The sequence below is a fragment of the Onychostoma macrolepis genome, chromosome 15 (genome assembly GCF_012432095.1).
Source record: "Onychostoma macrolepis isolate SWU-2019 chromosome 15, ASM1243209v1, whole genome shotgun sequence".
Classification (NCBI taxonomy): Eukaryota; Metazoa; Chordata; class Actinopteri; order Cypriniformes; family Cyprinidae; genus Onychostoma; species Onychostoma macrolepis.
Window position 1 is genome coordinate 3,214,159 of NC_081169.1, and position 72,089 is coordinate 3,286,247.

A 72,089-nucleotide genomic window follows, 5' to 3' on the forward strand; every position below is an offset into this window, starting at 1 on the left:
TAGGACAGGGCCACACAAACACAGAGAAATCACTCATTAATAACACATTAAACCTATTTCAGATCCCAAAGCAGTTTTGAGTGTTTCTCCTCAGAAGTGGTTGACTGAAGGAGATCCAGTGACTCTGATCTGTGAGGTTCACAGCTTCTCTACAGGCTGGACATTCAGCTGGTTCACTTTAACTGACTCAGCAGGTAAGTTATAATGTGCGTCATCTGAATTAACTGATTTTATTCACATCCAGAATACCACATTGAATACATTGTCTGGTTTTACAGATCAGTATAATCTGCTCTCAGACAGCAGCAGAGGAGCAGGAGGAAACTACACTGTCAGTTCTGCTGTAAATCACACAGGAGTTTATGTGTGCAGAGCAGAGAGAGAGAAATCAGTCTATAAAACACAGCACAGCAACACACAGCAGCTGTGGGTCACTGGTGAGTTCAAACAGAACTTAAACTACTGGTTCATATTAAATACAGAGAGTTTCCAAGCTCAAATCTGAAACTCTGCGGCTGTAATTGTGGTCTCAGGTGTTTCTCCTCCAGTCTCTCTGATCGTCAGTCCCAGCAGAACTCAACACTTCACATCTGTCTCTCTCTCTCTGAGCTGTGAGGACCAGAGTAACTCTACTGGATGGAGAGTGAGAAGATACACAGACAGTGGACGGCTGGAAGATTGTTCTTCATTACGTCGAGGATCACAAACAGGATCTACATGTACAATCAGACCCACCAATGCATCACACACTGGAGTGTACTGGTGTCAGTCTGAATCTGGAGAGAAACATCATCCTGTTAATATCACTGTACACTGTGAGTCTGTGTTTCTGTGTTTATTCATTTCACTGGCGTTTACAACCAATGCATGAAGCAGGTTGATTAAACAAGTGCATTAAGCATCAGTGGACAAACACATGCAACGTTATCATATTGTTTGTATAATTCTGCAGTCAGTGCATGTTTGCTCTGTTTCTGTAGCTGGTGTGATTCTGGAGAGTCCTGTTCATCCTGTGACTGAAGGAGATCATCTGACTCTACGCTGTTTATATCGACACACAACCGCTCCAAACCTCAGAGCTGATTTCTATAAAGATGGATCACTCATCCAGAATCAAACTACAGAGATGAGCATCACTACTGTCTCAAAGTCACATGAGGGTTTCTACTCCTGCAAACACCCAGAGAGAGGAGCGTCACCCAAGAGCTGGATCTCAGTCAGAGGTGAGAATAAAAACTATAAACACTATTGAAATGTTTCTGTGCTCTTTACAGAACTAATCTAAATGTTAAATTATATCTCAGCTCCCACAGACTCAAGATCTGATGGTCTCAAACCCATGATAATTGGAGTCACTGCAGGACTGACTCTCACAGTTTTCATCATTGTCTTGCTCCTGCTGTGGCGCTACAGAAACAACAAAGGTTAAATTCATTGTCCATGACACATTTGCAGACACTAACTCTGTTCCTAAACCTTTTGAGCTTCTATTCCACAACAGCGTAAGATGGTTTTCTGGTCTTAACTGGTCTCCCAAACCTGGTGAAGATGTTTTGTTGGCTGATTTTAGAAGGTTTCTGGGCAGTTTTCAGCTGCATTCTTCAAAATAAAGGATCCAAAAGGGGTTTTTCACAGTGATGCCAAAGAACAGCCACTTTTTTTCTTAGTTTGAAGAACATTTTAAAATCTAAAGAATCTTTTTCCACTATGACAGGTTTTTTTTTTTTTTTTTTTTGTTAAATGTAAAGGTTCCATGAAAGTTAAAGATTATTCCTGGATCCACAGATGCCAGTGAAGATGTTTTCTATCTGTGTAGGTGGCAGATCTCAGTCTCCCTCTTCTGTCAGTCAACAGCAGATCAGCAGTCAGACATCAGACCAGAACCAGAGTGAAGCCGGATACAACACACTGCTGTCTGGTCAGTCTTTACCCATTACTCATAAATAAATACCCAGAAATCTTTACACGCTGAGATGGAAGACACTGAAGGGATAACTTTTAACCAACAAAAATATTTGTGAAAAATATTTCGCGTGTGTGTAAAGCAGCGTTCAGTTGCCCAAGATAGTGGGATTCTCCGTGACTTGATCGCTGTTGGTCATCATCAAAGAGAACTTCTACTAATTTTTTATTTGCTTTTGATTTATTTGAATGGAACATATGGAGACATGATACAAAACAAACCAATGCAACATGGTCAACAAAAAGTTGGCCCCGCTACTTGTCCTTTCCTACAAACAAACGGTCCGCCACATGAAATAAAGGAAATGGAAGTGATCACCAGTGCGCCCTCGTGACAGCGAATAACAACAAATTAATTCTACAGTGTACACGTACACACACACACACGTGTATATTTAAATAAATATATACACAGTGCCCTCCAGAAGTATTGGAACAGTGAAGACAAAATTGTTCTGTTGGCTGTGGAGTCAAGACATTTACAAATATGATGAAAAGATGAATATGAGACAAAACTACAGAATGTCACATTTTATTATTAGCCGTTTCAACACATACATGTTTTACTAAATAGCAAGAACAGCACTTTTAGAGTTCATCCCTCTCATTGATGTGAGCATAAGTATTGGGACAGTTGAACATAAGGCAGATATAAAGGATTAAAAGCTATTATTTAGTTGCAGATCCCTTCACAGCAGTGAGTCTGTGACCCATAGACATCACCAGACTCTTGGTCTCATCCTTTCAAATACTTTTCCCAGCCTTTAATGCAGCCGATTCCAATTGTTGCTTGTTTTGGGGAGTTTCTGCCTTTAGTCTCCTCTTCTTCTGGTGAAATTCATGTTCAATCAGATTTAAATCTGGAGATTGACTCGGGCAATCTAAGACTTTCCATTTCTTTGCCCTTATACATTCCTTGACTGAACTGGCAGGGTGTTTTGGGTCATTGTCCTGATGAAATATGAAGCACTTCCCAATGAATATTGTGGCATTTTCGTGAATATTGGTAGGCAAGATGGTTTTGTACCCTTCCAAATTCATTCTGCTACTGTCATCATACATTAAGTCATCAGTAAAGTTGAGAGGCCTGTTCCAGAGACAGCCATGCATGCCCATGCCATGACACCACCTCCACCATGCTTTACAGATGAGGCTGTATGCTTGGGATCATTGCAGTTCCCTTTTTTTCTCCACATTTTTGCTTTCCCATCACTTCGATAAAGGTTCATCTTTTGTCTCATCGGTCCATAAACACAGTTCCAAAACTCTTCTGGCTCACCTTTGTGCTTTTTAGCAAACTCTAATCTTGCCTTTCTGTTTTTGGTGCTGGTCAGAGGTTTGCATCTTGCTGTGTAGCATCTGTAATTCTGTGTCAAAGTCTCCTGAGGACAGTAGATTGTCAGAGCATCACCCCAGCTTTCTGGAAGTTGTTGGTGATTTTACAGACACGTCTTTTAGGGTTCATTTTCACAGCTTTTATGATTTGTCTGTCATCAACTACTGTTATTTTCTCAGCCGATCAGGTAGTTGTTGGTTGCTGGTGGTTTCCAAACTCTTGATTTCTCTATGCCCTTTGTTTTTGTTATAGCTCTAATTGACTTCCTCTTTTCTTTTAGCATCCAAATTGCTTGCTTTTCTCTCAAAGTCAGCTCCATCATCTTCATTCTGGTTTGTGTGCGTCATCATCGAATGCAAGATTCAGAATGCAGAAGTAATGGGTATAACTGATACGACACATTCCCTGCTTTTAATATCTGAAGAATTAATGCAACAGGACACAGCTGATCACTTAGAAAGACCTGCGAGGCAACTGTTCCAGTACTTATGCTCACATCAGATAGTGGGATGAAACTCTAAAAGTGCTGAACTTCTTAGCTGGTAAAACATCTATGTTTTGAATCACCCAATAATAAAATGTGACATTCTGTAGTTTTGTCTCATATTCATCTTTTAATCATATTTGTAAATGTCTTGACTCCACAGCCAACAGAGCAATTTTGTCTTCACTGTTCCAATACTTTTGGAGGGCACTGTATATATATATATATATATATATATATATATATAATATCATTGCAGTTCCCTTTTTTTCTCCACATTTTTGCTTTCCCATCACTTCGATAAAGGTTCATCTTTTGTCTCATCGGTCCATAAACACAGTTCCAAAACTCTTCTGGCTCACCTTTGTGCTTATATATATATATATATATATTAGGGGTGTTAACGCGTGCGATTAATCTAAAAAGTTTAACGCGTTAATATTTTTTTAAACGCAGATTAATCATTTGATAAGGTTTGATCCCAACTTCTTCCCGTCATCGCAGCGCGGAAGGTTATCTATCATTAGGTTTGTTTGAGATGAACAAAATCTGCGCAGAACCGATCACCGGTGATCACCGCGAGATGCATGCCGGTTAGAAAAGTGTCCGAGTTACTTCTGCCTTGCTCTGATGTCATGCTGACGTGTGCCAAAAAACTCTCGCGACGGCGAGGCGGCTGTGTCGGATTGAGCAGTCGCGCGCAGTTGCTCTCCAGACTGAGCTGATCAAAAGCATGATGGGAAACGACTGACTGACGACACAGCTTAAGCTCATTGGTTCAGACAACCGTGATGCTGCATTCTCTTCTAAAATGTTTTATTTTTAAAATCTGATTTCATGCTATTATGTATTTAAATTGTGCATGAATATTCCCAAACACGATGACAGTGCAATCTCTGTGTGAGATATGTGATTGTTGTCATATTTTCTATACAAATCTAAAATACTTGTTTGAATTAAAATAAAAATGGATGATAAAAACGCCTTTCGTATGGAATTAAATAGCAAGCACTTTAAGTGTCTTGTTCATCATATTTATATTCATATAAAAGCAACAGAACTGAAATGATATCATGTTTATCAGCAGCACAGCACATGAGTGAGAATAACGCGATATCTGCCTTTGATCTCGTTGGTATCTGTTCTACTTCGAGAACTGTCCGTCTTGACTGTGTTTATTTCACTCCTCCCTTCACTGCAGCCGCCTGCTCTCGCCTACATTTCAGGCGAGGCGCATCTCAAACAAGCCTATTGTGTGATGAGGGTACAGCGAACCAGTGTTGCCAGGGTAAGGGCACAAGTGCTATTTTGAAAATACAGTCACGGGAAAACAGAGTCTTGGTTGCGGTTTTTTGAGCTACTTTTATAATGTACCGCGGCCGCCCAAAGTGTATATAGACAAATAAAAATTAAAATATATCCTTTTACTAATGTGTATTATACTTGGAATGTATCCCTGGCCACTTAAGAACAGAGAGGCGGTTGTAACATCACAAACAACGTGAGTTTCAGCAAAGCATACAGGCTTTTACACAGCAGAAATAAACTTGACAACAGCCCTTGACAATAGATTAGATAATAAACACGATTATGATAGATATGGTCTGTATGTGATTTTCTTGGGGTGAATGTGTGCATCTGAAATGCTAATTTGTGCAGCGACATAAAAGGCTATAAATAGCATATTTTAACAACAGTAAACTACCAAATTTCACATGTGATCACAAAAGGAAGTTATTACAAACACTCGATGGTGGTTTGAAGTGAGTTCTGAATAAAAGTGTACTATTAATCTCATGAATTGTCTTATGTAGCACGTTAGCTCTAATGCAGCTGCAGAACAGGTCCAATTCTTCTTCATAATGCATTTTGTCATAATACTTCACGTAAGGTCGCAAGAAATGTTTTGTTGTATTTATTTAGAAATACTTTTGATAATAGTTGGGTAAATGTATACTGGGATTGAAGCGATGCCAAAGAACAGCCACTTTTTTTCTTAGTTTGAAGAACATTTTAAAATCTAAAGAATCTTTTTCCACTATGACAGGTTTTTTTTTTTTTTTTTTTGTTAAATGTAAAGGTTCCATGAAAGTTAAAGATTATTCCTGGATCCACAGATGCCAATAAAGATGTTTCATGTTTGTGTAGGTGGCAGATCTCAGTCTCCCTCTTCTGTCAGTCAACAGCAGATCAGCAGTCAGACATCACACCAGAACCAGAGTGAAGCCGGATACAACACACTGCTGTCTGGTCAGTCTTTACCCATTACTCATAAATAAATACCCAGAAATCTTTACATGCTGAGATGGAAGACACTGAAGGGATAACTTTTAACCAACAAAAATATTTGTGAAAAATATTTCGCGTGTGTGTAAAGCAGCGTTCAGTTGCCCAAGATAGTGGGATTCTCCGTGACTTGATCGCTGTTGGTCATCATCAAAGAGAACTTCTACTAATTTTTTATTTGCTTTTGATTTATTTGAATGGAACATATGGAGACATGATACAAAACAAACCAATGCAACATGGTCAACAAAAAGTTGGCCCCGCTACTTGTCCTTTCCTACAAACATTTTCCTACAAACGTTTTATTGCCAGTTTAAAGGCTGATAATGGCTGAATAAAAACAAAAGAATAATGATAAAAGAATAATAAGGATTATGTCTCATACCTGGCGGAAGTGTGAAAGGTTCTGTTTCTTTAAACTAATTTGTCATGCATCTTTATTTCAACACATTTACAGGTAAATCCCAGTATTTTAAATTTGCGATTAATCATGATTAATCACAGTCCATGACTGTGATTAACGCGATTTAAATTTTTTAATCGATTGACAGCACTTATATATATATATATATATATATATATATTGTGTGTGTGTGTTTTATTTTATTACAGGAACTGCTCAGTTTTATGACACTGTTTATGCAACTGTTAATGATGGTAAGAACATTAGTTTATGTCTAAAGAAATTAGAAATTGAATCCTTCTTTATCACTGTGATATTTGCAGAGTAAATCAAGTTAAAACAAGTGTCTTTTTCCTCATTGTAGACAGTGTAAGTGAGTCTTCTGAACACATGTATGCTGAGATTGAACTGAAATCTACAACGAAACAGAAGAAAAACAAAGGTAAAGTGAAACAGACATCTATGAGGGGCCATGCAAGTCATAATTCATTCTGGTGCTCTCACACACTTACATTCTCCTTTCACATACATATGTTTCTGCTTACATATACCGTATTGACCTGAATATAAGACAACCCCCCTTTTTCCAAATGTACCTTTTGGAAAAATGCTTTTTGAAAACCAAATCTTGTTTTTTTTTTTCTCAGTAAAACACATTTTGTCTTAAATTATTTACATTTTTGTATTGAAGGTATGGTAAATACTGGTAAAATGTACCAATCATCACATTTAAAAATATACACTTTTTGATATACCATTAAAAAACAGGTAGCTCATCTGAAGTAGGACATTTAGGCTATCCATCTCATAGTAGCCTACCAAAATTTTATTAACAGTAGAAGTGAAATCTTCAAATCTGGGTACTGTCTTACGTTTTAAAGTCACTTACAGAGGAAGTTTGGTCCCATCAGGCTAACATTTTTCTTTTGTTTTCACTCACGATCTTTACAACACACATTACATTACGTATTTCATGGCACACTCGTTTTAAGCGTGTTTGGCGCCACCTATTGTTGTGGGTGTATTATTGACATGTCAACGTCTAGACCCTGAATATAAGACAACCGTGTTTTTTCAGATGTATTTCCAAGAAAAAAAAAACATTGTCTTATATTCGGGTCAATACGGTATATACACTTTTACTTTGACATTTTTTTAATTCTAAAATATCATTATGTAACAGTATGTAAGTCTTATGATACTGATTTTGATAGTATTGACAGAGCTCAATGCTAAGGAAATTTTCTACTGGCCTGGTTGGGCCAGCAACAATATAGCATTTCCTTGGTTATTGCTGTACGCGGTGCTGCGCTTATAAACACTCCTTCAATATGTATTTTACGAAGGTAAGAGGAAAAGAAAATGACATTGAAAGTTTTGAAGACAGTCAGTTCTCCTCAGAAATATGAACCCCCACCCCAATTCAATATTAATGGTTTTCTTCCAGTTTTTCGAGCATTGCAAACAATTAATTTGTTCTGTCTGGTACAGTATTTTCTCTGCTTGTGCAACTATTCTCTCCTCTTCGTGTCTGTCTTCAGTGCATCTTTCTTACAGATACGATCGTGATGATCACTATGCTTGTGTTACCGAATTGTATCCTGTCAAGCATAACCTGCCCACACTGTTTATGGGCAGTTTTTGATTACTGTCAGTTTAAATGCCGGCAATGCAGTGTTTCCAGATATTGCTACGAAAAACAAACAAAACAATCTAAAAAGAAATAAACCCCAATGAGTCCAAATCTTCAGTTATGGAAATAATATAAAGATTTGACCCTAACCTGCAACCTCCCACTTAACTTCCTGAACTGTCGCATAAGTGGAAAAAACAAATCCATAGAAGCTTATGATAAGTGTATATGGCAACGCGGCTGAGGCTGTGCCCGCACCGTCAATCACAACCATAGACTGTAAAAAAGATCACAACTCACTCAAGGGACGGCCATAAATGTAACCTTTCACGATGATAATATCTTTTAAACCCAAATAGTTTGCTGAAATACTTCTGTGGCTGCCTCATCTAGCCAACCTCAGACACAGTGTTGCCAACTGCTTTCAATTGAAAGTAATTAAACTGGTAGCTGGTAAATGTCACTAGATTACATCATAATGGCAAATTCACTGATTTATGTAAAGATGAATATAGATCAGTGGGCAAGATGAGAACTTAGATAAGGTTTGGGTTACACTTCATTTTGGTAGTCCACTTTAGACATTCTATAACTGTAAGTAACTTTGTAACTACTTGTCAACTACATGTCTACAACTAATTCTCATTCATTTGCAACTACATGTCTACAAACTCTTAGAGTAGACTGTTAGGGTAGGTTTACGGTTAGTAAAATAAGTTGACATATACTTGCAAAGTTTCTAATAGTCAGTATATTGTATGTTGTGGACCCATCAAAATAAAGTGTTACCAAGGTTTGTCCAAGAAGTTGCTATGTTTGTCCCTAAACTTTTGAAAAAAAGTCTCAAAAGGGGTGGGGAAGTAGCTAAATCTTGCTACAAAATCGCTAAATTGGCAACACTGCTCAGACATGCTAATCAGATTCAGGACGTGAATCACACCTAACTTGCCTTCCGTCTCCACTATACTCTCACACATACATGCATTCTTCTCTTACATATACATATTTTCTTTAGACATGCATGCACTTTCTTCTTACATACATTTTTTTTTTTATTTTTTTTTTAATAATATTAAATGTATACTTTTTTTTTTTGTTAACAACTGTTTATTGAATTTTTTTTCAGGGAACAGTAATATAAAACAAAAAGCAGCTGTACAAATTTAGAACTATTAAATGTATACTTTGAATACATGTGTATAAGTGCAAAATGTATAAATGAGTGTGTAAAATATATGAATATAAGAGGAAAATGTATGAATGTGTGCGTTAAAGTGACTATGAGAGCAAAATATATATATGTGAAAGGAGAATGTAATTGTGTGAAAGTGTCAGAATGAATTATGGCTTATACGGTCCCTCATAGACATCTCTGCTCTTATGAATTTATGATCATAACATGTATATATACATATATATATACAGTAGTGTGAAAAAAGTTTTTGCCCCCTTCCTGTTTTTTATTTTTTTATTTTTGCATATGTGTCACACTTGAATGATTCAGATCATCAAACAAATGTTAATATTACACAAAGATAACCTGAGTAAATACAAAATGCAGTTTTGAAATAATGATTTCATTTATTAAGGGAAAAAAGCTGTTCAAACCTGCCTGGCCCTATGTGATTTTGATTTTGTCCCCTAAATCTAATAACTGGTTTTGCCACCCTTTGTAGCAACAACTGCAATCAAGCGTTTGCGATAACTGGCAATGAGTCTTTGACATCGCTGTGGAGGAATTTTGGCCCACTCATCTTTGCAGAATTGTTTTAATTCAGCCACATTGGAGGGTTTGAGCATGAATGGTCTGTTTAAGGTCATGCCACAGCATCTCAATCAGATTTAAGTCCGGACTTTGATTTGACCAAAACCTTAATTTTGTTTTTCTTGAGCCATTCAGAGGTGGACTTGCTGCTGTGTTTGGAATCATTGTCCTGCTGCATAACCCAAGTGCACTTGAGCTTGAGGTCACAAACTGATGGCTGGACACTCTCCTTCAGGATTTTCTGATAGAGTGCAGAATTCATGGTTCCATCAATTATGGCAAGTCATAAATGTTTGACTGTTGGTATGATGTTCTTTTTATGAAATGCTGTGCTGGTTTTACGGCAGATGTAACAGGACACACACCTTCCAAAAAGTTCAACTTTTGATGCATCAGTCCACAGAATATTTGCCCAAAAGTCTTGGGGATAATTAAGATCTTTTTTGGCAAATGAGAAATGAGCCTTTGTGTTCTTTTTGGTCAGCTTTTTGGAACTCTCCCATGGATGCTGTTTTTGCCCAGTCTCTTTCTTATTGTTGAATCATGAACACTGACCTTAATTGAGGAAAGTGAGGCCTGCGGTTCTTTAGATGTTGTTCTGGGTTCTTTTATGACCTCCTGGATGAGTCGTCTTTGTGCTCTTGGAGTAATTTTGGTAGGCCGGCCACTACTGGGAAGGTTCACCACTGTTCCAAGTTTTCTCCATTTGTGGATAATGGCTCTAACCATGGTTTGCTGGAGTCCCAAAGCCTTAGAAATGGCTTTATAACCCTTTCCAAACTGATACATGTAAACTATTTTGTTTCTCATCTGTTTATGCATTTCTTAAGATCACAGAATGATTTGTTGCTCTTTAAACATGATTCACTTTGTCAGACAGGTTCTATTTAAGTGATTTCTTGATTCAACAGGTCTGGCAGTAATCAGGCCTGGGTTTGGCTAGTGAAATTTAACTCCGCTTTCTAAAATAATGTGGATAATCACAGTTCTTTCATGATTTAACAGGAACAATACATTTTTCACACAGGGCCAGGTAGGTTTGGACAGTTTTTTTTCCCTTAATAAATGAAATCATCATTTAAAAACTGCGTTTTGTATTTACTTGCATTATCTTTGTGTAATATTAAAATTAGTTTGATGATCTGAGTCTTTTAAGTGTGACATATGCAAAAAAACAACAACAACAAAAAACAGGAAGGGGGCAAAAACCTTTTCACAGCACTGTGTGTATATATATATATATATATATATATATATCACATACAGTAGGCACTTATGCTATTAACTGTTGTCATCTTTTAGAGAATGAAACGGAGAGTTCTGACTGCCTTTACTCTAAACTTGCACTGCAAACAGATCAAGGTGAGCCGAACTAAAAACATCACAATTCTACAAACTGCATCTACAAACCACAATCAAGAACCGAAGAATAAAATTAAATAACGTATATAAAAATGAATTGTGTATTTTGAATTAATTTATATATTTCCAGGTGCTGGATCTAGTGAAGCGACATATGTTCAAGTTAAATAAAAATATGGCATGAGAAGAAACTTTCAATCCCAGGATACTGATGAGATTCTGCTGAGAAGGGCTGAAAATGACACGATCATCAATGATCAATAATACGGTTTATTGAGCACCTGATGGCAATAGATTTATCAGCACTTAATATTAGTGATTCAAACCATCATGTGCGTCAGAAAGTTTGCATGCTAATATTTGATTATGCATTGGAGGGAAAAATAAGAATGATAACCCTATGGTTTAGTAACACAGTGTGTATTGGCTTATTGGTTGATACTAGCAAAGGCAGTAGATTATTATTTGACAATTGAGAGAACAGAATATTAAATGTAAGGCCATTTCTTTTCTGACTGTTGAGTAAGTAAACAAGTTTCCTTTCCCTGGAAATATTAAAGGGTTAGTTCACCCAAAAATGAAAATTAGCCCATGTTTTACTCACCTTCAAAGCGTCCCAGGTGTATATGACCTTCTTCTTTCAGACGAATCCAATCGGAGTTATATATATTTTTTTTTCAACGATCCAAAAGTAGTCTTTTCTCTCATTTCCGCTAAATGTAGTGCGCAGAAGCCGTTCCGTATGGATGGTGTAGGACGTATGCGCAGCGCTTGCGGCGGTGATTAGAGACGAACACAGAAGAACAGCGGAGAGACAGCAAAACAAAACGCCATCACGAATTAGAAGCACAAAACGAGGATTTGTAAAGAAGAATGTCGGGGGATTTCAATACAAGCCAAGAGGAGACTGGTTTTCCTTTGCTAAAGTAAGCAAACTTTGCTTCCTTTTCTCCTGTAAACAAACTCACGAAACTAGAATATCTCACCGACGCATACGTCCATCCGCCGGAACGGCTTACACAAATGACAATTAGCGAAGTGAAAGAAAAGTGTTTATAACGTTTTAAATATTGATATTTTTCTCACAAAAATACATTGATTTACTACAGGAAGCCTTTATTCACCCCCGGAGCCATGTGAGGTATGTTTTATCACGGATGGATGCGCTTTATTTCACTACTTTTGGACTGTTGAAAAAAAACACCCGCCTCCATAGCGTCCTGAAAGTAGTGACTTGTGAATATACAACAGCGCGAATCAATGGGGCCAAGCCTTCTACTATTGATGCTTGGCAGTGTTTTTTCTTTAACATACTCGATTATATAATGGAATTACTTGTTTTTTTTTTTCTCCCTCTCTCTCTCCTTTTTGACTAGACTTGAATTGTTGATTTGTATGGATGTTGTTTTGTTTGTTTTGAATGGATGTTGTGATGTTATGTAGGAAGATTAATAAAAAGTTGATGACAAAAAAAAAAACACCCGCCTACTGCTATTCTAAACCTTGGAAGAGCAAGGATAATTTTTTTAATATAACTCCGATTGGATTCGTTTGAAAGAAGAAAGTCATATACACCTAGGATGCTTTGAGGGTGAGTACATGGGGTAATTTTTGGGTAAACTAACTCTTTAAGGAATTGTAAAATTGTGATTACCAGGTTTGGAAAAGTTATCTCTAAATGTAAATGTATATAGTGGAAATACATTTTTACCTCTCTATTTTGAGAATATATATCTGGCTACAGTATGTTCAACATAAAATATTTTATTGGATAGAAAGCCTTAGCTCTTTGAATATAGAGTCTTCTAGATTTCCGTATACAGCAATAATAAACAAAAAAAAAAAAAAAAGTGTATTGCTTGCTTATTTGTCTTAGTCTGTTTATATTTTCTTTCTATTATTTTACATTTTTATAAATATTTCACAATATTTCTATTTTTACTAGTTTAGTAAAATAAATTCAGCCTTGGTAAGCAGAAGAGACTGCCTTAAAAATACATACATACATACATGCATACCTTGCTGACCCCAAACGTTGAATGGTTATAAACTGTTATTTTTGTAATTAAATATTCTTTAAGGTAAATAATATCAAACATTCTGAATATTCTTAGTCATGTTTTATTGTCATTTCAAAATGTGTCCTTTCATTTCAGACGTAATTGTTAGGTTGCTAAAGTGCAGTATAAGCGTGAAGACTTGATCGTCATAGAAACGACACTAGGCGACATTCATGTTTATAACAAACAGCATCTCAATCAAACTGAATGTGCATATTTAAATTAACAAATGTCTTTATTTATTTTATTTTTTTCCCTTAAAAATTACATCTGTATTGTTTATATTTGAGAATATTAATGTACCAATATATTTGTGCAATGTTTTGTTTTGGAAACTCAATAAATATGGAAAGAAATTATAATAGTCTACTCGGATCATTTATTTAAACCTGATTATTGTCATGTTATCCTGAAGGCAGACTTCAAAACTTTGAGATCCAATAGGATTCATTATCCTTATAGAGGACAATATTAGTGTTACGGCCTTCATCTGATTCCCACTGATATAAATGGACGATATTTAAAACAAATAAATAAATACTGTTAGGGCCCTGAGCATCAGAAATACATGAAACTTGGCATGTTTACTCTGAATGTGATGTTGCTCATGTGTATAGAAATAAATAAACCCAGTGGCGAGCGGTGACTTTTTTTAACTGGGTATGCTGAGTGCTAAAATTAAGACCCCCATTTTAGGACACACTCAAAGAGGAATACACCGTATAAATAATAATAATAATAATAATAATAATATCTTTAAAATATTGCCAAGTAACGTTGCAAACAACAATAAAATCACAAAAGGACTTCAACTGTAAGCGACACAAGTATACGGAAAACAAAGGTATTGTTTCCTATTTTTTTCCTGATGTTTGTTATTTCAAATTTTATATAGGCTACATTTTTTTTTACCCAGGGCCATTCTCGCAAGAGCACATTTCTGCGCGCAGATACTGTTCTGTGCGCGCGTCTTGTTTTTATGTGCTCGAGATTTGACACTGTTTAAACGCCATAGCTTACCTCGCTCATGAAATCACGCGCATACCAGCAAATCACTGAGAACGCACTGCAATCCTGACGAGTCATAGCAACAGAGCTGAGGCGCCAAAGCTGCGGAGAATCCGCTTACCCGGAAGCTTCCGTCACTGACGTAGATTTACAGAAAATTATCGTTGTTTTCAAATAAATAATTTTACATACTTATTCCCAGAACTTTATTAAGCTTCATGTCACATCTCAAATGATAAGGTATCAACTTATAATCATGTTTATATTAATTAGCCCTGGGTATGCGGCGCATTCGCAGCTTATATGGACGGAACGCCACTGGCGTAACCATTCCCTGAGAAGGGGAACGAGACGCTGCATCCCCTAGAGGGTGCTTTTGGGGAAATGTCTTCGGCATGACTGGTGTCTGAAGCATGAGTCTAAAGATGACAGTGAACTTGACATTGGCAGGTGTTGGCCCATGTCATCATGACAGGTATACCCGAGAGGGCACCTGTAAAAAAAAAAACTCATCCACTTCTGCAGGAATTCCTGAAGCATGGCAAAGAGACGCAGAGTCTGGTTCCCCTTCTCAGGGAACCATGGTTACATGCATAACCTGAGACGTTCCCTTTCGAAAACTCCACGCTGCATCCCCTAGAGAGCGCTTTTGGGGAACGGAATACCCACGCCACCATGCTGAAGGGATGAGTGCCTAAATGGCTGAATCAAGTCAAAGACTCAGAGGAGTCCTCATCCTTGCACCAGCAACACCATAGACCGGAGCTTCTCAAGAACAGAGGCCTCCACGGGAAGCCTGACTACATTCTTATTGAGGCCAGCAATGAAGAAAGCTCACAGAGAGCCTGAATAGCCCGCAAAGCTCTAGAGAGTGGAGACCTAAATAAAACACATCTCAAACGAGAGGTGGCCTAGCAACACTCCATACTACCTAACCAATATCAAGCCGAGCTCTAGGAGCGGAGGCCCTCAGCATGATGACTTTCTAAAACAAAAGGAGGCCTAACTACACCCCACACTCACAGAGAGCCTACAACTCACAGATGCTGCCGTAGCGGAGCCCTTGGCAAGAATAGGCCTCAAATAGAATAACACTCTATAGCGAGAGGAGGCCTGACGACACTCACAGTAGATGGCCGAGCTCTAGGAACAGAGGCCTCAACTAGACAACTCTCTGAAACAAAAGAAGGCCTAAATACGCCCCACATTTAGGACGTCTTGTAAGGAGGCCCACAAAGAGCCTACAATTCACAGAGACTGTCTGGTGAGCGGAGGCCTCAATGAAAACTCTCTATAGCCAGAGGAGGCCTGACAACACTCGCTGTAGATGTTTTTTGAGCTCTAGGATAGTAGGCCTCAGCATGAAAATGCTCTAAAACGAGAGGAGGCCTAGCTACACCTCATGCTCAGGATGTCTTGTAAGGAGGCTCACAGAGAACCTACAACTCACAGACACTGTCCTATGCAGTGCTCATAGCAAGCGGAGGCCTCAACTAAAATAATTTTCTATAGCGAGAGGAGGACTAACGACGCTCGCAGTAAATGGCCAGGCTCTAGGAGCTGAGGCCTCAAACAACGATTCTCAAAAACGAGAAGTGGCCTGACTACGACCGACTCTCAGATACTGCCCTAGCAGAGCCCTTGGCAAGTGGAGGCCTCAAATAAAATAACTCTCTATAGTGAGAGGAGTCCTGATGACGCTCACAGTAAATGGCCGAGCTTCAGCATGACAACTCTCGAAAAGAGGCCTATCTACACTCCACGCTCAGGACATCGTGTCAGGAGGCTCAAATAGAGCCTACAGCTCACATGTGCTGTCTTAGCGGAGCTAAGGCCTCAATAGATAACTCTCTGTATTGAGAGGAGGCCTGAAGATGTTCGCAGTAAATGGCCCTGCTCTAGGAGCGGAGGCCCCAGCATGACGACTCTTTAAAACAAGAGGAGGCCTAACTATACTCCACACGCAGGATGTCTTGTAAGGATGCTCAAGAGAGCCTACAACTCGCAGAGGCTGTCTGGCGAGCAGAGGCCTCATTGAAAAAACTCTGTATAGAGAGAGGAGGCCTGACTATTCTCGCAGTAGATGTTATTTTCTCGAGCTCTAGCAACGGAGGCCTCAGCATGACGACTCTCTAAAACTACACCCCGTGCTCAGGACATCTTGTAACTCACAGATGCTGTATTAGTGGTTCCCTAGGTGAACGACGGCCTTAAAGAAAATAACTTTCTGTAGCGAAAGGAGGCCTGACGACGCTCGCAGTAAATGGCTGAGCTCTAGGAGCGGAGGCCTCAAATGATGATTCTCAAAAACAAGAAGGGGCCTAACTACGATCGACACTCAGGACATCTTGTAAGGAAGCTCACAGAGAGCCTACAACTCACAGATGCTGTCCTAACAGAGCTCTGGCGAGCTGAGGCCTCAAAGAAAATAACTCTCTAGCGAGAGGAGGCCGAACGACGCTCACAGTAAATAGCAAAAATGGGAAGGAGGCAGATGCTAATTAGCCTCTGGTATTCTAGAGTGCTCAGAGCGATTACTCTGGACCACTTCTGAGATCTTTCCTTCTCCCTCTAGCTTCGCGCCTCCTCCGTGCTCTACCCTTCAAAGGAGGGGGAGCACGAAAAGCGGTGCTAGCCTTCTGGTCTTGCCTCCGGTCGTCAGACTGGGACGAGCCAACCTCCTTCATGGCTTGAGGCTTGGACTTGGACCGGCACGGCATAAAGGTTTTAAAAGCAGCGGAGAGCACCGTCGCCTCCCAATACTTCCCAATCACTGTCTCAATGGATGCACCGAAAAGCTCGGAAGGTGAAACCAGTGCATCCTGTTGAATTTTTTTCTCTCTTTTTCCCCGATATCCACCAGGTTTAGCCACAGATGTCTCTCCATAGCCACCATCACCGCCATCGAACGACCGACAGCAGCAGCCGTTTGCTCAGTGGCACGGACAGCCAAATTTTTTACAAATTTTGGCCCTGCTCCAGATCCTTCAGCAGGTCAGGCTGGTAGGCTTGCAACACAGCCATTGTGTGCAAAGCAGTCCCAGCCTGACTTGCTGCTCGCATATGCTCTGCCGTTCAGCCGTGATGTAACACACAGCAGCTTAGTCAGCAGAGACACCATCTTCAATGCGGATACCTCACCAACCGAGAGATAGCTAGCCAGGGTCTCTTCAATTGGAGGCATCAACACATATCCATATTTCTGCATTCCATCCACATCAGCATAGTTTGCTTGTGTATAATGAATGTGAGCAGAATATGGCTTTCTCCATGCTCTCCGCACTTCAGTGTGAAGATCTGGCAGAATGGGAAGACTAATACGAGCTGGCCAGTTATGTCCTGAGAAAAAGCGTTCATCGAGGTGACCACGAGGGGGCTCGCACTTCTCGTGCTTCCATGGCAGATCTAATCTTTCCGTGGCGCGATACATAACATCCAACAGCTCGTCATATGTGGGGCAGGCGGGCTGTGAGTGATCAGAGATATCATCGATCTCAGCAGCCTCTTTCTGCTCATCTTGGCTTGAAGCGAGGAACGCGCTCACTGCCGGATTGGATGACGTGAGAGACAGTACGTCATCATCCTGCAGCTCGCTCTTGCCCGCCGCCGATGAATAAGAAATACTCATACCTTTCTCAAACTAGTTGACAAGTTCCACATGCGAACCCCATGATTGCAGTATCCTACTCACCTCGGCTGCAGCAGGCCCTGAACCACAGGGTAGAGATGGCTGTCCCAATTCCCTCGAGAAAAGGGACAGATGAGAGCGAAGCTTCCTCAATGAAAAGCGGTCGCAATGCACGCAAACAGCCCCCTCAAGGACTGAGCGTGCATGCTCCTCACCTTACATGCATGTCACCAGGTGTCAAGAAACACTGACACGGATGAACACGTTTCCTAAAGTTCGCAGTTGCCATAGTTCCTTGAAGACAAGAAAGAGGATTACATTTTTTTAACGGGTTCCCTTTTATACTCTCGGGTGCACTTGTCGTGACGTCATGGGCTGCCGCCTGCCAATGTCAAGTTCATTGTCGTGTTTAGACTCATGCTTCAGCGAAGACACTTCCCCATAAGCACCCTCTTGGGGACGCAGCGTAGAGTTCCCATTCGAAAGGGAATCCTATTCTATCCCCTCTAGTGGACAACATTAGTATAATGTGTTGTCATACAGGATGTTTTTTTGAGTTGCCAAAACATTTTTGATCTCCTCCTAAACCCTTCACTGATTCACACAAAATTGTGTCATCTATAGACACTAATGACAGAAATGTTATTTAATTTTAGCCATTTAAATCAGTTGGTTTATATATTTTAAACCTTTTGACTGATTTTGTAGCCGTGATTCAACACACATCAAACTATATCTTCTAAATCATTTGATGAATCCAAATCTTTTTGATAATTTTGTGTCTTTAGGGAAAGTAGATTTTGGGGACAAATTTGAAAAAAGTTTGAAACAGTAGCTTTATCAAAAAGAATGGCGGAATAATTTATGCATGGAAAAAATCAGATTAAAAAGTTAAGACTGCCTTCCCTGTGGGCAATTGATGTTGAAAATACATCAAATTGACATAAAAAAGCAGGTCAAACATGCACATTTCTTCCAGCGGTAATTGGGTGAAAATAGGAAGTTAATTGGTTGAATGTATGTGTAGGCCAATATGTCTGACATTCAATTTAGACTAAATCAACATCATGTAACGTTTTTGATGCCAGTTTGATTTGCACATTTTACCTTTTTTTTTTTTTTTGACCAATGTTTGATGTCAATTTGATGTCTTTTCAACATCAGTTGCCAACTGGGCTTGAATGCTCTTACAGATCTACTTAAATGAACATATCAATGTCTACTGGTGTTATAATGCTTTATAAAGTTGATTTTATTTTATACTTTTACTGAAGCCTGATGTGCACATGCATTCCTTAATAAATATCCTAAAGACACTGCTTTACATAAAAATTTAATTGTACAAATGTCACATTGACAAAGATATAAATTACATACAAAACTTGCAAAACAAAACTGCATTAGTGATACACAGAAGAGTACTTTAAAGGGTTTCAGCCATGAACATTTGAATCATTGGAATTCTTCTGTAAATCATGACAATGTCACGAGTCTGAGCGCTACAGATCCTTCATATGATACAGAGCATTAGTGAACTGAACGTCAGTCAACTCTTAAGCACCATCTGGAGTATTTCACTCTGAGACGTTCCTTCATGTGCAGTTCAGGTAAATGATTTGTTCTATTAAAGTTATTACATAATGTTATTATCTTAAATGCCATTAAAATCAACAAGATCATGACCAGCATGATGTCAGTGTATTCATTCTTTCATTACTTGCATTAAGTATAAATAGTTATTTTATACAACTGAATCTCACAAAAACCTTTCAGAACACATTTCACTCCAAAGACAACAAAAAGAAAGAAGACATCATATTTTGCAATGAGATAATTACAGCACATTCCATTACCATTTCTAAAATTGCATTCTATTAAGTTCTAAAATGTTTCATTATCTTTAAACAAAATATTTCTTCTTTTTGTTTTTTGAATTTGGGTAGAAATGTGAACATATTTTTGTGAAATTAATCTACAATTTGTTTTTGAATGAGAAGTTTTTTTTCTTTCTAAGAACATGTCTTTCTCTCTCTCTCTTCAAAATATTGTTTTCTAACATGGTCAGTGTCTTTGGCATTGACAGCAGAGTGTCTGATATGTTCCTGTAGGTGAGTTTATTTGCTGCGTTTGAGCCAGTCTCTCCAGGGCGTCTGGTTCTGCTCCGGGGTGATCTCTGATATCGTGGAGGGGGAAGAGGACGGCCGTCTGGACTTAAGCAGGAAAGAAAGACGCCCCGCTGGTCTCTTCTGAAGCTGTTCTGTCTGCTGCTGGCTCCTCAGCTGCTGATTAATGATAACCTGGATATCGTCCTGCAGGGACACATGAATAGTTCACAAACATCATAAATTATAACATTTTAGAAATCTACTTCAACATATCCACGCAAAGTATTCGGTACAAGTGCAATAAATCATTATAAATGCATTCTTCTGCACATTGTAATTTTTATTTGTGTGTATGTGCTAGTTGATAGCAATGCAGAAATGTGAAACAATCTCTTTTTATAGCAAATAAATAATGTGTCTTCAACATTTAGGAGCATAGGGTACAGAGTTATTATTCTTACCAAAAAAAATACAACTGAAACTAAAATTAAAACCATACAAAAACATGATCGTTTCTTGAAATAAAATAAACTTTGTCACACTTTATTTTAAGGTCCCATTCTCAATATTAACAAACCATCATCTACAACTTTTGCTTCAATAAACTCCCAATATGCTGCTTATTAATAGTCAGCAAGGTAGTTGTTAAGTTTAGGTATTGGTTAGGATATGGTCATGTAGAATAAACGCTCTATAAGTATTAATAAACAGCCAATATGTTAATAATAGGCATGCTAATAAGCAACTGGTTAATAGTGAAATTGGTCCCTATACTAAGTGTTACCATAAACGTTAAATGTTAACCAACATAAATAAATAAATATTTTAGCCAGTTGCCAAGGCAACATTTTTCAATTTATTTTGAATTTAATGTGCTAAAATAACTATAATAATATAGACATAAAAATAAAACAAAATACTAACAACAACACAAAACATAAAATTACTAAAACTTTAAATTGAACAGTGAAAATCTATCAAATTAAAACTAATGATTCTAAATATTAATCAAATCTGTAATAGTATCTCAATGATGCTAAAATAACACTGGCTTTAACTAATGAACTTCTTTTGACTGCTGAATAAGAACAGGCAGTTTTGAGAACATGAACACATTCACTTACAAAAGAGAGTTATACATTATTATTTCAATTTGATCTGCTCTCATTTAATGCCCTGAAAAGCAGTTACACAGCACTGAAAACAGCTGCAAACCTCCACTGAGAACAGCAGAGGGCGACAGAGTATCCAAAACATCATTAACAGACAAAACACACCTTCTAAACCCAGCAAGGAGCAAGAAACTAATCCTAATTACTCAGTAAGTGAGGACTGAGAGGTTTGATAATGAAACTGTTGTAATTAAAAACAGGTCTCACCTGCCAGGCCTCCAGTTCCTGTGACAGCTGTAGTTTGCGCTGAATGGCTTCCAGGAGTTGGTTGTTCAAACACATCATGTCATGTTTAGTTCTCAGCAGCTCTGCTTCCATCGCTGTCTTCCTGCATGACAGAAAACCAACACGAAAACATTCAAAATGCTTCTTTTCTATTAGACAATTTATTTATTTAAGTTTTAACGCCATATCAGCAACAAATCATGGCAACACTATCATTGCAATACATCATTTACAACAATATAACATTGTCTTAAGAACCATACAAATAACTTTTCTGTTAGACAAAAATATTGAAGCATCTATTCCAAAGAATATCACTCATAACTGATAATGAATTTACTTTCTCATAAACATTTATAGAATCATAATACCAAGTAAATGTTCAATATTTACTTAGTGATGGCATCATCGCGGTCCTTTATGGCCTGCTGAAGTACTTCCTGCTCCACAAGTCTCTCTGCTCGCAGCTTCAGCTCGCTGTTTTCTGCTACGAGACGCTCATTCTGAGAGAAAAGCCCAAAATGATGATTAAAAAGTCTAATACTGCTAGTAATCATATTAATAGCACATAAAATGCTAAAGGCACAGGTCACACACGCATACTCTGTATTCACTCTGCTTGTAATCTTAAAGGTGTGTTTTGTTTGAAAGACTAATTTTATGCATTTAAGCATAAGCTCAACACTTTTAAATGCTGTATATACATTTCCGTGAAATATTTAAAATATTTGTACAGATGCAAATGTTACAGTGAGTTGTTTAGAAACAAACAGGCGCTTCTAAAACTACTGTATATTTGCGTTTCATTAAATATTTATGAGTTTTCTGTACTTGTCCAATCAATGTTAATATCCTTGTAAATATGCAAATAAAGAATGCTAACCCAGAGTTTATACATGTACGGCATGAAAACACAAAACCTGCCCATCCAGGACTGACGTGAAACCCAGGGCAAAGTCTAAACCGTGTAAAACACAGAAGATAAGCCAGGGTGATGTTAATGGTGGGTTTAAAGGTGAAGCGTCATTTTTTGGACCAGTGATGCAAGGAGAGGAGTGAAAGCATCATTAGTTTAGCAAATGGAAATTTTTCAGAAATGAAACACTTCACCTTCACCAAATGAAAGTGTGAAGCCCAAAAGAGAGTCAATGAGGACTAGTTTCACTACACGGGGTTTCTTCCTTCCGTCTACACAAGGTTGTTCCTCAGTATGTTTTGTATTCTTAAATCAAGATCCATTTACTTGCAAAGCACAATTACATTTAAGAAAACAAGTATAACGGGTTTAAAAATCAACTTAATTCAAATTCAAAATAATTTTCAATCCCTATTGAAAGATAATTGCTCTTGTTTTAAGCATAAACTTACTTAATCTATATCTCAAGACTTTATTTTGCATTTCATATTGTAAATATATATTGATTTAAAGATGTTTAGTTATTTGAATTGGAAAACAAGACAAAAATACTTGTATTATTATTATTTAATGCAATGACTTTCTGCTTTGATTTAAGAACTTTTTAAGGCTGTAATTTGTGGAGGCGCAAATTAAGACTTTTTAAGGAACCCTGACTAAGTATTCTTTCCTTCCTGAAAGCAATAAATTCATCACTTGACTGCATTTGTTGACTGTCTTCATACAGCTGTGAATCTCAGTCAGAAAAGCAGTGAATCTTTGTAAAACAATCCCTCAGGGGTTGCCAGGCCCTCCAAACAATGGATGCATTTTGTAAGGAACTGAGCCCAGGTCAGTGGCAGTGGTGTTGGGCTGCCGTTAGACGTGGCTGAAAGCTTTAACGCATGAAAACTGTTACCTGATCCTGCAGCTCCTGTATCCGGACGCCATTCTCACACGGATCGCTCACCGATCCCACAATGGACTTCCTCTTCTCCTGCAGACACAAATGATATACGGGAGCGTTCAGCACTGCATGCTGGTTACGCTGGGAGGATTTGTCAAGCGTGGTCTTTGTTAAGACTGTGACGGCAGGGTGTATCTCTCTACAGCATCAGTATCATGTAACGAGCATAAATGGCCCTCTGTTCAATCTCTCTCTCTCACTCTCTACCTCTGGCTACATTTGTGGCTTCATTGATCCTCACTGAACACACCCCAACCTGAACAAAACCTCTGACGCAATTCCCACTTCAGTACACAACTTGCCAAACTAGGTCAATAATGCATCAGTAGCATAGTGGGAAATCAAACCTTTTGTGCATTAAACATACTGTACATTATTAAATCCTAATTTTATGTTATGTGCTGTTTGAGCTCACAGAAATAGCAGTTGCAGCAATTACTGATGCAAATTGAAGATAATTAATATATTAACATATATTCAGATCCACTCTCCTCCATTCATAATCGGGTGAATCTCACAAAAACACATCCAGTTGGCATTTTACCTACAAACAAACAAGTAAATAAATAAAATTGCATTAAGCAAATACAGCCTTTTTTGAATAAGCAAACAGAGCGTTTTTAATATTACCATAACATTATTTTTTCTGTCCATTTTCTGTAATGCATCTGAATGTGAGTTTGAGTTTTTGTTTTTCTCTTTATTCTCTTTTGTGATAATGCTAATATACTACGCAATTTTAGTACAAAAAACTGTAATAGTATTACAGTATATAATATTAAATGTATTTTAATACTGTACAATAAATGCACAAATACTACAACAGTTTATTTATTTTAAAATGTATTTATTTGATTATTTCTGCATTGTTTTTGCATTGGAAAGAAAATTTCTTCATTTTCTTTAATCACATCAAAATATTTCCCCTGTTTGATGCCAGTTTGGAATATGATCCAGGAAGGTTATGTGAGATTTACCCAATGACAAAACAAAAGCCATGAGAACACAACCCGATGTAGTCTGAACGAAGACATGCAGTACGAAGATGCTTGTGAAGAATGTGATGAATGTGAATCATTGTTGCTGAAATGTGATACAGTACGAGATGTCAAAATACTCCAGGCAAGAAGATCCATTACATGCAGCACTTTATATGTCCCATAGAAAACAGCTGTACCTGTAGCGTCTCACTGTGTGCTATCCATTGTGCTGTGTGTTTCAGTTGTCCCAGCATGCCCTGCAGGCTGTCATCTGAGTCCTGCTCAGCTTCTGATCTGTAGGCCACAGGCTGCAGCAGTTCCAGGATGCAGTGCAGCTCCCGACAGACCTGCTGGGCGAGACACATCTTCTAGTTGTGTCCAAATATCACATTAACAGACATCAATGTAAATCTCTTAAATGTATTTAGCTTTGTTCCAAAACCTAGAGAGCTGTCTTGCTGTCTGCTTCAGCATTCAATCTGCTAAAATATTTATGATTGCATCATTTTAATTTTAGGTGTGATTAATCATGATTAATTAAAGAAAAATGTGTGAATAATCAGTTAATCGATTGACAGCACTAATAACATTGCAAATTGTAGTAAAATGCATAATTTGTACTGAAATTTTCTTTAAATAACACTTTTCAGGTCTAAATGAAATGTCTCTCGACTCGCCCGCCATGTTTCATACATTTGTTGTTGCAATGCATTCTGGGATTCCACTTCTGCGTATCCTCTAGTATACTGCATTGTGCAAAATAATCAAGGCTTTTAAATATTAAGGGGGTCTCACACACACGTCTAACGGATGACACAAACAGATTGACGCACTGTACAACTAGCATTAACATGCATTTTGTATCTGGATATTTTGTACACCTTCACTCCTTGTGTCTCCAGTGCAGTTGGACAGAGAAAGTGAACTGCGCAAAAAGCAAATCAGCACAGAGGGCGTTAACTAAAACCCCTGTATGTATTTTTCCATTGCAGGACTCATATAGCTCTATGTGTAGTGTGTAGCTAAAAATCAATTCAACTGAGATGAATTACCACATGAACACAGGTCTCTTCTTCTGTAACACATTCATTTTAAGTAGAATGTGGTCCAGTCTGACATTATCAGGTTACAGTGCATCACCTGTTCTTTGTCCAGGCTCCAGTCTGCAGTGTCCAGATTGTTTTCAAGCTCAGACAGTAAAGACGAGTCATTGTGACTCTTCTCCTGGAGGGCCACCTCCTCCTGCAGCTCCTTGACCTGAGACTGCAGCTCTTGAGCCCGGGAACGAACCCCATCCACTTCTCTCCAGGCCTCTGCCAGCTGGGACAGAGAAAAAAATTGCAAATTACATACATATAAGAGCCAGTATATTTACCCTGAAATTCACATTTTTTTACATTTATGAGGGACATATTTTTTCAAACTTTTTTGTCCATTTTTGCCTGGAGCCCTGGTTTAATTCAGACTCTGATTCTCTCATGCATCATGAATCTCTTCAACAATTCTGAATCAAACCTGAACATTTCAGAATCAATTCTGTTTGTGCACGCTAGAGACAGTCGTATTCAAACACACAACATCAAATAAGTATATAAACTTGTATGACGTTTCATGATTGTGGATTCATTGCGCAGAATATGCACTGAGAAACATGTGGATTCACCCGCCAGTATTTCCATGTTTTCCCTTCCAAATGCTTCTGTAAGCATCATGTATGCTGTTTGGAATGCAGCACTTATTGGATACTTGAAGCTCACTTACTGACAGACAACTGCTTTCAAATGCTCACGTGCACCTGTGTGATCATTCTGAAGGCGCTCGTGGCACGTGACTGTGCATGACTGTGTGAGCCTTGCATTATAAAATGCTTTTATAATGCAAATTTAATGTAAACACAATTGGTTATGTCTTAAAGACAGAACAAAACATCTGATATGTTGAAATAGATTTGTGCATTATTGTGAATGCAGCCTATTAGAGCTGCCGCAATAACGCAGAGAAAAACAGAACAATCCATAACTGCGCTTGTCTAGAAAACGTAATATTTAAAGCACTCTCAGATAATAAAAGCACCTTGTGTTTTATTGCATGTCGTGTGTTTCTTTGTTCCCCTTTATTGATTTATGAATTAGGTTTGTTATAATTCTTAACATGCAATTGTTCTGCTTTATTATTAATTTGCAATTATTTTTATAAAGTACTTTTATAAGTCATTTAATAAAATGCACAAATAAATTTGATTTGATAAGTCGGTCAACTCATTATCAAGAATCAGAATTGGAATCAGATTGGATTGTGAGGTGCCTAAATATTATACAATAGACTTCTTCTTGTACTAACATACTGACTGAACATGAGCATTTGAAAATGTCATTAATCTCTGGTCATATGACTATATTTTTACTGTTCATAAGGACTGTGTTTAAATTTTGAGAGACAAATCCTGAACTACTAGATTCCAGTTTCACTTAAACTACAGACCACACATTCTGTGTACACATTCTGCTCAGTTGAGTATAGTGTGTGTGTGTGTCTGTGTGTGTGAGCGACCTAACCTGTTGTATGTGTGTGCGACTCTGTTGTTCCTGTAGATCCAGGCGTGCGTGTAATGTGGACACAGTGTCTTTTAGTTCCTCATTCTCATGACAAGTCATCTTCAAGCGCTGCTCGAGTGTTTGCTCCCGCTGCGTGAGCCTTGCCACCTGAAAACACACAAACACACACATTACTACAGCTCTTACCCTACACTGTTCTGTAAGTCAGCAAATTCTACAATCATTCACGTTCACTTTATCATGTGGTTCTAGTTACAGTAAAATAGTTATGTTTGCATGCAATTATAATAATTGAATAGAAGGTGAACAGTTTTGCTTGCTGTCCACAATGAAGGGCTCGAGTATGGTGAACTTCTTCAAAGAACTGCATTCTGTAGCTGCGTCCCAATTCAGAGGCTGCATGCTTTGAAGGCTGCATTTGAAGACCAAATGGGTCGCAGCTGCACAATGAAAGCTGTCCCAATTCAAAGACTCCTTTAAATGCAACATCGTTTCCCAGGCCATGAAGGCTACTACAGAGGGATCCTTCGCATCCCGGCCCAAGATTCATTGCACACCAGTGACGACAGGATTTTTATTGAGTAAAAATCCTGGATTAAGATTTTAAATCTAAAGGGATAGTTCATACTCACCCTCATATCGTTCCAAACTCTAATCTATGATCTTCTTTGTTCTATTTGTTCTATGAAATGGAATTTGAAGAATGTTGGAAACCAAACTGCTGCTGGCCCCCAGAGACTTCCATAGTATGGAAAAAAAGAAATACTATGGAAGTCAATGAGGACCAGAAACTGTTTGCTTCTTCAAAATATCTTCTTTTGTGTTAAGCAGAAGAAATAAACTCATCCAGATTTAGAACAACTTGAGGGTGAGTAAATGATAACAGAAGTTTCCTTTTCTTTTTCTTTTTTGGGTGCACTATCCCTTTAAGTGTTGGATTTAAACATTACAAAACAACACTTTCAAGTGGTGTATGTCTTACTAAGATGCTATTTTGTAGATTTATACTTTTATGTTCATAAATGTACCAAGGAGAACATATTAGGCAGGTTGTGAGCCCTGTTTTGCTTTCGCTCGGATCGACCTTTAAGGTGAAGGTGTGGCCTTTGAAGTCTGCGTCCTTCCAAGGATGCAGCCTCTGAATTGGGGCACAGCTATTGTCTAGTCCAGAATGCCACAAACAAACACAAACGTAATGATACAACAGTGAAAGCGCTTTTTGAGATCTGTAACTTACTGTTGCATAACATTTAATAAACAAGCATGCATGGACAGCAGGAGATTCAGTATAGGACTATTTTTTTTAGCATATTTTCACTGTAATTACTGTATATACTGTTTAGTAGCATAAAATACAATGCAGTGTGTGAATATGAACAGTTTCTCACCTGTTCTCTGAGAGCGTTGATGATTTCTTCGTCCTGGGGTCTGGCTTGCCCTCTTTCTCTCATTTCCTGTTTCAGTCTTTGAAGCTCGCTGGTCATGGCTCGCTCCACTTCCATTCCCTAAACATACACAACACAGCTCACTAATCAAAACACTCAGTGTCCGAACGCATTTTCAGCTTTCAAATATGTTCATAAATCAAATGGGTGATATCCAGAAGCAGCAACATTGAGAAAAGAAAGTAACAACAACAAAAATACGTGTTTTTCCACTAAGGAATGCGACCCATTTTCACAATGAAAAGGAGTTAAGTTCGCTTGATAAGAGCTGAACAAAGCATGCATTGGCCGATCGGGGGCCTCTGGTGATGAACCTGAATCAGCAGAAAACTGGACAGACGTCAGTGTGCATCACACGCGTTCAGAACCTGATCAAAGAGCCGCATGACAGATGCAGCTTGGCATCTTGGTCTTGGCAGAGGCATCCTCATGCCAGATGTGAGCGTTTATGGGACGGGGGCGGGAATGACCCCACGCTCAACAGCATATGGAGGGGTCCTGGTTCAATTAGATTCAACTACCAGCCACCACAAGGTTAGTGGTCCCATGAGGGAAGGGCTATTCAGGACTGGCCAACGTTAACCAGTGCATTGTTGCATTCAGTAACGCTCCTGCCAGCTGATGCCCCAAGCCAGACAGCGTCTCCAAACTAATGAATCTCAATTTATTTCTGAGGATCTTATTTCTGATGCAATCTTGTCAGTTTGATGAACTAATAGCAGTACTAGCTAAAATAATGTTTTTTTTTTGCATGACACACAGCTGTCAAAATAGTAAATTAACTCAAAATTCAGAAGAAAAACCAACAAGAAAATACAAATGAGCTCATGAGTGAGAACTGGGAGTTTTTGCAAGTGTGCAAACACAGAGAAAAAGTGTGTAAACATTGGCCTTGGCATAACAAATCTGATTAGATATTAGATTAGATACCAGTCCAATTGGAAAGAAATGTGTGAGAAAGTGTTTTATACACAAAATGAGTCAACAGGAGCATTAGATCATAAAAGACGACATAGAGAGGATTACAAAACAGGAAGAATTGACTCCAAAAACATCTAATAAAACAGCAAAACTACTATTATCAAATACATTGTTCGGACTCCAGTGTTATAATACCTGAGCTGATGCCCCAAGGCAGACGGCATTCTTGAGGAAGCATATTAACCTGGCATCTCCAAACTAATAAATCTCAATTTATTAATGAATCAGATTGTATCACTGAAGGGACTGCATCATTAGCAGTACTAGCTAAAATACTATATTTTTTAGAAGAGACAAAAGCGTTCAAAATAGTGAATTTGCTCAAGGAAGAAACTTCAAAAGATCAATAAGAAAATATACAACAAACAAATAATTGTTGCACACGATCCTATGGAAACAACTGTATGCACAAGTAACTATGTATTGTTAAACGTTTTACATAATTTGGAGATTCCCTACTTTAGACTTACAGGGTTTGAACATAAAAAATGGAAAATATAGGCAATATTTTTCTGAAGGTGTTTTACCACCATTTGCCTTTATTACAGCCGTCAACCGTCTTAGTACAGATTCATACAGCTTTTGAATGGTCTTCAGTTGAATGTTGTCTATCAGAGCATCAGCTAGTTGCTTTAGAGATGCTGAAGGAGGGAATCGGATTCGTTCTTCTCTCCAAAACTGCCCACAGTGGTTTGATAAGTCAGGTGATTTGTTTGGTCAGACACCATATTTTATGCATTTTAGCACTGGTGTCCGTAATTTAAAGTTTTAGTGGTTTCCGTGGATGTTGGCTTTGTTGTCAGTTTTGTGTAAAAAGGATCTTCAGTGTGAATATTGAGGTTCGGTGTCATGTTTCTGCAGTAGTTCTGTGTTGTTTGGACTCGACTCTTCTCAGTCTTTGATGGTCCCTATCATTCACTTTCGATTTTTGCCTACTATTTCACTGAATAAGTCTTGTCATGCTTTGTGCATGCAGTCATAAAGAATGCTGCTCCTAAAACACCAAACAACCGTCCCGTGAAGGTTACAGATACTCTGCTAAACAGGCTCCCATTTGTCCTTTTTGGACATCTGACAATCACACATTTCCCTGAGTGCTTGTGCTAAACACGGCTAAAAACTACTTATACCACACTGATATACAACTTACACTCTAAAAACATGGTGCTATATAGCACTAAAAGTGGTTCTTGGCTCGTAATCATATGGGAAGCACTTTTGGTGCTATATAGCACCTTATCTTTAAAGGACCTTTGTCAAATGGTGCTATGTAGAACAATAAGAGGTGCCATATTGCACCATTTTTCAACAAAAATGGCGCTAAACAGTACCAACAGTGGTTCTTTGGCTCGTAAAGAACCTTTAAAGGGGCTTAACAGGTTCTTTGTACGGCAGTGTTGCTATATAACACCTTAATCACCTCAAAGAACCGCTGAAGAACCATACAGGAGCTTAACAGGTTCTGTATCCCCTCAGTCATCCCAAAGAACTGGTGAAGAACTGCTGAAGAACCACTGAAGCACCAAGATTTGGTGCTATACAGCACCAAAAGTGGTTCCCTTATGATTACGAGCCAAAGAACCACTTTTAGTGGAGATTATAGACAATGTAAAGAAATTCAGCAAGTAGTGTAATTCCATTTGTGGAATTTGTTTGCATGCCATAAAGCATCACTGTTGCTGTTGCTGATACAGCTATTAAACTTTGGAAAATGGCTTGGATGATACCTCAGATCGTGCAGTTTGTTGAGGACAGGTGTGGCATTACATAAGACTGGTCCACCTCACAGCAAGTGATTGGAGAACAGGACAAGTGTGAATGATTTACGAAGCCATGCAATTAAACTGTGACTGATTTGCTGAATCAGAGTCGCATGACCTCAACAGCTCGACACTTCCAAGTTACTCCTGAATGTTTGTTAGTAAAACTCTGACAGAAGACTCGACATCCCCACTATTCATTTCCTTTAGATGTGGAAAAGAATTAATCTGTGCTCAGTGAAATAAAGAAAGAAAATCATTCAGGCCGGATCGCAACATGGAATGTCGTAGATTAGAATAATAACTATACTAATGTTCTACAAAGCATATGAATAAGGCTCTTGTTTATTATGCTTTTTTGTCAAATCCTACTAGGTTCAGACATGATCACAAAAGCAAGTCTAAACAAGCGTGTTTGTAGCATCCCGAGAGGTTTAGACCCTGGAACAGGAAGACACAGCTTTCCTGCAATAACAAGTGCTTGTTTTAAGGCTTCTCTGTAAACAACATGGGAGGCTGATCTCCTCTAAATTACCCTGACTTCTCCTGATAGACTCTCTTTGCGCTTTTTACAGACTGTTAGGTACTACGAGTACGTCACAAACAGCAGGCTGAAAGAAATACTCACAGATACACATATTTAACCTTGCCTAATCATAAAACTCACACAAAGCTTTCTGCATTTTGATGAAAACATTCAGTATTTAGTAAGCTCATCAAGCTGGTTTCAGGTTGTACTGTCTTTGTGGAAACACTGGTCCACACACATATATACACAAGTTTCCGTTTGTCCCCAAAAGTATATCAAAACACAGACACTCACACACAAATACTCACCATTCAAGGCTTCATACACCCCAAAACGAGCTGTTTACCGTAACAGACAAAAGCACATCTGAAATCGCAGCACAAAAGGCGCTTATCTGTAACTCCGCTTTGGCCCCCGTTTGAGAGCAGTTATAATAAAAACATATACATGGTGGAAGCCGTGGTGTAATGAGTAAGACATACTTCCTCTTCCTTCGGAGCAGGATGGGATTCATAAACATCAGTGTTTCCTGATCTTTGATTTCTTGGAAAAAACGCTCACAGACACAGTCTCTGCTGCGGCTGCTTCAGTGTAGTGACGTGTGTTGTGTGTTGATGAGAGGGAGTGGAACGGTATGAGTTAGCCATTACTCTAAACTCACAACAATACATGACTACAGCCTGTCTGTCATGCCAAACTGTGCTTAAATGTCATTAACAGCTTTTTTAAATTACCTCATGAGTTTGAACTGGGAGTCCTGGCAAGTGTGCAAACAGAAAAAAATCTGCAAACCTTGACCTTGAGCATAACAAATCTACAAGATTAGATATGAGTCGCGTCTGAGAGGAGGGTGTGTGAAAGTGCTTTCCACACAGAATGAGTCAACAGGAGCAGGTTGATCTAAATTTAGGTTTCTCGTCTCATGAAAAAGACACAGAGATGTTTCCACCATGGAATTATAAACAAGATATAAACTCTGAATTCTGACTTTCTTTCACAAAGAGAGTTTACATTTAGCAATTATGTTGTTTTATAATTTTTTTCTGCCACAGAATAAAATAAAATAATAAAATAAAATAAAATAAAATAAAATAAAATAAAATAAAATAAAATAAAATAAAATAAAATAAAATAAAATAAAATAAAATAAAATAAAATAAAATAAAATAAAATAAAATAAAATAAAATAAAATAAAATAAAATGGTAGGCTAATTGTGATTTTTTAAATCGCACAATTCGGACTTTTTCTTCTCAATTGTAAATCCATATATTTATATGCTTACTTTTTCTATCCCGCGGCAGAAACAAGCTTATAAGGACTCCAAAACAGAAGGAATTCATTACAAAATCATTGGAATTTATAATACATTTCCAATCGATTTAAATCAATTAATAAATAAAACAGTAAAATTGCTGTTATAAAATACCTTGTTTTGACTCCAGTATTCAATTATAATCCAAAGTTATATTAATGCGGTGAGTTGCATGTTTTGCCCAAATAGTAATAATAATAATAATCCTTTTAATAACAAGTTCTTCCTTGTTTTGATTTTTGGACAAGTCCTGCTACTTGTCCTGCGTTTCTCTCTCTTTCTCTCTCTCTCTATACAATGTTAACACTTTAGTATAGGGACCAATTCTCACTAGTAACTAGTTGCTCATTAGCATGCCTATTATTAATGGTAACACTTTAGAATAGGGAACACTTATTCACAATTAACTATGTCTTTTCCCTCAATAAATTCCTAATTTGCTGCTTATTAATAGTTAGTGCGGTAGTTGTTAAGTTTAGGTACTGGGTAGGATTAGGGATGTAGAATAAGGCATTGATATGTGCTTAATTACTACTAATAAATGGCTAATATTCTAGTAATATGCATGCTAATAAGCAACTAGTTAAGAGACCTTAAAATAAAGTGTTACCTTATTAACATATTAGCTGTTTATTAGTGCTTATAAAGCAGATATTCTGCATGAGCATATTCTACATCCATAATCCTACTCAATACCTGAACTTAACAACTACCGCACTAACTGTTAATAAGCAGCGGATTAGGAGTTTATTGAGGCAAAAGTCATATTTAATGTTTGTTAATAGCGAGTTGGACCTTAAAATAAAGTGACCCAATTTGCATTTATTGATTTAGTTAGCTAGTTAGTTATTAAGTATTTATACATCATGGTGTTATTTGTTGCACTGCCTTTACTTTTTCCTGATTAAAAAAGTAAATGTATTGTACTATTTTTTTTACTATAATAATGTAAAACTTTACTGTATTATTGTAAATGCAATTAGAATAAATATTATGAATAATGTGAATTATTTAACAAACATTCAAGCTTCAATTATTATCAAAATAACTATGTGGAAGAAAAAATCAGTTTGGGAACACTATTCACTATAATTAGTTGCTTATTAGCATGCTACTAGCATACCGGCTGTTTATTAGTACTTATAAAGAATATAATAATGCATGACCATATTCTAGATCCCTTAACCCGACCCAACCCAATACCTAAACATAAGTACAACAACAACTACCTTGCTATCAATAATCAGCAAATTAGGAGTTTATTGAGGGAAAATTGTTAGTTAATAGTGAATGTAAGTTCACTTATCTAAAGTGTTACCAAACAAAATCTTTAAATCCTAAAATATGTTTCATTTTCTTTATGCAAAATATAATTTCCTGTTTTTTCTCTTGATTTTGGGCTGAAATGTAACACGTTTTATGAATTAAATACTGCTATCTCTGGAATCTGAGTCAGATGTTGCTGTGGTTTCGCTCATATTAACCGGAAAGGATGAGGAAAGTAAACAGGAATGTCACAAAACAGCACTGCCACAAACCCTGAGCCAAACACTGTGATCGTGCACTCTTTACAAAGCTAAAATCAACATGTGACCACCATGTCATTTCATAGATCGGTACAACTTTACAATACGTTACTATTCGTTAACATTAGTTAATGCATTAGTGAACATTAACCAACAATGAGCAATATACTTTTTTCCCCCAGCATTTATTAATGTTTGTTAATGTTAGTAAATAAAAACACAGTTCTTCATTGTTTGTGCACGTTAGTGCATTAACTCATTTTAACATAACTTTTTTATTTTAAAAATGCATTAATACAGTAAATATTAATAACTAAGATTAACCAATCTTATAGACAAATGCTTTATCATTCATTTTTACTGATACTGTAAAGTGTAACCCATAGATTTACTAAAAGCATGTACTGTATGGACTTTCTTCCTCACCCTGCATTCACAATATTTAGATGTCAGCTCATTTTTCCATATCGTATCTGCTACACTGAGCCCAAGAACAGTGTGACGTAAACTTTATCTGAGCAAGAGACAGTATCAGTTGCATTATTGGCCTTTATAATCGTTCAAGTCTTTTATGAGTCTTATGTATGCGTGTGTGCTCCAGTAAAGTGTGTGGTTTGGTTTTGCTGTCTGGCTAATAAAGGGCACATTCATTACACAATCAAAGCAACAATTGTGTAAAGAGACCTGCCCTTAATGATCGTATCATCAAAACTGGCTTGTCACTTTGATCACTACGTATATAAGTGAGGAAATAGGTTACAATGATTTTCATATGATAGGGTGGCGCGATAACAGTCTAACGATTTATCATGATTATTTTGCTCAAAAAAAATAATCACGATTATTGGCTTTTTTTTTTTTTTTTTACATTTCATTTTAATATTTAATTTACATTTTGCAGATTTAGTCACAGCAAACAATGCAAAGGACTGCATGAAAGAAAACACGTTTTTCTGTAAAGTAGAGAGAACGCATGCATGTGCATAGTTGCCAGGTTGGGAAGATTAAATAAACCACTGGGCAAAAAAAAATAATAAAATAATATTACAGATTTATGAAAAAAAGCTCTGAATGGGGGATTTATCTCTTGAAATCTGGCAACCGAAAGCTTGTGGAGTCAGATATTGCAGACGAGTACATGTGTAAATCATGAGAATCAGAAATCGTGATTAAATACAATTCATCATGATATCATGCAAAAATGTATTTACTAATCAAATGTGAGTGAGTGTGGAGGTTTTTGGCCAAATGCTGCATTTGAGCTGTTATTTTATGCCTGCAGTTCCAGTGTTACAGGATGAGTTATGCACAAAGGATTAGTACTCATGGTTTGTGTTTATTCAGATCAGTAACCGTGATAAAAGTGATGCTTGAAAAGAGAAAAGATAAAGAGTGGTTGATGTGATGTACAGTAGGTGTCACTGACCCTCTGCAGCTGTTCTCTGAGTCTGTGGCTCTGCTCGCTGTGCTCATGCTTCAGTCTGCTCTTCTCTCGCTCCGCCTCGCTCAGACTCTGGCTCAGCCTCTGGACCTGCACCTGCAGCTCCTGCACGTCTCGCTCCAGCTCGGACACCTGACCCCCCCACTGCGCCTGACAGTCCTCCAGCTTGACCCGCAGCTCGTACCTGCCCTGCTCCAGCTCCTGAGGACACACACACCGACCAATCTCAGATATCACACTTTAATACCACAGTCCACTGCAGACATTCGCCTAAGTAGAAGTAACTTTGCAACTACATGTCAACTAGTCATCAGAGTATTAGTAGACTGTTAGTTTAGGGTTAGTTAACATGTAGTTGCAAAGTTACTTATTAGTAGAATGTATGACATTTGTTTTGTATATATATATAATATATATATTATTTTTAGTAGACATTTAGTGAACTTCCAATGACAAAAATTTAATAATAATAATAATAAATTTGTCATCATTTACACACCCACATGTCCAAATAATCCAAAAATTTCAAAAATGGTCATAACGTTTTAAGTAAATTACATTAATAGAAAATTAAGACTGATCACCACTTCGTTAACTGCTAGTAAGTCAATCTAGTAGGCTACTTAAGACATAACTATGCTATGTTTATGCAACTGACCCCTGATTTCCACAGATGTCAGAAAAGGCATAGTGTATGAAACAACATGAGGGTGAATAAATAATAACAAAATTTTAATTTCCGGGAGACCTATTCCTTTATGGTAAAATATCTGATATTCAAAGTCATCCAACTTTTTAAAACTGAATTGGATCTGCAATCATTAAATGAGAAAACACCAACATGAAATCTGATGTGGCCCTGTTATCATTTCAGATCTTATTTGAAAATGCTAAAACTACGAAAAGAACACTTTTTTTTTCCTCTTTAAAAGAGAAATAAAATTTAATGTTGCATTAAATTTTGAATACCTGCCTACAATATGCCTTTAAATATTTATACAGTGGCATCAAAATAATTTGAAAAGTAAAAATGTCTGATAAGCCTACATTTGATAAAGAATCAAAGCAAGTGACATTTACTTCATAGAAAGTTAACTATTCAAAGGAAAAAAAAAAAAAAAATATATATATATATATATAGTAAGCCTATAAATCAACAGATACAGAGCTGAGAATGGAGACACCTGTGTGAACCTGATGGAAACTGACTAAGCCACTAAAAAAATATCAAGACACCTGATACATAAAAGTTAAATTAGTTTTGAGGAAAATCCTAACATCATATTTCACTTGTTTTCGTATTTAATACGATAATTTACATTTAAATGCTTTTAAACGGCCTTAAGTGTCCACAAACATTTTAGGACCACTGTGCATAAACCTATTAGACATGTAATAACATATAGTTACAGAAATTAATATTACGCTTTATGTAAAACAAAAACCTTTACAAGAACACAAAAACGGATTCTGCCGACTCTCTATAAACACACGCTGCGGAGAAACAGAGACACTGACCTCCAGCTGCTGCGAGTATTTGTCGTGAAGCGCGTCTCTCTCGTCCTTCAGCTGTCTGTTCTCCAGCAGCAGAGCATTTCCCACCTGAGCAGCCAGAAGAACCTCATCCTCCTTCTGCCGAAGCGCGGCGAACAGATCCTCGCTGTCCTGATACACCGGCAGGTCTTCATCGTTACTGAACTCATACGAGTAAAAGTCTTCCTCCACTTCCATCTTATGCGCTTTATAACACAGCTCTTCTCCCAGACTCATAGCGCCCGTGTCACGAGTGGAAATAATGAGTACCTCAGGTCTCCGTGTGTGAGAGAGACTGAGAGTGGGTGAGAAGCCTCTGGTTGACACTCATGGGTTTGTTTGCAGACGGATGATGGAAAGGAGCTCGTGTGGGCGGGGCTTGTGAAGTTTCAGGTGACTCGTCTCTTTAAACTTTTTTTATTTATTTTTTTACAAATGTATTGCAATAATTGAAAATGATAAAATAATTAGATAGTTTTGATGTCGTCTTTCATATTTTCCTTTTTTTTTTTTTCTTCTCAAAAACGAGGCTGGGGTTATTATTGTTGCAAAACAGAAAGTTTCACTAGCAGCTAAAATAAGATCCGCAAATAAATGTAATAAATTTCACAAAAGTGAAACGGATTCGAAAATAAATAAACAAAATGAGCTTAACATTGGCAGCATTCATTGACTAAAAAATAAATAAATGTTTTCCACTGTTGAAACAAAGCGGTGGGGGGAGAAAATCCAAATGGGGGCGGGGCTTCCACTCAAAGTTACAGCTCACTTTTTCAGTCTCCGCCCATTTTGGACTGCTGCATGCAGACTACTGTATATCCTTCCTAGAAGAGGTGTTCAATTTCACAAACAGGTGGACTCCGCCCTCCATTCTAGTCAATGACATTTCAGATTGTCTAGCAGTGCAGCAGCAGACTATGTAGGAACTTAATGTGAAATCTCTCTTTTTTTCCTGCACTTTCACGGTGTGCTCTGAGGTGTTTGAGACGTGAAAGATTATTTGTTTATATATTTTACCTCTACACTGTTAAAAAAAAAAAAAAAAATACTAGTAATTTCTGAATGAAAATTGTATCTACACCACTTTTTGCTTCAGTGAACAGTTTTAGCATGCATTACATATTTTGTAAAACTGTGAATGATTAATATGTAATGGTATCTGTTATCATTACTCTTTGGAACACTGCTTGTCCAATCAAATTTGTGGGCTAACTAGAGTTAAGATAATAAATGGATAAGTAATATAACAGTCTACAGTAGTCTGAGGTGTAATCTCATGTGGCTTTTTAGTCCTAGCATTATAACATTATTTTATGCCTTCGTAAAATACAAAACTCTTGTTTTTTTTTTTTTTAAATAAATCAATTAAAACAATACATGTCCATATAAGATAAGATTGTTAGTTACAATGTTCCTGTAGGCCCTTGATCATCTTGGACCAAGACCTATATATTTGGAACTAATTTGATGTATTTGTAAATTCATGAATACCACATCAGAGCATTGAAAGTGGTCCTAATGAAACTGTTCAACCAACAAACTACACATGAGTTAAGAGAAACTTGATCATTTGCATCTGAAACACAAATTTTATTTTAAAAACAAAAGTTTATTACTAAAAAATAAAATAAATAAATTTGTGTTGTGGCTCTGAAACCAATTTTTTTGTTGTTGTTATTTCAGTTAAATAGCTAACATAGCACATGCCAAAAGTAAATTAACTAACATGTAATTGTATATATTACTGGCGGCAGCACAATCGTTTCCCATACAACCATGTGTTCATGTAGCCACCCACAGCCTAACCACAGCAATACACTTTAGCACAGTGCTAACCACTACATGCTCAGCGTAACAGAAACTCTTTCAAATGTCAAAAATAACAGCATTAAACTCACTAAAACACAGAGCAGGACCAGCTAAACCTCAGAGTCAAAAAAAAAAAAAGTCCCAAAACTAGTTTTGTTTAAATTTTTATTTAAAACATAGTTCGCCAGACACGATGCCTATTGTGCAGTATTGAGACATTTTTAAAAAATGACACGTTTTCCCATTCGGTCCTCGTCGATTGAATGAAACATTCTTTCATATCAGCTGCAGCCAATGCTGATAATGCGACCCGTGCCACTACTGGTGCCACTCAACTAACAGAACAAAGAGGTATGAACACTCTACATTATTAGACTGGCGTTTTTATTCAACAACTTCTTTTTTCCAAACATGTACACAGAAATTTCAATATACAGTGTGTGTGTGTGTATATGCATACATATATATATACACACATACACACACATGTATGTTGGTGTATATGATATTTTCTAAAAAGTCAAGGGCATGGGACATGGCTGCTGTGCGCTTAAAGAGAGGAAGGTAGGTTTCTGCTGTATTACTTGGAGTCCACACGAAGGGTTCGGGATCTGCTAGACAGACAGTGGAAGGTTATACGAGGGTTACAGAACATCTCCAGTGCATTTCAGTCCAGCATGTTGGGAGAAAGAACGTGTGGGAGCTGCCTACAGAGTGGAGAACACCAAACACTTATTGGGCTTCACAATACTGCAATTCTCCCTATTCTGAAAGAAGGGAAAGAGAGCCAAAAAGTGTGAAGAAAACTACTGGAGCTAACACAGCACCTAAATTTGTTTGTGGCGTTTAATCACAGAAACTCTGACCTCGTGACAGACGCTCTGGGTGGAGTTTCCTGTTATGAAAGTTGACTTTTATTATGTTTTTTGATAGACGGCGCACACTGCTACAGTATTGAAATGACACACCGTTCTCCCTCCCAACAGTACTTCAGATGAAACAGGATGCGGGATTGTGAAGGGGTAAAATTTCAAAATAAAGGCCCTATGTAGAAACACACCGCTGGGTAAAAGTGCTGATCAGGTTTTTAGTCTCCGGTCCTCACAAGGCTTGAATTCTACATCGACACTCTTACTTTGGGATGCGTCATATACACTTACCCATTCTTTGGTACAATTCAGCTCATTTATCACCGAGCTAAACATCCAATTCAAACTATGCAGCTCTACACGAATGGATACATTAATGACAAGAGCGTGGGGAGGGTCAATCCAAGTACGACATCCGTGAATTTGCGAATAACATTCCTAGTTCCTTTTTTTTTTTTGTTTTTTAAGTCAAGGCATCGCCAATGTGATTCTTCCCCATGTATCTACAGGTTAGAGTACTGTAAAGTGTGCGTGTGTACACGAGGAAGAAAGTGTGTGGGAAACAGAGATGAGCAGAATGTGAGAGTGGATTTGGAGGGATTGGTGTGGACCACAGCAGCTGCTGTCTGCGTCACCTCTACATCATACCCAGCTGCATCAGAGAGTTGGCGTATGCCATCGGCTTGACATTTGGATGAGGCTGAGGAGAGGGAAAAAACAAACAAACATCAGTTTACAGACTGCATTTGTCACAGGAATTCATGCCTAATCAGTGAGTAAATGACTTTTTGTTTTAATTATTACATAATATTAAAAGGGTTTTTGCAGGTAAATTTAAATTAAAAAATATAAGAAATATATAAATACATTTATTTAAATTTATAAGACCAATTAATGACATTCCTTGTGATCACACTGCAAAAAGTGATGGCATAAGTCTTGTTTTCAGTGAAATTAATCAAAAGTGATTTTATGAATAAAGAGAGCAAATCCACCAGTGGACTTTTCATACCCCATTTACAGGCATTTTGTTCAATTTTTCAGAAAACATCTTCATTTTGCATCTCAAGTCAATGTATCTTGATTTAAGGATGTTTAAATATTTGTTTTGAAAAACAAGACTGAGGAAGATATTCATTTTTAATCCCACGATTTTATGAATTTTTAAATTTATGACTTTTAAAGACCTTTGTCAGACCTGCAGAAACTTTAAATAATATTTAAATAATTGTACAGTGATTGCAATAAATGCTATATACAGTGCCCTCCACTAATATTGGCACCCTTGGTAAATATGAGCAAAGACGGCTGTGAAAATAAATCTGCATTGTTTATCCTTTTTATCTTTCATTCAAAAAAATTCCAACCTATCATTGAAGTAAAACGACTGAAAGTGGGGGGAAATCTCATTGTGAAATAGATGCTTTCTCTAGTTCATGTTGGCACCCAATTATTGCAACATCCTTTTCCCAAGATAGCAGCACCGAGTTTTCTCCTATAATGCCTGAAGAGTTTGGAGAACACCTGATAAGAGAGATCAGGATCAAGATCCAAACACGGCCCATTATAAGATTTCTAACAGAGGCAGTCAGGTTTTGATTTTTTATCTGTTGGTATTTGATAGAATCAAACAAGATGTTCAGGACCTCCGGCAGAAAAACAGGCAACAACATTAAAGATCCAGCAGTATATTTAACTGTGGACATGGGGTACTTTTTAATCGCTGTTTATACTAAACTCATCTGGTGGGTTTGCTGCCAAAAAGCTCTTTTTTCAGTTTCATCTGACCATAGAAGCCAGTGCCATTTGAAGTTCCAGTCGTGTCTGATAACTGAATTTGCTGGAGTTTGTTTTTGGATGAGCGAGGAGAATTTTCCTTGAAACTCTCTATATTTGAGACGTGAAAGATTACTACTCTCTACTGATATATACACTATATTGCCAAAAGTATTGGGTCACCCCCTTCTAATGAACAGGTTTGACTACTTTAGTAATTTCCATGAGTACAAATCTTAATGTTTAAGCATATAATGATATTCTTAGGAATTGTTTGCTTCTAATTTTAAAGCAACAGTTTGGACCCTTTTCTATTCTAACATGACAATGCCTCTGTGTATAAGGCAAGGTTCAGAAAGAAATGATTGATTGAGTCAGTGTGGAAGAACTGGACTGGTCTGCAGAAAGCCAAGTCCTAATCCGAGCTGAACACCTCTGGTGTGACTTTAAATGCAGATCTTGAGCCAAAAACTCATCATCAAACACCAATGACTTGTACATAAGTGATAGTCATTTTAGACACTTCTAAAACTGTTGCAACAGAGATGGAAATACAATTTTTAAATACATGAATTATGTTTCCATCTTTGTTGCCACAGTTTTGGAAGTGCCTTTTTCTGTTCTAAAGAAGGGGGCGTCCCAATACGTTTGTCCATATAGTGTACGTACAAGACATTGGTGTTTGGTAAAGAGTTTTTGGCTCAAGATCTGCATTTAAAGTCACACCAGAGGTGTTCAGCTTGGATTAGGACTTGGCTTTCTGCAGACCAGTCAAGTTCTTCAACACTGACTCAATCAATCATTTCTTTTTGAACCTTGTCTTATACACAGAGGCATTGTCATGTTAGAATAGAAAAGGGTCCTGGCCAAACTGTTGCTTTAAAATTAGAAGCACACAATTCCCTAGAATACCATTATATGCTTAAACATTAAGATTTGTGCTCATGAAAATTACTAAAGTAGTCAAACCTGTTCATTAGAAGGGGGTGACCCAATACTTTTGGCAATATAGTGTATATATTTATTTTTAGGTTTCTGACCCCGAGACTCAACTAATCTCTACAATTCTCCAGCTGTGGTCCTTGGAGAGTCTTTGGCCACTCAAACTCTCCTCCTCACCGTGCATTAAGACAATATAGACACATGTCCTCTTCCAGGCAGATTTTTAACATCTTTAGTTGATAGGAACCTCTTAATTATTACCCTGATGGTGGAAATGGGCATCTTCAATGCTTTAACTCTTTTCTCACAGCCACTTTCTATTTTGTGATGCTCAACAATCTTGTTCTGCACATCAGAACTATATTCATAGGTTTTACTCCTTGTGATGGATGATTAAGGGAATTTGGTTTTTGTGTTCCTCATATTTATAATCCTGTGTAACAGGAAGACATGGCTGGATAATTTCATGCTCCTAGTCACCCTGGTGTGCTAAAAAAATGTAAATATGAATGGGAATATACTTCAGAGATATTTTACTCATAAGAATATCTAGGGGTGCCAATAATTGTGGCCAACATGCATTGGAGAAAAACAGTTATTTCACAATGAGATTTTCTCCCCACTTTCAATTGTTTTACTTCAATGATAGGTTAGAATTTTGTGAATTTTTTGAGTGAAAGATCAAAAGGATAAACAATGCAGATTTATTTTCACAGCTGCTTTTATCAACGGTACCAATATTAGTGGAGGGCACTGTATGACATTTTCAGGCAAACAATTTTTCTACAACAAATGTTGCTGCATTTCTACCAAAAATCATGAGATGAAAATTAACAGATTGTTTGTTTTTTATATCCAATGTCAATATTTCAAAGGAGGTTGATTTGAAGCCAATAAATGCAATATCACACTATTTAATTTAAAACTGTGCAGTAATTATGAAAAAAAAAAAAAATTGTAAAAACATGTATAACAATTGTTGAAATTATATTTATATTGTTTATAATAATAACTTCTAAGTTAGAAATAATTTAAAAATGAATAAATATGAAAAACAAATAATTTGACAAAAACAGAACTTGCAAAATAAATTTATTCAGATGGCAACTTCTTGATTCTGTAATCCTATTATACAATTTTTTCACAAATAATAATAGTGCACACTTCAGAGGATCTCACAGCTAGATTTGACAAAGTTTGCAAGGTTTGTGAAATTTAACATTTATTAGATATTCAAAGACTTGCTTAAATGATATTTAAATGATGTGTATTTGCTGAATGCTGAGGGTAGTAGGGATGCAACGATTATAGATTTTGTTGGTACGATTATAGTCTGAGGAATAATCACGGTTTCACGATTATTACGATTATTATGCATTATTCATTTCACAACATAAAATCACATAAACACTCTTTAGATATTAAAGTGTTATTTATTGCTGCCTTTTGAAACAGAAATAACACAGTAACCAATACTACAGCACAAAATAATAATACTAAAGAAAAAAAAGTCCATCTCTCCTATTGGAATTTAAAAGGTGACCTCTGCTCTGTAAATATCCATGTCAGTATTTCCTTTTGAAAATAACAAATGTATTTGGTGTTTTCATTTCATTCTTCGACATTTCTTTTGGACCTGAGGTACAGAACTTGGAAAGATGGTGAAAAATAAATTGACTTATGAATAATACTATAACAGGGATGATAAATCACAATATTAATGAAGTATTATTAATATATGACTAATATTAACTTTATTTATCCCACAGAGGACACTGTTACTAATGAGGGAATAAACTAAACTATTAAGTTAACTATTGTAATCAACTGTCATCAATACTTATTCATTTTAATAATCTTTATTCATCTGATTTTACATAAGGCCTGAGAAAATCATGTCTATTATTTTGGTTTGTGAGATCGAGATCGAGCTGCCCACACAAACATTTAGGAGGACAGAAGCGTGTTGTCAACGCTGCCCAGCGACTTTCATTAATAAAATAGCTTAGATACTGGATCGCTACATTATATTAATCAGCAAAGAGGGGTAAAATGACTGTTTAAATAACTAAACTCAAATCTTCATTGTTTGTAGTGACGCAGATGCAGGTAGGCTAAAGCCTCGTTTATACTCGCCTGGCTCCGCCGCGAGCCTCCGCTGACTGCGCGCGCTTCACACACGCTCGCTCTCTCTCACCGCACTATTTCATCTCTGAAGCGGCAGAATGTTCGGCGCTAACGAGCGTCGCGTCAGGTGGTCCTTGCCTTCACGTCGTGCATTAAAATCGTTTATTGCACAGCCAGAACAGGTTGGCTAGCTGTGCATTATCCCTTATGTATTCACTCTTTAACAGCGATTTTTACGGCAATATTGATGTACCCAAATTTAAAATGGTCCCACACTATCGAATTCAGTCATTTCTCTGGTGGAAATAAAGGATCGCTGTTTGGTTCCTCTGTCATAGTTAATCTAGTAGCCTCCGTGTCTCTGATAAGCACGGCATTTTAAGCTGGTGCACCGCTAGTGTAACTTTGTTTTCGTTTTGCTCATGTTTCAACAGTTCCATTCCATACAACAGAAACACTCGGTATAGCGGAGCCTTTACGATTAATGAACCGTGACGTTTTAAAGCGCGGTTAATCGTAAAACCGGTAAATCGCTGCATCCCTAGAGGGTAGTTGAGAAAGTTTACAGCATTTGGCTTTCTAGAAAAGCAAACGCTATAATACTTTTTCATATACCGATGACTTTTTTGTTTACTCTCTAATTTATAATTAAAACTGTTAAACGGAGACAGTAAACTAAGGAAGATGAAGAATAGGTGACGCTGGCGTTCACAGCACAGTCAAAATAAAAGTCATGCTTCAGACACATCGGCCAAACAGAAAACATTGCAAACAATGCAATAATTAAAGAAATGCCAAATATCGGCTGATATATCAGCGATGAATAGGTTTCCCCTAAAAATTAGTGAATGTAAATGTAAATAAAATGCATAATAATGAAACTCCACTGACCACAGCAGTAAACTGGTGGAACTCTGGCTTGAGGTCTGATCCCCTGAGATGAATGTAAGCTCCTTTATTTCCCATCTGGTCACTAAAAACAAAACAGAAGCACACAGAAAAGAAAGAGTCATGAATATGCACATACATTCAGACATTTCATTCTGACTTGACCACAACATGTTCTAACACACAGTTTATTTTCAATAAGACTGCATTAAATCATACATTTTCTATCATTTATAACTAATAATTCAATGTCTTTGGTTTTACATTGCAATATTGACTAAATGTGGCACATTACATCAGTTGCTTTTTGTACCATATTCTTAGATTCTGCAATTTTAGCCACATTTTAGTTTTTAGTGAGCCACACATTGTGGAGCAAAATTAGACAATCATTTTCATAATGGCACGCTGAAGCAGTAATCAGGCTTAATTTTCGTATTTGGGGGTACAATATGACCAGGACATGATATTCACCCAGATGTTTTTATAGTTCTTGGTTAATTGGAAGCTCATTCATTAATTCAAATCTCACGATGCACTAATAAGGACAGCGAGAGGTTTCCGTACCAGTAGTTTGGCGCTGAGAACACGGTGATGCACTTCCCTGAGTGAGTGACCTCGTAACCCTCGGCTTTCACCTCATGACTGCGCACTATGTACTGCAGCTTGTTCTGCTCCAGGAAGCGCTCCGTAACATCAGGCCCAAACTGACAGCTCACACCCCGCTTGCTGATGGACCGCCCACTCTGGAGGAGAACACACATCGGTCAAAACACAGCTGAGACCAAAACCTTCGCTTAGCTGAAGGAGGGGAACAGAACTGACCTGCGGCTGAGGATCTGACCACAGGAGATCACACATTGGACCTGCAGAAGAATAATACAAATTACGACTCTAGTTGTAAGAGGTGCAACACTTCATAACACAATGCTAGAGTGGGGTGTGTAGTTGGCATGGCTTTCTGAACGTAACTGAATTAGGATTCTATTACTAAATATTACCAGTGTTCCCTCATTGTATACATTAGGGTTGGAAATGTTTTCAGATTTTATTGATTACTCTGAATGTAATGGTTTGCCACAATTTCATTTATTGAGGAAATCAAGGAACCGTGGTTTTGAATAAAAACACTAGAAAATGTTACAATTGGACACAATGGTAACATTTAAAAAACTCACGACTGCGCACCTAATGAATTGCTCACGTGTGACATGCTCTACATCAGAGGTGGCGAACTCCAGTCCTGGAGAGCTCAACTCCAACCCTAATAAAAACTCACCTGCCTGTAGCCTCCTAGTAACCCTTCAGACCTCGATTAGCTTGTTCAGGTGTGTTTGATTAGGGTTGAAGCAAAACTCTGCAGGGCTGCGGCTCTCCAGGACCGACGTTCGCCACCCCTGCACTATAAGAACCATCACGTAGAACACGTCGCTAGTATTCTGTGGCTATTTACGCAGACTGTGCCTTATTGTGTTGGAAAACATGGGATGCAGACGGTGGAACAGGAAAAAATCAAGACGCAAGTTAAACTTCTTTTAACTCGAGTGTCATGCTTTCAACACGTCCGTCAAATTCTGTGTACATAGGGAAAAAAATGAAACACTATTACAGTATTTCATGCTTGCGTGATGGTGACAGGATGAAAGCTACTGTTATTGTGTTTTTTACTGTAAATATTAGTCTACTTGTGTTATACCTTTAGTCATTTTGAAATAGAATTGCCTTTTACTTTTTGAGTTGATCTCTAAATGACTGAATGTCTACATTTGGGATAAGAAACATCAAGCATGTTTTTTTGACTTATTCTAAACATACAGGAAATGTTTAAGACAAATTTGTACACTATTTGCCTTCATATTTAACCACTGAATTTACCATCTTGAATTTACATCATGTCGATCACTTCATATGTCTTATACTTGGAATAAAACCATCTTTAACCAGATGGTTTTGTTCTGGCACAGATAATGTTTGGTTGAATCATGTTGTAGTTATATTTTTAAGTTGACTAGTTAAAATTATTATTTTTTTTTTTAATCCAAATTATTATGCTGAACCAGCCAAACATTCTGCGGAAAAAATAATCAATAATCAATAAATCAAGAATTTTTTAGCCATATCACACAGCCCTATGCAGGACTACATAAGCTCAGACATTAACCAAATGTTCTTGCGATATCAGACATGTCTTACCAGAGTCTGGAGGCTGTCTGTTCCTGTCTATCTTTCTAATGTCATCTAAAGTCACACCGTCCTCACTAAACAGTCCTCCGTGCATCACCTGAAACACAATTCAGCTCATACTCAAATCCAAAGACAAAAATACAAAGTGGTATAAATGCTGAATCTGATGGCCAGCCTCGTGTCATACCAGCACTTTGTTATTGATGCACTGGGTGAGAGGAAGCCACTGGAAGACTTCACTGAAGAGCTGGAACATCTGGGCGGTGTACTTCGCTTTCACCTCACCCTCGAACCCGTACATCTGATTCATGTTATCCGTCTCGTGGTTACCTTCACAAAAAAGACATTTCGGATCATAACATTTATCCATCACACACAAACGCGTTTGGGAGTTTGAACAAGGAACCGTTGGTGTGTCCTCACCTCGAAGCAGGTGGAAGTGTTCTGGATACAGCAGCTTGAAGCCAAACAGTGTGAGAATGACTTCTAAAGAGAAAGAGCCGCGGTCCACAAAGTCACCATTGAACAGCTGAGAGCCTGAAGTCAAGACTAATTCACTGGATCTCATTGGGATGGGGTGTAATTCAATTAAACAATTTATATGCAATTACATACTCAAGAGAGCAGGTATGACAATATCACGGACCCGAAAGGAAAAGGATACATAAGGATTAGTTATAGATGGTAAACCGTTCAACTCAAAGATATTTAGGAGATCATAGTACTGGCCATGTGTGTCTCCACAAATAGTTATTTTCTCTGTCTAAAAAACACGAGAAATCAACAGTGAGAACAGGAATGTCAATTTATCACCACAGGAAATTACTATGAGGACAAAAACAACAAAGAAAAGCCAGAAATAGAATTCCACTAGTCTCTGGAAGCGGAACACTCATTCTATTCTCTTACCTCTTTTAATGTAATTTCAACAAGACTTGGAAGTTTGGATAAAACTTCTTTAACTTGAACCAGCATCTGAAAGACAGAAATATTGATTATGATCATGAGTCAATGGCAAAATTGTTTTGTGGGATATATTGATTCAATCAAAAATAGGGCTGCAACTAACGATTATTTTAATAATCGATTAATCTGTCGATTATTTTTTCGATTAATCGATGAATCGGATTTAAAAAAAGGAAGAAAAGCATTCATTTCCAACCCTTTATTCAAAAACAGAACTAAAATCTTTAGAAAGTGCACAAACATGTTGCTCCTTGAACATCCCTGAGCTGTTATAATAATAAAATAAAAATGGATTAACACAAAAAACATACACATGTATGCTTTACATCTGCCAAATATATAGACTTTTTTTGGGGGGGGGGGGGGGGAGTGCAAAACAATTTAATAATTTAACAACACTGCGTCGTTAGCGTTGGTGTTGTATCAGACACTTGCACTTAACATTATATGAAACTCAAGCTCAAATGGAGTTAATAATGTTTTTGACCAGAGAATGACGGAGATGGAGTGTTTTGTCTGTCATTAGAACGGCTGTAACTGTTATCTGAAGCAGCAAGTGCATTATGCTTTCATCAACTTTTACAGGTTATATAACTTTGATTGTAGCTATATGGGCGCTTAGTTTTTTCTTGTTGTTTAATACACTTGGCCAAAATCTCAAATTAAGCGCTTATGCACATAATGCACAGGATATTTAAAACGTATATAGACAGCAAATAACTAATTCTTCTCCACTCTTCAAACACACAAAAACATTATCCTTTACTGACATAGTGTTTGAGTAAAGAAAACGCTGTACTATTCAAACACCAATTATTTATTCACCCTTGCATTGCGAAAAAGCAGAGATCTCATCTTCTCCAGGCTGTGCGCGGCGCGTCAATCTGAACGGAGGCGGGGTGAAGTTACGAGGTCTCGCTGAGAGCTCGATGATCCAATGGCGTTACGAAGTTTTACTGACAAGTTATTTTAATGCTTATCATTGGTTTACTATTTTTAAAACTCTCTGATTTAAAATAATAAAAACGAATTATAAGCGACTCAAGTGACGTGACAGTACTGAGTCCAGCTCAGGCCTGTTAGATACATGTGAAGTCCAACACGCATTAGTTTGGATAATTTTTCACAGCACCTGACTGGGCTAGGGTATGGCAACTGCCATACTCTGCCATACGCAAACGCCGCCCCTGCTCCCACACCTTGGATTACTTGGGTCGCACGGATTTCTCTGCCTCCGCTATGTATCTTTCTAGGAGGCGCCGTACTGGACAAAAGTGAAGCGAACACGGTGAGAGGCGACAGTCTTGTGAGAGAGACCGAGTGTGTCCGGCGAGAGAGACACAGTCTTGAGAGAGACCGAGTGTGTCCGAGCGAGAGAGCGAACGTGAAAAAAGTGAAGCGAACACGGTGAGAGAGCGACAGTGCGCGAGAGAGACCGAGTGTGTCCGGCGAGAGAGACACAGTCTTGAGAGAGACCCAAAATGCGCTACAGAAAGTATAATAAAGTAAATAAAATATAATAAAGAGGCGAGAGTGATTTTTCAGTGCAAGAGTGCAATTTCCAAGATGTTTAAGGGACATTTTATATTAAATTATATGATTCTGTTGCACTGCATTACATGTCAGTGCAACGATGTGCAGAGATATTTCATGATATTGTATGAAGATAGTATACTATCAAGAAATTTTAACAGCACGGACAACAAACAATAAACAACTTTTACATAAATATAACAAATCATTCTGAGGAAACATGCTTAGTTTCAAAATGTATCATGCTCAGGGGCCACAAAACAATTAAAACCATCACTGAAATTGGTTTAAAGGTGAAGAGTGTAATACCAAGGATGACCACCAGATGGAGGCATGACCTTATTTTTCATGAGCTGCCTGTCTGTATCAGAATGAAAAATAATGCATATAATCAGCTGAAATGTTCTGTACTGTCAGTATTCTTTTACATATATATACACATAAATATAACGAAACTAGTACGATCTGTCTACCGGCTATCTTCTCCTTTTTTCTTGTTGTTTTTGTTGTCATGGAAACGACTCGCCACTCGCTTGTCATTGGTCAGCTGTCAAAAAGGCGCTTGACGTAGGGCGTTTTTTCCAGAAAAGTTAAACTTCTTTCAACTTGAAAAGACGCTCTGAGCTTCAGAAAAAGACGCCGGCGGTGGCGTTTTAAAAAGCGCTCAGGACTAAACACGGTTTACTCCATAGGATTATAATGTAAAAAAGACGCTGGCAGCTTCAAAAAAGACCCCAAGTGTGAACACGGCCTAAGTTAAACTGATTAAACTAGGTTAAACTGATACCATCATCTTTTTCATACATTTTATTAGTCATGTCTACAATTTTACCTGCGAGTGTCTCGAATGGTCCAACATCCTAGAGAGAATACGAGAATGGTCCTCCAATAATCTATGGCAATGCTCCATGCTGTTAAAATTTCTTGATAGTATACTATCTTCATACAATGTCACACAAGTGACAATCTGTGTGAACTATCTCTGCACATCGTTGCACTGACATGTAATGCAGTGCAACAGAATCATATAATTTAATATAAAATGTCCCTTAAACATCTTGGAAATTGCACTCTTGCACTGAAAAATCACTCTCTCGCTCTCTTTATTATATTTTATTTACTTTATTATACTTTCTGTAGCGCATTTTGGGTCTCTCTCGCGGCCACGTTCGCGCTCTCTCCGTGTTCGCTTCACTTTTTCACGTTCGCTCTCTCGCTCGGACACTCGGTCTCTCTCGCACTGTGTCTCTCTCGCTCGGACACACTCGGTCTCTCTCGCACTGTGTCTCTCGCTCGGACACACTCGGTCTCTCTCGCGCACTGTCGCTCTCTCGCTCGGACACTCGGTCTCTCGCGCACTGTGTCTCTCTCGCTCGGACACACTCGGTCTCTCTCGCGCACTGTGTCTCTCGCTCGGACACTCGGTCTCTCTCGCGCACTGTCGCTCTCGCTCGGACACACTCGGTCTCTCTCGCGCACTGTCGCTCTCTCGCTCGGACACTCGGTCTCTCTCGCGCACTGTCGCTCTCTCACCGTGTTCGCTTCACTTTTGTCCAGTACGGCGCCTCATATCTTTCCTCTACCTCCGCTCGTATTTTTTTTTTTTTTTTTTTTTATATGAGGCGCCAAACTCTGCTACCATCCGTGCGCGAGAGAGACCGAGTGTGTTCACTCCGCTCAGCTCAGCGGAAGTTTTTTTTTAATAATCAAACGTCTCCGCGTCGCGCGACACAACGAATCGATTATGAAATTCGTTGCCAGCGCTTTTAGTAATCGATTTTTATCGATTTAATCGATTCGTTGTTGCAGCCCTAATCAAAAATAAATAAAAAAATGCAAAGACAATAACTTGAACACACATCTTCTATGATAAAAATTATTTATTTTTTCATTACTCTTTTTAAATCAAGAATTGTCGTCATCTGAGAAATTTCAATTTGCGCTACATTATGAAGACGGTAAAAAGAAGTTCTCTCAAAAGCTGAAACTGTGAAATTTTTCTATTAAAACATCAAAGACTCTGTATTGGGAAACAGAAGTAGTAAGTAATAACCACCACAATCATAAACAATACAGTCAAGATCAACGGCTATCACTAAACATGCATGTTTGTCTGTCTTGGCAGCTAATTGAATGAGCAAACGAATGAGTGAGTGAGTGAATGATGCATTTATATAGCGCTTTAATGTGAAAACATTAAACAAAAGTCACTCAGGCCTCATTCACACAGAGATGTGTTTAGCTGTATATGTAAAAAACTTTGTATCGTATCAGTGTTTCATCCAGATGCATCCGGCATTTTGGGATCCTGAAAATGCTATTTGCCAATCCCTATATTTTGTGAAACGTCACACAACAGCAACAACAACGGCGGACTACACGCTTTTTTTTCGAAGCTACTGAGCCTATTAGCTTTACTAACTTTACTAGCTTTTCTTGTTGTTGTGTTGGGTTTGTATACAGCGCGCAAGGTTTATTCGCGTGCATCAAGTCTTCTCAGTTTTTAGTGTTTCTCTGCGGCAGAATTACAGCGCCACATACTGGTCTGGCAATTATACTACATCGTTTTGAGTCGGTTTCATGTGTACGCAAATATTTCTTGAGACAATGCTGCGTTTATGGAAGAACGAGGAAAAAAAGATCGGATAGGGAAAGCTCTGGCTTCGTGTGGATGAGCCCTCAGTCAAGAGCAGTGAGTGACATTCTTTTTGTCTTTTGTTGTCTGATTAACATTAAGGTCAGAGATGGAAGCTGGTATATTGGGCTGCTGTCACTTTAAGAGCGAATGCACGGATCTAATATATTTGGGCACATTCTATTCTTACCCAACTGTTTACACTCATTTAAGACAAAGCTGACTGTGTTTATGAGTATACTCAGCCAGACAGGCATTCTGACATATTTTGTGAGCATTTGACCATTTAAACACAATAAGCCACAAAGAAGAAAGCAATTCAGTACTCAGACACTATGTGAGTCTATGAGTATCAAACTGATTTCTCTTTCAAACCTTTAAGCACTTGTTTTTAAATCACAAGGCTTAAAAGTGCAAGGGTGCAGCAGCACTACAATATGACATGTGCGTAATCGCAATACATTTCCTCAGGTTTATTCGATATGATCGATATCGCCCAGCCTTGAGTAAATAAATAATAGATGAACACAGTTATGTTTCAAGATCTGTGTGCATGTATTTGAAGAGCATTCACCTGGTAAGCACACTTTCTGTGCAGTTTCTTCTGGTCTTTGAACCAGTCCATCAAGTCTTTCATGAACTTCAGCGTAACCTTCCCATCTTCAAGTTTAGGTCCAGTATAGTCATCCTCGATTGCTGGTGGAAGAGAATAATTTTTTTTAAAAATCATCAATAATTTATATTCTGAAATCTTTTTCAACTGCAAAGAATTGTCCAGTTATTTTCTTCATTTTCCCAACAGGTCAACGAAAGACCTAATGTCATCATATCATTTCTCAGTACCACACAATTTTGCTGCCCTGACGAAACAAAACATTGTACACAAAGATTCATAATAGCTGACCCTATTATTAGCATTTTTCTTAGGTCACAAAATTGCTACAATAAAATCATTTTTCCATGAAAATAACATCAGCATTTTTCGCAAATGATCTTGAGTATATTGACACATCTAGGGTTATGTTTAGGGTCGATTGCTTGTAATTAAGCATAATTTGCTCCTAATAACTGAAACTTCCCCAAAGCACTTACTCATGTTCTCGATGTCTAAGGAGTCTACGACTGATCGCTTGAGCTCGTCGCCGGCGATGGCCCGTTCAAAGGCCTTCTGTTTGACAATCTTATTGCACTCCTGGTACTTCATCTTGGCATCTTTGTCATTGGGACGAACTCTTACTACCTGTTAGCAATGAAAAGACAACAGCACAAAAAACTTAAAAAAAAAATTTTATTAATTAAAAAAATTAAGGTCAAGTTTGTGTGCTGAGCTGAATTTTGAGTTGAGTACCAAGACTTGCTCCTGCCAATACATCCACAACATGCTGCTGTGAGCATGTTAGAAATAACGCTGCTGCACATATAACATACATGAATAACCCCCATATAGCACACATGAATCACCTCGTAGCAGATCTATACAGGTGGAGCTGGGGAAGGTGGAGGGTTTGAAACAAAAATAACCAATCAGTAGGGCTGGGTATCGTTTAAAAATTTTTGATATCGATACCGATACCTTGAGTTCGATACCGGTTCCTGAACAATACTTTTTCCGATACCAATTTTATGAAATGAGTTTTAACAAGATTACATTATTTTAAAACAATTATTTTTTATTTTTTCAGCTTGTTGACATTTATACAGACTCAAAGCCTCATCTCTTGAGCCACTGCACAAAGGAACAAAATATATCCAACACAAATCAGTGAAATAATTTTAATAAAGTTCAAATAGTTTTCAGTTTACACATCAGTTAGGCTACATTTACACTAGTGCGTCTTCGTTTTAAAACGCATAGCTCAGACAGAATCATCATTTCTATTCATTTATTCTAGGTTGTTAAAGACTTCAAGAAATTGAAAATCTTTATCCACTTTCATAAGTGGGTGTTTGATTTTCTTTCACCATATGTTTTATTGTTATTAAATTCTGGTGTAGTATGTCTAATTATTTGAATGCATAAAAACGTATTTATTCTTAAAATAGCCTTATGAAATGTTTTATTTTTCCTCAGAAATTCTGTGTTCTGGTTTTCAAATGAAGGCATAAAACATTTATTTAATTTATCTTTAAATGATTGAAAATCAAAGTTTGTTTATTTATTTAGGCAAACAAAGAGGGTTTACTATTAAAATTAAAACATGGAAGAAATGTGTGATCATTTTTTTTTTTTTAAATACAATTTTAATCATTTTAATAGTAGCCTAGTAGTAGCAGTAAGTACATTCTGCTGAACAATAGAAATGTATTTCTGCCGCAGTTTCTTCCAAGTTAAACCGAACTTTTATTTTGACGTGTTGCCGTTGTTGTGCCTATTTTCGACTCCCTAGTTTTACTCAAATCAAACGGTAAAATGCTCATGAAGTGACTCTCAGAGCAGTTCTGGAGATGTTGTTCATGTGTTTATGTCCTCATTTAGTGAGACGGCAGATGCTGAAATCAAGGCGAGCGTCACGCGCGCTTCAATCTGTGTGTAGTAGCAGACTGCTCCATACGCTTTCGAGTCGCTCTCGCGGATGTCAAACACTGATCGATCTGCGCCGCGTCGCTTCTAGTCGAACACACCTAGTGCAGCAGATTAACAGGCTTATTGCCTCACTGACACTGATGAGATTAACCCCTTAGGTATCGAAATTTGGTACCGAACGACAAGACGTTTTTCGATACTCAGCGGTATAAAAAGTATCGAACTCGATACCCAGCCCTACCAATCAGCTTCACCATGTGATGATTATGTCATTATGTCAGATTGAATTAGACCTTTCAGACTGTGCCATGTAGAGTTTCATGACAGAACTTTGGACGTGTTCTCACCAGGGTTGGGAGGGTTACTTTTAAAATGTATTCCGTTACAGTTACAAATTACTTCATTAAAAAAGTATTCAGTAACGTAATCCAAGTACCACAATATAAAAGTAATGTAATCTGATAACTTTTGGATTACTTCAAGTTACATATGTAAATAAAGTCAAAAAAGCAATTTCTAAGTTGTTTTTAACATTAAAACTAATGAAGACTATAGTAAAAATTTGAAACTATTACAAATTGTGTCTTGTTTCACCATCTAGATATTACAGCCCATATAAATTTAAAAGGCTATGCAGACATCTAGTGGCTATACAGTTTAGTACAGTTTTAATTTTAATTTTTTTTTTTTCTTTAACATGTACAATTTAATAAAATAATTAAACTGATTTAAGTGATTGCATAATGTAAATTGTACTGTTTCTTTCAACATAACTTTATTCATGTTTATTCTGTGCTGTAACTAGAAGAGGAAGAGATTATCTGTTTATGTGCTGCATGAATCTGTCGCGCCACAACAGAAAGCATCAAAACTACATGTATTGTTTGTATTTTGTGATGAAATTTAAATTTGAAAGCTGTTTCAGCTGAATATGTTTAGATGTAGAAATTTCAGTGCATCAATATGTATCTAAAAGCACTGTTATTAAAATGCTGAGAATATAACGAGTCTCACCGTTTCGTAATCTTTAAGTGCCGCTTTAAACTTGCCCAGGGCCATGTTGGAGGTGGCTCGCCGATAGTAGCCCTTAATGTAGTTCTTGTCCAGCTCCAGGGCTTGCGTGGCGTCCGCCAGCGCATAGCCATAGCACTCGGTGCGCAGGTACGCCAGACTCCTGTTACTGTAGTAGATGGCATTGCTCGGGTTCAGCTCCACTGCTTCCGTGTAATACTTGATGGCGTTCTCATAGTCTTTATCTGAAATAAGAGCAGGAGATTATTAATGAAGATGAATCATAATGCATCACAAAGCATTGTGTCTATGCCACTTTTGAAGAGAGAGTCAACACTGTCAAAGTGCCTAGAAATGAGCAAAATATTGAACTACATCGGACTAACATTTTAATCCTGTCAGAGACTTATCAAACTGACAATCCCATAAAGTTAAGTGTTTTTAGATAGTTATTTAAATAATTAGAAATTATTACTTGAAAACCCAAAAGTTATTAATAAGTTGACTACATTTTAGCATACATTACCACACTGTTATTTTAGCATCATTGAGATACTATTATAGTTTTATTCATATTTTGAATCAGTTTGTATTTTTATATTTCCTGTTTCCATTTAAAATTTAGGTGAAGTTTTAATAATTTAGTAAATAATAATAAATAATTTGGTAAATTTTGTATTTTTTATATATGTACTTTTATTTCAGTTGTAGTTATTTTAGTACAAGTTAAAATAAGAAATGCTGCCTTGTCAACTAGCTGAAATAAAAATATTTTATGTATATATATATATATTTATTTATTTTATTATTTTTTTTTTTTGGTGTAGTTTTATTTTTAGTTTCAGTTTTACTTTCAGTGAACTATAATAACCTTGCCTTCCTCAACCTAAAATACTCCAGCAACATTCTAGAAACCACTTTGCAGCTGTACATCCGTGCGTAGTGTTCTTCATTTCTTACTTTCTTTCTTGAAATGAATTGTTCCTTCGGTGGAAACATTGTCCTTACAGTGAATATAATTAAGGCAAAACCCTAGAGCATGAAATAACAGTTATCCTAGCGTTGGCAGTACTGAACAATGGAGCTAATGTTGACTGCACGCTACAGTGCTCGATTCAAGCAGAATGAAAAAGAGGAAAGAACAAAACATTCTGCTGCAGCGCAACTGTTTAACACACAAACCTCATTTGAGTAATATCTGTTAAATGAGTTTATATTTCTGGATTGTAAAAAGAGCTATATAAATAAAAGGCGAAAGGTGAGTTCAGAGGAACATATTAAAATAATTAATAATGAATTAAAATAAATGATATTTTATATGAACATAATAAGGAAAACAAGGTTAAATTAAAAATTATACTATTATTATTATAAATAAAACAGTAAAGTCCCTCTTAGAAGAGAATAAAGATCAAAGTTATTTCAAAACTAGCAGGATCTAGTTATAGATACACAGAAATGTGGTAATAATAATAAAACACTGCATTCTCTAATTTCAGTGTTATAGTGTCAAAAAGCAATCCTGAGGCATGAATGTGGTTACAAACATAAAAAATAAATACCAAAATAAAGAATTAAATAAATGAGAAAATTATATATATATATATATATATATATATATATATATTTATGAATGAACTTAACGTCTGAAAAACTGTAAAGAGGTACTATAAACTATTACAGAAATATTAAATGGGTAAAAAGTTATTTTAAAAACAATTAGGAACAAACTGCGTGAAAATGAACGACATTTACTGCACTGGGTAATACATTTATTTGAGAGTGTATTTGTAGTTAAACTAGTGCTGAATGTTCTTCATAAATCTGCAGAAGTTGAACAAGAAAACACATGATTTTTTTCCAGACTAAACGACATAATACGAAAATAAACTGCATCCATGAACGAGGACAGATCTGAAGCCATTGACTAACGAGAGTCAGATAATCAGCTCCAGCGAGTGCACGGCCGTGTAATCACGTGCACGTGCTGCTCTCAGAGATGACAGTGAGACAGCATTATCACAGCATTATCACAGCACCAGCACGTCTAGACTGACAGCTCGCGGGAGGAAATCTCTCCTCATCATCGATACATGTCGAGTAAACGGATCGTGGCGATTACATAAGAAGAAAGTCTGATGAGTGGGTGCTTCATGAGTCTGTCTGATTCATCATGTGTTGCTCATGCTCATCTCACACACATTTCCCTCTTATAACGCTCATCAGTCCTCGCGATGCGACAAACTCGTCCCGCGCAGCCCTATCCTGCCAATATCAATCCAGTCTCTTATTTACACTACATATCTGACAAGCTTTTACCTTTGAAGTAGTTATTCGCCTTCTCCTTGAGTTTCTCTGCACTGGCATTCCGCTCTTCTTCCGCCATCTTCTCACTGCCGTATTCCGTCATGCTGCCGTGTGCACGTGGAGAGCTGTCGCAAACACCTGCAAGCGGGTCGTACAGCGCTGATCGCCGAACCTCTAGAACAGTCCAGAGCATCATAACACCTATTCTCATTATAATTATTACATACATTATACATATTTGCATATAATATTAACGTGTGCAAGGTATTTCAAAATGTTGTGACTTACTTAATTTTCACTGTCAACGTTAATTTAAAATTCGTAAAAAAAAAAAAAAATTAATTAATATACGATTAATTATAAATTAGAAAAGAGGATGTCGTAATTAAATGATTGAAGTAAAACTATACGACACATAGAAATTACAAAATGTCGTCTGATTTGAGCAAATAATCAAAAGGTGAGTTTAGTTAGCTGTGTGTATGTCCAGCTGGTCAATGTGTAATGTTTTGGTTAAGCCTGTAGGGGGCGCAACAGCGCTATTTCACAGGTTTGAGTGGGTTATAACTAATGATTTGTATTATTTTCTTTTTTAACTTTTGTTACATTAAACACAAAATGTTTATAAATGATGTTGGCAGTATTTTAGATGGTTAAATGTTGCATTAATGCCTGTAGTAATTAATCTTAAATACCGAGTAGCCTATATGTGAGCTTATAAAATGGTATACTTTTCATAATAAAAACTTAAAATAAATTTTAAATATTAGATGTTTATCTTCTTTAAACAGACAACATAACATACATAGGCTACATTATGTAGAGCTGAGGTGTTACCCTTTGGTTGCCAGTGTGTGTATAAAAAATAAATTAAAAAAAAGATTTATACCTTTAATCAGTTTTTATGGGTAATCTCTATATTGTTTGATACTTGGTGTCATTGTTGTTTTTAATTGTTTTATGACATTTTATCAAGTATTTGTATTTTTATTTTTTTTAAGTTTATAAAAAAGCTGTATTAAAGTTTTATTCTGTGATGTTTTACACAGTATTACAATTTATATGATCCATTCAAATGAATGACAATATTTAAACAGATTTTGCATCCCTTTTACAGTTTTTATTTATTTAACATTGCATCTAGGATAAAAAACAAACCACTCTCACTTCCCAGAATCTAATCATACAACCTCTTTTATAACATAAGGAATTAATTTATCAACAAAACAAACAAATAACTCTTAATAGGGAGCAACATAGCAGACTTTGAGAGGGAACAAGGCCAAAATAAATAACAAAACAATTCTAACTGAAATTACAGGGCTAACCTGGAATTTGAACAATGAACTACACTGTAAAAAATGATATGATGAAAAAGTCATGACAACTTATGTTTTAAAGTTACTTTAACTCATGAAAAGTATGTAAGTTATGCTAGATTCAACTTGATTTTTTAAGTCAGTTTAATGTTATTGAAATTCAAGGAGACCAATTTAATTCAGTGAACTTAACATTTTAAGTTCTAACTTACTGGCACACTGTAAAAAAAAGTTGAGCCAACTTAAAAGTTTGCGTGACTTATTTTTGTGCACTGTAAAACCCGACAAGTTAGGTTAACTCAAACTGTTTGAGGAAACTTATTGCCTTAAACCATTTAAGTTTTAAAACTAACAATTATGAGTGCTCTGAACTTATTTCAGTTGAGTTCACTAAAATAAGATATACATTGCAATTAAGTGATTAATTGAGTAATAATTGAGCATTAGTGATGAACACTTGCTGTTAACAAACATAATCACTGAAGAAAAAGAAACACAAGAACAACTAACTTTAGTCACAGCCTTAGATGAAATCAACTGAAATAAAATACATTAAATCTCTCAAGATCTGATTAAACAACCCCACAAACAGCATCACCAGCTCCACTTATTAATAACCAGACTGACTTTATTTCTGTAAGACATCTACAGAAGATCTTATTGAGAATTAACTAAGGTTTAGATGTTGATTTATTGTTTCAATTGAAGTAACCATGTTAGAGATCAGTGTCTGCTTTAGTTGGGCTCTTGACCCTTGACTTCTGTTTTAGTAGTTTTTTTCCTTCCTCTTTTTCTCTGGCTGTTGTAACCATGTGTTCCTCAAACATATTTGTTATAACTCAAAAGCCCAGAGGAAATGATCAGTAGCTGGTTGTTATCTGTTTATAATGACAATCATCTGTTAGCGAACTGATCTCATTGTGTGTCTAATCTCTGATTAAATGGATGTTGTATTGATTATAGTAAGAGTGACAGTCAGTTAATATAAAGGACTTTCTAAACAGTTTGTCCACAAAAAGTTTTAATCTATGGAAGCCGCTAGACTCACACAGACATCAAGAATCAGCTTATGAACCTCAACAATGGTGACCATTATAAAACAAGAAAAAAAAAGAAAATTCATGCTACAATGCATGCTGGGTACTAGCATAGTACAAAACTCATCCATGGATCCCAGCATGCATTGCAGCATGATTGTTTTTTTGGGGGGTTTTTTATATGGTCACCATTGTGAATCACAAGTGATTACTTTTTTTTTTTTTACTTGACATGATTAGTTGAAACAACTAATACTGAAAAGTCCAATCAGCTTACAGAGAGCAGTTCAGCGCCAGTCAGGATTTTACAAAGTGAGTTGAAATGACTGGTATTTGTAATTTGTTTATACTTAAAAATTTAAGGCAGCCACAAAACTAAAGTTTTTAAGTTGAAATAGGTGGAATTTTTTTACAGTGTAATTACACATGCTTCCCCACCTAACTTACAGGTTACAGACATCGTACCAACTTCCCTCACATGCACCAGTGGTTAAGATAATAGGAAAAGAAATGCACCAACAGAATTCACATTAAGAGAGAACAGTACTTGCAACAACATCACCTACATCAAGACAAGTGTGATTTATTTGTGTAGCACTTCTCACGATGCACATCATTTCAAAGCAGCTTTACAGAAAGTCACAGCATAGCCTATGTCTACGGAGACGTACACATTGCACATAAATTCAATTGTCAGTTCAGTTGCTTGATCCTGTTCTGTATGAGTGACAATTTCAGTCTACAACCGAATTAACAAAAATGCAAGGTATAGTGAGAAACCGCATTTTACAGAAATTTACATTTACATTTATGCATTTAGCAGACGCTTTTATCCAAAGCGACTTACATTGCATTCAAGTTACAGTTTTTACCAGCTCTTGCTTTCCCTGGGAATCGAACCCATGATCCTGGCGTTGCTAGCGCCATGCTCTACTATTTGAGCTACAGGAAAGCTGTATTCAGCTGTAAAGCTGTACAGGAAAGAAATTCTATGCCGCGTGTACAGAACCGAACTGAACAAGTTCTTATTGACATATTCAAATGTGTATCAGAGTTGTGTCTCTCTTCTGTATCCGCAGCTCTAGAAATCACAGGGAAAGTGGTACGTCTTAACTCATTAGTGTTGCCAGATCTTGCTGGAAAAAGAGCAAATGAGAACAAGCCCATAATAAACTTAAAACACATTTTTCTTTTTTTTTAAATATTGTGACCTGCACCTGCCTACTTTATTATCTCTATAAACTGAATCACTTTATAAAAACATTCATTGAATATTTGGCTTGATCGGTTGATAAATAAAATGTTAAAATGTTTCCCAGCTTTGCTGACTGTGTGCAAGAGTCGGGGATAAATATCTCCTTTGATTAACACGGTTGTTTACCAGCCAGGGTGATGGACTGAAACAACAATCCAGCTGTTATTTTACTGAAGATTAGTTCATTTGCTTGGATTTGCCCCTTCAGTTCTCCAGCAAAAACCCTATCAATCAATATGGAGGGCCAGTTAGTCAAATCAAAGAGTGACACCAGATTGCAGGTTTCTGCTGTCCATCATGTCCAAAAGCTTTTTGATTGAAGAGAATTAGCGGGGCTTTAGTTCCAGTAGGTTGAGAACCTCCGAATCTACACTGTAAAAAATAAAAAGTTGATAAAGCTTAAAAGTTTAAGGCAACCAGATTTGTGAGTCTTGAGAACTCGAACTTGAAGCTGGTTGCCTTAAACTTAAGTTCTCTCAACTTTTTTTTTTTTTTTTTACAGTGTAGATATAGCTATTTTGTAGCAGTGCCAAATTGACTGATTGTAGTTAAAGTTGCAATTAAACAGAAACATCACCTCTCATTTTCACTAACTAAACATTACACAATAAATAAATAAATAAATAAAAGCTGGACATGGCTGAATCAACCACAATAAGATATTTACAAAATACAACTTTAAGATACATCACACAGTGGGGCAAAAAAGTATTTAGTCAGCCACCAATTGTGCAAGTTCTCCCACTTAAAAAGATGAGAGAGGCCTGTAATTTTCATCATAGGTATACCTCAACTATGAGAGACAAAATGAGAAAAAAAAAATCCAGAAAATCACATTGTAGGATTTTTAAAGAATTAATTGGTAAATTCCTCGGTAAAATAAGTATTTGGTCACCTACAAACAAGCAAGATTTCTGGCTCTCACAGACCTGTAACTTCTTCTTTAAGAGGCTCCTCTGTCCTCCACTCGTTACCTGTATTAATGGCATCTGTTTGAACTCGTTATCAGTATAAAAGACACCTGTCCACAACCTCAAACAGTCCAACTCCAAACTCCACCATGGCTAAGACCAAAGAGCTGTCAAAGGACACCAGAAACAAAATTGTAGACCTGCACCAGGCTGGGAAGACTGAATCTGCAATAGGTAAGCAGCTTGGTGTGAAGAAATCAACTGTGGGAGCAATTATTAGAAAATGGAAGACATACAAGACCACTGATAATCTCCCTCGATCTGGGGCTCCACGCAAGATCTCACCCGTGGGGTCAAAATGATCACAAGAACTGTGAGCAAAATCCCAGAACCACACGGGGACCTAGTGAATGACCTGCAGAGAGCTGGGACCAAAGTAACAAAGGCTACCATCAGTAACACACTGCGCCGCCAGGGACTCAAATCCTGCAGTGCCAGGCGTGTCCCCTGCTTAAGCCAGTACATGTCCGGCCCGTCTGAAGTTTGCTAGAGAGCATTTGGATGATCCAGAAGAGGATTGGGAGAATGTCATATGGTCAGATGAAACCAAAATAGAACTTTTGGTAAAACTCAACTTGTCGTGTTTGGAGGAGAAAGAATGCTGAGTTGCATCCAAAGAACACCATACCTACTGTGAAGCATGGGGTGGAAACATCATGCTTTGGGGCTGTTTTTCTGCAAAGGGACCAGGACGACTGATCCGTAAACGAAAGAATGAATGGGGCCATGTATCGTGAGATTTTGAGTGAAAACCTCCTTCCATCAGCAAGGGCATTGAAGATGAAACGTGGCTGGGTCTTTCAGCATGACAATGATCCCAAACACACCACCGAACGAAGGGTGGCTTCGTAAGAAGCATTTCAAGGTCCTGGAGTGGCCTAGCCAGTCTCCAGATCTCAACCCCATCGAAAATCTTGAAAGTCCGTGTTGCCCAGCGACAGCCCCAAAACATCACTGCTCTAGAGGAGATCTGCATGGAGGAATGGGCCAAAATACCAGCAACAGTGTGTGAAAACCTTGTGAAGACTTACAGAAAACGTTTGACCTCTGTCATTGCCAACAAAGGGTATATAACAAAGTATTGAGATGAAATTTTGTTATTGACCAAATACTTATTTTCCACCATAATCTGCAAATAAATTCTTTAAAAATCCTACAATGTGATTTTCTGGATTTTTTTTTTCTCATTTTGTCTCTCATAGTTGAGGTATACCTATGATGAAAATTACAGGCCTCTCTCATCTTTTTAAGTGGGAGAACTTGCACAATTGGTGGCTGACTAAATACTTTTTTGCCCCACTGTATGATGTATCTGTCACATGTATATTCTGTTTTGTTCTTGTATCCCTTGGTTTCTGTGTTTACTTTGACCTAGTTTACTATGTCCCCATTTTCCTGCCACTAGTTTGTTTCCATAGCTCCTGATTAGTTCACACCTGTTCTCTTTTCCTTTGATTACTCCTTGCATATTGCAGCTCAATGAAATTTTAACTCATTTTTAGTATTGAGCATGTTTAGTATTGAGGAGACTGTTTGACTGATTTGGATGTTTAAAGGAAAGGCAGTGCTTTAAAGGAAATGGACAGAATGTGGTTTAATGTTTTCATAACTGTTGGAAGCCAAAATAAAAGAAAGAAACTAAAACTCTATTAATTGCAAAGCTCTAGTCATTCAATCGTCTTTGAGAGCAAGGGAGCCCTCTGGTGGTTCAGGGGACCTACAAAACTTGAGTACTTTGCATATATTGAGGACTGGTGCTGGCTTTGACCCATTGAAGCTTTCTGTAGTGATTAAGAGCTATGGCAGAACAAGCAGATATATTGTAGATTTAAAGGCCATCCGCATAACAATGGTGGCTGAGACCATGATAGTAGGGATAACAAGTTAATATTGAAAAGAACAGGACCAAGAACATAGCCCTGTGGGACACCTTTAGTGAGAGGAGGAGTGGAAGATTTCAAGTCGGGAACGACAATGAAGTGTTGTCTATCAGTAAACAAAGAAAGAGCAGTACCCAAGATGCCTGCAGCTACAAGACAAGAAAGAGGTACTGTATGTGATGGTACACTGTGTCAAAGGCTGTGCTTCAATCAAGCATTATGAGTATGGTATGACAGCAGACAGAAGATGTCCTGTGGTCTGAGTGAAAACCAGAATGATAAGGATCATATAGACAACACAATGCAGCTGAGAAACAACTTTTTCCTGCAGTTTATAAACAACAGAAAGATTAGAGGTTCTTTAAAACAGGAGTTATAATTGCAGTTTTGAGTGACAGATCTAGAGGAAGTAAAGCAGTTTATCAGGTTAGCAGTGGGAGATGAGATTACAGATAAGAATTGCTGGATCCAGCAAACAGGAAGATGAGCTAATTTTATAATTACTATGGATCACTAACTAAAAATGGGTCGGTGAGAGTAAAGCTAGACACTGACAGAACAGGGTTTGGAGGATATGATGGAGAACAGTCACAAAAAACTCAGACGAAGTGGGTGGAAATGATTCAGATTTTAGTTGTAAAGGTGGTTGGAGCCAAAGATATGACGTTCTGGATGGTAAGTTTACTGACAGCAGGAAGTGCGATGAGGAACGATCTTGTGGGGTTCACATGGGGTATCTTAATCTTTTATCTTAATCACAGACTGAACATCTGACACACAGACTATTATCTCTGAATGTTTGCTTATCCTTGATTACAGCACCTCCTGCAGCAGTTTATGAGACTGGAGTTTTCTTTCTGTATACGAATTCATAAACCTGTGGCTTGTTCACTGACTGATTCATGGTGGCTCACTCTTATATGTCTCTTTTTCCTGATAATAGTCAGCCTCTTTGTGACACAGACAACCCATCATTCCTGGACCTGAATAATATTGTGATTCAGTGTCAAAAGTCTTGGTCAGTTATGTGTGAAACTCACAAACGTATCATTGAGATGGCCATTCGTGCAGACGGGGGAAGTTGATTGCATGAATGTTTCCTTAAAACATCTGGCTGCCTGACTCACAAAGGACGCCACGCCGTGAGGAAACACAGGCACCAGGATGAATCAGCAGTGCTGTGAAGCGGCTCCAGGAGGAGTGAAGGTACTAGTGTATGTGAACTTTCACTCCCCATGTTTAGGAGGTGAATGTGTGTGATCATCTCTGATTTCTGCTTTCTCTCCGTGTGTGGGATCGAGGCATTCCTGTAATGTAGAGCCAGTTTGAACACTGTAACTTAAGGACATACATCTAGAAAAAATTTATTTACTTCAGAAATATGATGTTGTCACATTCAGCCACTTTTTAATTATAAGTTTATTAAAGCTATATATATATAAAAAAAAATTTTTTTATCTAACCATTGCTCAGTGAAGGGCAAACATTTAGCTTTTTTTTAAAAATTGCCTTATACATTAGGTACGCATTATTGTTTCAACCGTTCCCTTCGACCTGTATTCCACTTTTTGGCACACCACGATTGGTCAATTAAGTACCACACCTGCACGCTATTGGTCAAACTGCTTTTCAGTCATTGGCAAGTATCATTAAAAAATCATTATGAAACCATATAAACACAAAGCCAAAACTCAGACATTTTAGGCATTTTTTTTAAGAAATAAAAAGAGGACATATCTATGAAATTAAATAAATTAAATAAAAAGGTAATTGTGACTTTCCATCTTACAACTCTTGTTCTCACAATTGTGAGTTTACATCTCGCAATTCTGACCCTTTTTTTCTCAGAATTATGATATACTGAATAAAATTGCCATTGCTAGTTACAAAGTACGAATTGCAGGATATAGTCGCAATTGTGTGTTATAAAGTCAGAATTGCAAGATATATAGAATTATTTCTTGCAATTCTTTTATTGCTTTTGTGATATAAACTCACAATTGTGTTATAAAGTAAAAATTGCACAATATTAACTTGCAGTTCTGAGAAAAAAGTCACAATTGCAAGATATTAGCTCAAAATTCTGCGGAATAAAGTCTATAAGTTTATATCTCGCAATTCTGACTTTATTTTTCAGAACTGCAAGTTTAAATCTCACAATTCTGACATTTTCTCACAATTGCAAGTTTGTATCTGATTATTCTGACTTTATTTCTCAGAATTGTGTGTTTATATCACACAACTATGGGGAAATTACCTCCCATAAAAAAGGTAGTCGCAATTACCTTTTTTATTTTTTATTCAGGCTATTTACCCCTACTGAGATGAAATTATGAAGTGGGAGAGAGTGAGTGGGTGGACAGATGGGGAATAGAAAAGCTGTGGGAGGGACAGAGGAGCAGCCTCATGGGTGGACTGATGACTGGTATGGGGATTTTAAAGTCCTGAGAAAGTTTAAACAAACTCATGGAGGGAATTGTAAATCCACGGCTACTGAGAGAGAGAGAGAGAGAGAGAGAGAGAGAAATGGAAAAATGAATGCCAGACATTCTGGAACATGAGCAGTGGGGTGATGTTAGAGAGAGCACACAACAATTAATGAAGCACAAATGTCAAAGGGAGCTTAAAGGAATAGCTCGAAAACAGAACATAAACAAATTTGGTCATGTTTTGTGTCTCCATTTCAAACCTACACATGCCTGTATCTGTGGAATACAAAAATAGATGTTTAGCAGAATGTGCATGCTGCTTTTTCCAATTGCTTAGAAATCATATGGTACATAAAGTACACTGTTAAAAAAAAAAGAAAAAAAAAAAAAAAGCAGCATCACTATTCTTTAAAAGATCCCCTTTCGTGTTCTTTGGAAGAAAAAAGTCAGGGTCTCAAAACAAATAAGGGTAAGTAAATAACAACAACAATAAAGAAAAATGTAGAAGAAATGAGAGAAAAGGGTGAGTTTACATTCTTCTAACAGATCTCAGGTCAGTTTGGAAACCAATAAGATTTCTGTTGTTGTTGTTGTTGTTTAAAATTGTACATTTTTGTCTGGTGAATGTGGTAGATGTGAACCACCACAATACCCTAGCACTGTGTAAGAGAGCTACAAACAGGAAAGCACAACTTACATAATGTTCAGAAAAACTGAAAATCTAGCATTTCTGTACACCTCAAGAATCAACAACCTTCAATAAATTCCTTTCGTTCTCTTTCACTATGCCTCCCTCTCTCTGGAATTAATTAGAGGCTGCGGGATGGATGGAGGGTTATCTGCAGGAGGTCCACTGGAGGTCTGTCAGGGGCATTTATTGCAACCACATGTGCTTTTTGGATGGTGTGGGCGGACCTTGGTCACATTTAAAACAGAAACTGAAGATAAGCCAAAGTTTAAGTAAAGTACATGTAAGATGTTCCAGATTTTATGTTTTAGTAACAAATTGTTTCACGGGACTTTCTTCTCTATCTTTATTTGTCCTTTCCCACTGATCAGCTGGTGTGAATGGGCTGAGATGAGAAGAAAAGGATCTTGACAAGCATCACTGCAGTTTTTAAAACTTGACTCTTCTGTAGTTACATCGTGTACTAATACTGACTGAAAATGAAAAGTTGTGATTTTCTAGGCTGATATGGCTAGGAACTATACTCTCATTCCGGAGTAATAATCAAGGAACTTTGCTGCCGTACCATGGGTGCAGCAGGCGCAATGATGTTACGCAGCGCCTGAAAGTAGTCCCCAGCTAGGTAACTAGTTATGATGTAACTGGGGACTACTTTCAGGCACTGCGTAATATCATTTTTAATATCATAATGTCATATCAAGTTTTAAATAGGAAAAATATCGAAACTCTTTGGTCATTTTTGAGCGAGTCTAATCAGATTCTAACTGTCTAATCAGATTCAATGATCTATGCTAAGCTATGCTAAAAATGCTACTGCCAGACCCAGAGATCGGCTGAATGGATTCGAAAACAGTAAAACTCAACTGTTTAACTCTTGGGGAGTTGGAAAATGAGCCTATTTTCAAAAAAAGTGTAGTGTTCCTTTAAATGAGTGATCACTGAGTGAACTTGCCATGTCATTGTCTGTGTGTTTTAATTATAATGAATTTTTAATTTAACTAACAATTATTTTAATAATAGGCTATTTTACGACACATTACGATTGCATTGTAACATTTAATAACAGTTAAACACATCTTTTTAAGTACATTATGCACATAATAATTGTGTGGGTACAGTGGCCTAGTAGTGCACAACACAACGAAATCTCCACAACACAACTCATAGGACTACTTTCGTTTTGTTACGACTTCTTTCTGTTGTGTTGCAGCTTGTTTCCGTTGTGTTGTGGCCTGTTCCCATTGTATTGTGACTTGTTTCCGTTGTGTTGTGCTAATTTTGTTGTGTTGCAGCTTGTTTCTGTTGTATTGCGACTTGTTTCCATTGTGTTGTGACTTGTTTCTGTTGTGTTGTAGCTTGTTTCTGTTGTGTTGTGCTAATTTTGTTGTTGCGACTTGTTTCTGTTGTGTTGTGCTAATGTTGTTGTTGCAACTTGTTTCCATTGTGTTGCGACTTGCTTCTGTTGTGTTGTGCTAATTTTGTTGTTGCGACTTGTTTCTATTGTTGCAACTTGTTTCCATTGTGTTGCGACTTGTTTCCGTTGTGTAGTGCTCAGTTTGTTGTTGCGACTTGCTTCCGTTGTGTTGCTAATTTTGTTGTGTTGCAGCTTGTTTCCATTGTGTTGTGACTTGCTTCTGTTGTGTTGTGCTAATTTTGTTGTTGCGACTTGCTTCCGTTGTGTTGTAGCTTGTTTCTGTTGTGTTGCGATTTGCTTCCGTTGTGTTGCGACTTGCTTCCGTTGTGCTAATTTTGTTGTGTTGCGACTTGCTTCCATTGTGTTGCGACTTGCTTCCATTGTGTTGTGCTAATTTTGGTGTTGTGGGTTGTTTCTGTTGTGTTGTGCTAATTTTGTTGTTGCGACTTGTTTCCATTGTTGCAACTTGTTTCCGTTGTGTTGCGAATTGCTTCCGTTGTGTAGTGCTCATTTTGTTGTTGCGACTTGCTTCCATTGTGTTGTGCTAATTTTGTTGTTGCAGCTTGTTTCCATTGTGTTGCGACTTGCTTCTGTTGTGTTGTGCTAATTTTGTTGCAACTTGATTAGGTTGTGTTGTAGCTTGTTTCTGTTGTGTTGCGACTTGCTTCCGTTGTGTTGCGACTTGCTTCCGTTGTGTTGTGCTAATTTTGTTGTGTTGCGACTTGCTTCCATTGTGTTGCGACTTGCTTCCGTTGTGTTGTGCTAATTTTGGTGTTGTGGGTTGTTTCTGTTGTGTTGTGATAATTTTGTTGTTGTGATTTGTTTCCGTTGTATTGTGGTTTGTTTTCATTGTGTTGTGCACTACTGGGCCACCATACATACCTGAAGTGAAAATGTCACAAAAAAAAAAAAAAAAAAAATATATATATATATATAATATACTGAATTTTCAATCAGACTATTACTAGAATAAACCATAGTGGCTGGATGTGTTGTAGTTAATGTGGTGTATCAAAAAATTGTTTCTTCCTAGCGGATTTAGTGGGCAGACACTACATACGTTCTCTGAAATGCTACTTCAATAGATATAAGATCCGTGGAGTTGTTTATATGTTTGGGAATGATTATGGAATGGAAATGATTATGTAATGTTATGTGGAAAAAGCTACTGAACACATACCTGCTTGAAAACAGAGTCTGTCTTCAGGCCTAACTGGATTCATAGAGAAAGCGAGAGAGTGTGTTTATATTCTCTGGAGCTTCTGTTTACATTGTCCGTGGAACTGTTTAAGACAAAGAAAAGACTATTTACCCTCAGGAGACACACTGAAATCCCCTAAAACTCTAAGGCCTCGTGTCCAAAGAGATTTATACACATTATAACTGACACATGACCATCACCCTGTTTATAAAACATATCTATATGCAAGTAACTATACGCTCATAGTCAAGTCACCTTTATTTGTATAGCCCTGAATGCAATACAGATTGTGTCAAAGCAGCTAAACAGGAATTTGCATAATCACAGTTTTACTACAAATACCATGGTTAAACAATGGCTAGTGCAGCAAAATCATGGTTAATTTGTGGTCACCCTGGTTTAACTATTGTAACCATGTTTTTTGGTTTTATTTAAGGTAAAACCATTGTTAATTTTGGTTAAAAAAAAGAGTTGAAACTAATAACATGAAGGAAAAAACCTTGGGAAAACCAGGCTCAGTCGGGGACCAGTTCTCCTCTGGCCTAAATGAACGAATACGGCGAGTGTCATGATCTTGTTCATGTTCCCCTGTCTTATGTTTGGACTTTTGTGTTACTTCCTGTCTAGAGTGCCATTTGTAGTCAACTTGTAGTCCTATTGTTTCATTGGTCGTCTTGATTGCTTTCACAGGTGTTTCTTGTTACCTTATCATCCTTTTAGCTTCTCTGTGTATAAATAGCCCAGTTTTCAGTTAGTCTTTGTCAGTCGTTGTCTTTGTAAAGTTGTGGCATGTTTTTTCTTTTGCCTGGTTCTCGCCAAGTTACGTTCACAATTTCATGCTCTGGATTACCTTTTGTTTTATTAAATTTACTACTGCTTGCATTTGGATCTGACCTCTGCTCTTCCTTGCACTGACGTGTGACAGAAAGATAATGATCGAGGTACATTACACCGGCATTTGGTAGCAGA

General features: G+C 37.3%; 3 protein-coding genes across 4 annotated transcripts in view; 1 reads left to right on the top strand and 2 right to left on the bottom strand.

Annotated features, from left to right (window-relative positions):
- The window catches only part of LOC131554300 (Fc receptor-like protein 5), a 19,567-nt gene extending 6,858 nt beyond the window's left edge, over positions 1-12,709 (top strand). Inside the window, exons 4-15 of one of the 2 annotated variants that reach the window (XM_058799545.1) lie at positions 63-194; positions 279-437; positions 534-815; positions 981-1,223; positions 1,305-1,424; positions 1,817-1,918; positions 4,984-5,070; positions 5,931-6,032; positions 6,681-6,725; positions 6,836-6,913; positions 11,172-11,231; positions 11,362-12,709. In XM_058799545.1, coding sequence (XP_058655528.1) covers positions 63-194; positions 279-437; positions 534-815; positions 981-1,223; positions 1,305-1,424; positions 1,817-1,918; positions 4,984-5,070; positions 5,931-6,032; positions 6,681-6,725; positions 6,836-6,913; positions 11,172-11,231; positions 11,362-11,402 — 1,451 coding nt within the window. In that variant the 3' untranslated portion in view covers positions 11,403-12,709. The remainder of the gene's footprint in view (positions 1-62; positions 195-278; positions 438-533; positions 816-980; positions 1,224-1,304; positions 1,425-1,816; positions 1,919-4,983; positions 5,071-5,930; positions 6,033-6,680; positions 6,726-6,835; positions 6,914-11,171; positions 11,232-11,361) is intronic. The other variant, XM_058799546.1, reaches the window with a different exon arrangement.
- A 6,534-nt stretch (positions 12,710-19,243) lies between these two features.
- Positions 19,244-37,949, bottom strand: si:ch211-235m3.5 (BICD family-like cargo adapter 1). Its single transcript, XM_058799048.1, has 10 exons — positions 37,341-37,949; positions 35,808-36,023; positions 28,215-28,331; positions 26,827-26,973; positions 25,412-25,591; positions 24,469-24,618; positions 23,244-23,321; positions 21,823-21,932; positions 21,412-21,532; positions 19,244-20,236 (listed from the first exon to the last, which is right to left on the bottom strand). The coding sequence occupies exons 1-10, from the start codon at positions 37,590-37,592 to the stop codon at positions 20,042-20,044; spliced, it is 1,566 nt and encodes a 521-aa protein (XP_058655031.1). The 5' UTR covers positions 37,593-37,949; the 3' UTR covers positions 19,244-20,041.
- Positions 37,950-39,312: 1,363 nt separating this feature from the next.
- Positions 39,313-59,097, bottom strand: ppp5c (protein phosphatase 5, catalytic subunit). The gene is made up of 13 exons (XM_058745208.1): positions 58,939-59,097; positions 56,623-56,864; positions 54,177-54,324; positions 53,659-53,780; positions 48,860-48,925; positions 48,615-48,713; positions 48,374-48,479; positions 48,138-48,280; positions 47,960-48,047; positions 46,592-46,632; positions 46,334-46,512; positions 45,770-45,851; positions 39,313-40,733 (listed from the first exon to the last, which is right to left on the bottom strand). The coding sequence occupies exons 1-13, from the start codon at positions 59,027-59,029 to the stop codon at positions 40,671-40,673; spliced, it is 1,470 nt and encodes a 489-aa protein (XP_058601191.1). The 5' UTR covers positions 59,030-59,097; the 3' UTR covers positions 39,313-40,670.
- Between the last annotated feature and the right edge of the window lie 12,992 nt (positions 59,098-72,089).

Coding starts and splice junctions, on each gene's coding strand:
- ppp5c (XM_058745208.1), bottom strand. CDS start 59,029: ATGACGGAATACGGCAGTGAGAAGATGGCGGAAGAAGAGCGGAATGCC. Junction 46,633..47,959: donor CAGACAGCCTCCAGACTCTG/GTAAGACATGTC, acceptor ATTCTTCTGCAG/GTCCAATGTGTGATCTCCTG. Junction 40,734..45,769: donor TCCACCAGTTTACTGCTGTG/GTCAGTGGAGTT, acceptor CCCTCTCCTCAG/CCTCATCCAAATGTCAAGCC.
- si:ch211-235m3.5 (XM_058799048.1), bottom strand. CDS start 37,592: ATGAGTCTGGGAGAAGAGCTGTGTTATAAAGCGCATAAGATGGAAGTG. Junction 26,974..28,214: donor TCAACGCTCTCAGAGAACAG/GTGAGAAACTGT, acceptor GTGTGTTTTCAG/GTGGCAAGGCTCACGCAGCG. Junction 25,592..26,826: donor GTCGCACACACATACAACAG/GTTAGGTCGCTC, acceptor TCTCTGTCCCAG/CTGGCAGAGGCCTGGAGAGA.